The 66,689-nt window shown below is 50.1% G+C and overlaps 6 protein-coding genes, 2 long non-coding RNA genes and 2 other non-coding genes across 18 annotated transcripts in view; 5 read left to right on the forward strand and 5 right to left on the reverse strand.

Moving 5' to 3' along the window:
• Positions 1 to 9,769: 9,769 nt before the first annotated feature.
• On the reverse strand, positions 9,770 to 37,072 carry LOC129528013 (uncharacterized). 3 transcript variants are annotated; one of them, XR_008673143.2, is made up of 5 exons: positions 36,615 to 37,072; positions 27,279 to 27,415; positions 20,622 to 21,848; positions 19,677 to 19,791; positions 9,770 to 10,275 (listed from the first exon to the last, which is right to left on the reverse strand). It is a non-coding gene; the product is annotated as an uncharacterized lncRNA (long non-coding RNA). The 3 variants fall into 3 exon arrangements; XR_010131697.1 differs by having other exon boundaries at positions 20,622 to 27,415; XR_010131698.1 differs by lacking the exon at positions 9,770 to 10,275 and adding an exon at positions 18,888 to 19,495 and having other exon boundaries at positions 19,677 to 27,415.
• Positions 20,885 to 35,458, forward strand: ALOX12 (arachidonate 12-lipoxygenase, 12S type). The gene is made up of 14 exons (XM_004058441.5): positions 20,885 to 21,019; positions 21,593 to 21,794; positions 23,278 to 23,359; positions 23,478 to 23,600; positions 23,716 to 23,819; positions 24,069 to 24,229; positions 25,099 to 25,242; positions 26,397 to 26,606; positions 30,010 to 30,096; positions 30,596 to 30,765; positions 31,215 to 31,336; positions 34,461 to 34,561; positions 34,670 to 34,840; positions 34,958 to 35,458. The coding sequence occupies exons 1-14, from the start codon at positions 20,885 to 20,887 to the stop codon at positions 35,135 to 35,137; spliced, it is 1,992 nt and encodes a 663-aa protein (XP_004058489.3). The 3' UTR covers positions 35,138 to 35,458.
• On the forward strand, positions 36,200 to 39,242 carry RNASEK (ribonuclease K). Of its 2 annotated transcripts, none has more exons than XM_019013426.3 (3): positions 36,200 to 37,469; positions 38,374 to 38,450; positions 38,856 to 39,242. In XM_019013426.3, the coding sequence occupies exons 1-3, from the start codon at positions 37,275 to 37,277 to the stop codon at positions 38,995 to 38,997; spliced, it is 414 nt and encodes a 137-aa protein (XP_018868971.1). In that variant the 5' UTR covers positions 36,200 to 37,274; the 3' UTR covers positions 38,998 to 39,242. The 2 variants fall into 2 exon arrangements, with proteins under 2 accessions (XP_018868971.1, XP_055223297.1); XM_055367322.2 differs by having other exon boundaries at positions 36,200 to 37,465.
• Positions 39,243 to 39,330: 88 nt separating this feature from the next.
• Positions 39,331 to 42,240, forward strand: BACC1 (BPTF associated chromatin complex component 1). Of its 5 annotated transcripts, none has more exons than XM_019013423.4 (6): positions 39,331 to 39,590; positions 39,774 to 39,868; positions 40,492 to 40,593; positions 41,213 to 41,403; positions 41,628 to 41,732; positions 41,979 to 42,240. In XM_019013423.4, the coding sequence occupies exons 1-6, from the start codon at positions 39,570 to 39,572 to the stop codon at positions 41,981 to 41,983; spliced, it is 519 nt and encodes a 172-aa protein (XP_018868968.2). In that variant the 5' UTR covers positions 39,331 to 39,569; the 3' UTR covers positions 41,984 to 42,240. The 5 variants fall into 5 exon arrangements, with proteins under 5 accessions (XP_018868968.2, XP_018868967.2, XP_018868969.2 ...); XM_019013422.4 differs by having other exon boundaries at positions 39,341 to 39,590; positions 41,975 to 42,240; XM_019013424.4 differs by lacking the exon at positions 40,492 to 40,593 and having other exon boundaries at positions 39,357 to 39,590; positions 41,975 to 42,240.
• LOC109023889 (uncharacterized) lies at positions 40,536 to 41,979 on the reverse strand. Its single transcript, XR_002003367.4, has 2 exons — positions 41,787 to 41,979; positions 40,536 to 40,732 (listed from the first exon to the last, which is right to left on the reverse strand). It is a non-coding gene; the product is annotated as an uncharacterized lncRNA (long non-coding RNA).
• Positions 42,241 to 42,328: 88 nt separating the features above from the next.
• Positions 42,329 to 42,415, reverse strand: MIR195 (microRNA mir-195). The gene has a single exon (NR_106221.1). It is a non-coding gene; the product is annotated as a microRNA mir-195 (primary transcript).
• Positions 42,416 to 42,623: 208 nt separating this feature from the next.
• Positions 42,624 to 42,732, reverse strand: MIR497 (microRNA mir-497). The gene has a single exon (NR_106356.1). It is a non-coding gene; the product is annotated as a microRNA mir-497 (primary transcript).
• A 4,193-nt stretch (positions 42,733 to 46,925) lies between these two features.
• BCL6B (BCL6B transcription repressor) lies at positions 46,926 to 55,014 on the forward strand. The gene is made up of 9 exons (XM_004058438.5): positions 46,926 to 47,809; positions 48,370 to 48,560; positions 48,793 to 49,014; positions 49,111 to 49,473; positions 49,786 to 49,910; positions 51,160 to 51,324; positions 51,408 to 51,538; positions 51,653 to 51,790; positions 52,206 to 55,014. Exons 2-9 carry the CDS (start codon positions 48,382 to 48,384, stop codon positions 52,320 to 52,322), a joined length of 1,440 nt encoding a protein of 479 aa, XP_004058486.4. The 5' UTR covers positions 46,926 to 47,809; positions 48,370 to 48,381; the 3' UTR covers positions 52,323 to 55,014.
• Positions 55,015 to 60,603: 5,589 nt separating this feature from the next.
• Positions 60,604 to 65,718, forward strand: SLC16A13 (solute carrier family 16 member 13). The gene is made up of 4 exons (XM_004058442.5): positions 60,604 to 61,291; positions 61,437 to 61,580; positions 63,187 to 63,924; positions 64,794 to 65,718. The coding sequence occupies exons 1-4, from the start codon at positions 61,093 to 61,095 to the stop codon at positions 64,991 to 64,993; spliced, it is 1,281 nt and encodes a 426-aa protein (XP_004058490.1). The 5' UTR covers positions 60,604 to 61,092; the 3' UTR covers positions 64,994 to 65,718.
• Positions 65,719 to 66,640: 922 nt separating this feature from the next.
• Positions 66,641 to 66,689, reverse strand: part of SLC16A11 (solute carrier family 16 member 11) — a 2,479-nt gene continuing 2,430 nt past the window's right edge. For both annotated transcript variants that reach the window (XM_031003407.3, XM_004058443.4), the window contains one exon: positions 66,641 to 66,689. This exon is cut by the window's right edge and continues 246 nt beyond it. The gene's annotated coding sequence lies outside the window, so the exon portion shown is untranslated.

Here is a 66,689-nt window from a genome sequence, read left to right on the forward strand (position 1 = left end):
ACATGATTGGAAGCTTCCTGAGGCCCTCACCGAAAGCAGAAGCTGGCACTATGCTTCTTACACAGCCTGCAGAACTGTGAGCCAAATAAACCTCTTTTGTTTATAAATTACCCAGCCTCAGGTATTCCCTAATAGCAACACAAAGCAGACTAATGCTAACACAACTGTCTTCTATCCCTCCTAAGATTAATAGGCAGGAACTAACATAATAATAATAAAATAATAATAATAATAAATTCTCCAGAAAAAAAGGGGATGACTACTTCCAACTACATGAAAAATTTTAAAAGAAATATTAAATACTGAGTCAACATGAAACTATAAGGCCATCACTAGGCAGTCTTCTCATACTCAAATGCATTGACCTTTATCCTGGCTGACTCACCCATACAAATATGAAAAAAAAACCTAGGAGATGCCAACTTCCCACCCCTGAGAGTTGAAGGTCCCAGCAATTTCGAGAAAATATCCCCACAAAAAGGACCCAGTGGCTGGGCACAGTGGCTCACGCCCGTAATCCCAGCACTTTGGGAGGCCGAGGTGGGTGGATCACCGGAGGTCGGGAGTTCAAACCAGACTGACCAACATGGAGAAACCCCATCTCTACTAAAAATACAAAAAAAAAAAAAATTAGCCCCGCATGGTGGTGCATGCCTGTAATCCCAGCTACTCGGGAGGCTGAGGCAGGAGAATCACTTGAACCTGGGAGGTGGAAGTTGCAGTGAGCTGAGATGCCACCATTGCACTCTAGCCTGGGCAACAAGAGCATAACTCTGTCTCAAAAAAAAAAAAAAAAAAAAAAAAAGGACCCAGGTATGAGGATAGCAAGAAATTCACTCCACATGCAAACTCACTTGCACAAATCCTGGACTGCCAGGAAGAACGCCACTCACAGGCTGGTACATTGTTTGAAGTCACTAGTTTTTTAGCCCCAGTCTACAGTTGCCCAGGTGCTCCAGCCTAGAGACCGTACCTCTGCTTCACCTCTGGCCTTACTCAGGACTGTTTTGTCTACATGTAACAGAAAGTGAATTCAAAGTGGCTTTTAAAAATAGGCATTTTTAGGCTGGCGCAGTGGCTTACACCTGTAATCCCAGCTGTCCGGGAGGCCAAGGTGGGTGGATCACCTGAGGTCAGGTGTTTGAGACCAACCTGGCCAACATGGCGAAACCCTGTCTTTACTAAAAATACAAAATTAGCCGGGCAGGGTAGCACATGCCTATAATCCCAGCTACTCAGGAGGCTGAGGCAGGGGAATCACCTGAACCAGGGAGGTGGAGGTTGCAGTGAGCCAAGGTTGCACCAATAACTCCAGCCTGGGCAACAAGAGTGAAACTCCATCTCAAAAAAATAAAAAATACCAAAATAAAATAAAATAGGCATTCTTGTCTCACCTAAGTTGGAGGGAAACAGAAAAAAAAACAATAAAAATAAAAGGAATTTATTGGTTCCTATAACATAAAAGGTCAGGGTTAGTCTGACCTCAGGCATGGCTGCATCAGGGGGTTCAAAGAATATCATCATGACGAAGGCTCACTCTCTTGCTCCCTCTCTGTGACCTTGATTTGCTTTCCTGTCTGTTGGCTTTATTCTCTGACAGGCTTTCTCCAAGAGGGTCACTGGAGTCAACAGGCCTGTAGTCTACCAGCTTGGCAGCCACCATGGAAACACAAAGATTTCATTCTATTTCCATCAAAGCCCCAGAAAAAGCCTCGTTAGCTGTGATTAGCCCATCTTGGACCATATGTCCGTCTTTGAACCAATCACTGTCCAAGAAGATGTGATACTCTCATTGACCAGTGTTCAATGGGGACCTACTCTCCTAGCAGTAGACCAGCAGAAAAATAGTAGGACACCCTGAGATTCACCGGAAATATCGTATGTGAGTAAAAGCAACAACAGCCAAAGAGAACAGGAATCTCTGGCTGACTGAGCAGGTTTTCAGGCTTTGTTCTTCCAAAGATAATAAGAAGTGCTAACCCATAAAACTTAACAAGCCTCTCTAAGGAGTCCGGAGTTGTTATGAATTATTATATGTAAAAAGCACTTAGAAAAATGTCTGGCCCAAAGTAAGTACTGTAGAGCTGTTAGCGAACATCATGGAAGAAGGATCCTGGAGAATGGAAAAGAACATATTCTAGTAGTCAGGGTGGAGGCACAGAATTGTTTAAATATTAAAAGGAGTGTAACCTAATTTTGTAACAAACTGGTGAAGCAGGATATATGAGTTAAACTACTTTTTGCTTCTTTGATTCATAATTTGAGAATGACAAAACTGTTTTAAAATATATCTTTTCCATCACCAACGCAAGGGGATTTGATGTAAAATAAAATATCTGGCCAGGTGCGGTGGCTCATGCCTGTAATCCCAGCACTTTGGGAGGCTGAGGCGGAAGGATCCCTTGAGTCCAGGAGTTGGAGACCAGCCTGGGTAACATAGGTTGACCCCATCTCTACAAAAATAAGAATATTAGCTGAGCGTGGTGATGCCTGCCTATGGTTTCAGCTACTTGGGAGGCTAAGCCAGGAAGATCACTTGAGGCCAGGAGATTGAGGCTGCAGTGAGCTATGATCACATCACCACACTCCAGCCTAGGTGACAGAGTGAGACCCTGTCTCAAAAAAAAAAAAAGGAGAAGAAGAACAAAATATCCAATACTGGTTATAAGATGATGAACTAATAAATACTGCAGTCTACCCTTCTACACCAAATTCTAACCACACAAACAACAGAAGCATATTATTAATAAATTAATAATTATGCTCAAAAACCAGAAATGCTTGCTGGACTGGGGAGAGAGAACATGCTGAAAGACAGAAATCATACTGAGGTAGGAGGCAGGTGGGACTCGTCTCCAGACCAGATTGAAACTGACTGAAGGCCGGGTACGGTGGCTCACGCCTGTAATCCCAGCACTTTGGGAGGCCGAGGTGGGCAGATCACCTGAGGTCAGGAGTTCGAGACCAGCCTGGCCAATATGGTGAAACCCTGTGTCTACTAAAAATACAAAAATGAGACAGGCGTGGTGGTTCATGCCTGTAATCCGAGCTACTCAGGAGGCTGAGGGAGGAGAATCGCTTGAATCCAAGAGGCGGAGGTTGCAGTGGGCCAAGACCGCACCACTACACTCCAGTCGGAGCGACGGAGAGAGTCCATCTCAAAAAAAAAAAAAAAGACAAAACAAAACTGACCGAAACCAGTAGAGGGGCTGAAAGAACCTCTCATTGCCCATCACCATAAGACACTCCTATCAGCACCATGACAATGTACCATTGCCACAGCAACACCCAGAAGTTACTGCCCATTTCCTAGCTATTCCTGAATAACGTGCCCCTTTAATTAGCATGTCACTAAAAGTGGGCATAAATATGGCTGCACACCACCCTGCACTGTCCTCTCGGACTGTCTCCAGTGTAGCCCTGCTCCCCGGGAGCGGTCACAGAGCTGTGACACAGCCGCCTCCTCAGTAAAGTTGCTTTCTTCCAGCACTGGCTTGCTCTTGAATTCTTTCCCGAGCAAAGCCAAGATCCTGCCCTTCATCAATACTAGGTTAGATGGAAAGGGGAACTGTAGCCTACAGTACCTGCAGGAATACATAGAAGACTTCTCCCTCAGGAGGAAGCAAGAGCATGCCCTGAGGCGTGGTAACCACAGGAAGCACTCCACAGGGAGTATGGAGCCGTCACACCCAGCACACAGGCCTCCCATACACCTCATGAGCAGCCCAACCCACCCACTCCCAACTTTCAGTGAAAACAAATACCTATCGGCCGGGCGCGGTGGCTCACGCCTGTAATCCCAGCACTTTGGGGGGCCAAGGAGGGCAGATCACGAGGTCAGGAGATCGAGACCATCCCGGCTAACATGGTGAAACCTCGTCTCTACTAAAAAATACAAAAAATTAGACAGGCGTGGTGGCAGGCACCTGTAGTCCCAGCTACTCAGGAGGCTGAGGCAGGAGAATGTCGTGAACCTAGGAGGCGGAGCTTGCAGTGAGCTGAGATGGCGTCACTGCACTCCATCATGGGCGACAGAGCGAGACTCCATCTCAAAAAAAAAAAAAAAAGAAAATAAATACCTATCAACCCATCGCCTAGGTATTATGCCCAGCAATGCATTTGCTCTTTTTCCTAATGCTCTCCCCGCAACCTCCACCCTCTCCTGACAGGCCCCAATGTGTGTTGTTCCCGTCCCTGTGTCCACATGTTCTCACTATTGAGCTTCCACTTACAAGTGACAACATGCGATGTTTGGTTTTCTCTTCCTGAGTTAGTTTGCTGAGGATAATGGTTTCCAGCTTCATCTGTGTCCCTGCAAAGGACATGATCTTGTTCCTTTTTATGGCTGCATAGTATTCCGTGGTGTATATACCACAGTTTCTTTATCCAGTCTACCATTGATGGGCATTTGGGTTGACTCCATGTCTTTGCTATTGTGAACAGTGCTGCAATGAACATATGTGTGTATGTATCTTTACAGCAGAATGATTTATATTCCTTTGGGAATATACTCAGTAATGGGATTGGTGGGTCAAATGGTATTTCTGGTTCTAAACCTTTGAGGAATCACCACACTGTCTTCCACAATAGTTTAACTAATTTACATTCCCACCAACAGTGTAAAAGCATTCCTATTTCTCCGCAACCTCACCAGCATTTGTTCTTAACTTTTAAATAATCACCATTATGACATGGCACACATTTGCCCATGTAACAAACCTGCACATCCTGCACATGTACCCCAGAAACTCAAATAACTTAATTTAATTTTTTTTAAAAAGAAAATAAATACAAGGTGTAACCCTGACAGCAGTGGCAGCACCCTCTCCCCAACTGAGCTGTGAAAGCCAAGACAGCAGACAGTCTAGTAAATAACATCAACTGTAAACAGCTGTGCCCCAAAAAAATACTCACCAAACAGTTGAGAAGTTCCTAACACCATAAGAGAGAAACAAAGTCAAAAAATTGGAGGAACTTACACCCAATAAATTAATAAGGTATCAGGATATGACTTTAAAAATAAGTATAATGAATATCTTCCAAGAGGTAAGTGTGGGTAGTATAATCATGAAACAAGAACTGGAAGTTACTAAATGAAGCAATTAGTGATCTTCAAAGTAAAAAATGATAACTGTTGAAATTTGGCCAGGCACGGTGGCTCACGCCTGTAATCCCAGCACTTTGGGAAGCCGAGGCGGGCGGATCACGAGGTCAGGAGATCGCGACCATCCGGTTAACACGGTGAAACCCTGTCTCTGCTAAAAATACAAAAAATTAGCCAGACGTGGTGGCGGGCGCCTGTAGTCCCAGCTACTCGTGAGGCTGAGGCAGGAGAATGGCGTGAACCGGGAGGCAGAGCTTGCAGTGAGCCGAGATCACACCACTGCACTCCAGCCTGGGCAACAGAACAAGACTCCGTCTCAAAAAAAAAAAAAAAAAAAAAAAAAAAGATAACTGTTGAAATTAAAACTCAATGGCAGGACGGACAGAGCTGAAGAGCCAACTTGTGAATTGGAGGACTCAGCTAAGGAGTTCTCCGAAAGTGCACCACATAGAAATAAGGCTTTGTAATGTGAGGAAGAAACATTGAAAAACATGGAGAACAGGTCCAGAAGTTCTAATCAGCTTCCAACAGTTCAAAAAGGAGGGACTAGAAAAATGGAGGGAAGGCACTATTTAAAGAAATAATGTTTTGCAGTTAATCATGAAGGAATGAACAAATGCTCCCTTCTTCACTCTCCTCCCTCCCCACTAAAATGCCAGTTGATGGGTTAAAAAGGAAGACATAAGCCCACCAATACAAAGAGAGTTGCAAAGATACACAAGTATATGAGAAATGGCATCTGGCTGGGCGCGGTGGCTCATGCCTGTAATCCCAGCACTTTGAGAGGCCGAGGCGGGTGGATCACCTGAGTTCAGGAGTTCGAGACCAGCCTGGCCAACAATGGAGAAACCGTGTCTCTACTGAAAATACAAAATTAGCCAGGCGTGGTGGCACATGCCTGTAATCCCACCTACTTGGGAGGCTGAGGCAGGAGAATGGCTTGAACCCAGGAGGCGGAGGTTACAATGAGCCGAGATCACACCACTGCATCCCAGCCTGGGCAACAAGAGCGAAACTCCGTCTCAAGAAAAAAAAAAAAAGAAAGAAAGAAAGAAATGGCATCTATATTTTGGAAGCTGAAAGCAGATAAACAAGGGGTAATCAATTCAGCAGACCAGGGAAAGTTGAAAGTCAAATGCTTGCAGTATGTAGGAAAAGCAATAAGCACAAACCCTTAGAAAGACTCAGGAAGGGGAGTACAGTCGTTTCCCCTCATCTGTGGTTTTGCTTTCCCTGGTTTCTGTTTCCTGCGGTCAGCCACAGCCCAAAAATAGGTGAGCACAGCACAATCAGATATTTTGAGAAAGGCCACATTCACCCAACTTTTATTATAGTTAGATTGTTACAATTGTTCTATTTTATTCTATTTTATATTAGTTATTGTTGCTCCCCTCTTTTTTCACAGTTTTCTTTTTTGTTTCTTTTTTTTTTTTTTTTTTGAGATGGAGTCTCGCTCTGTCACCCAGGCTGGAGTGCAATGGCATGATCTCGCTCACTGCAACCTCCACCTCCAGGGTTCAAGCGATTCTCCAGCCTCAGCCTCCCAGGTAGCTGGGACTACAGGTGCCTGCCACCATGCCCAGCTAATTATTTTTATAGTTTTTTCTTTATTTTTAATTTGCATTTATATTTGTTTATTCCTAATGTTCTTAATCTCTTACTAGGCCTAATTGATATATTAAACCTTGTCATAGAGATGTATGTACGATATAGGAAAAAACCTAGTACTGTATCCCTCAGTATCCAGGCGGAGACTGTTTCAGGACCTCCCAGAGTCTAAGACAAGTCCCCCCTCTCTTGTACCAAAATCCTCAGATGCTGAATCCTCAAATGCTGTATAAAATGGTGCAGTATTTGCATTTAACTTATACACATCATCCCATACACTTTAAACCATCTCTAGATTACTTATAATACTGAATATGATGTAAATGCTATATGGAAAGTTGTAATACTATATTATTTGGGAAATAATGACAGGAAAAATTCAAAAATTTTGAATTCTGGTCAGTGCAGATGCAAATTTTTTCTAATATTTTCGATACACGGTGGGTTGGGATCTATGGGTTCTGCCCCCATGGATAAGGAGGGCTGACTGTATCTATAGATTTGGTATGTCTATGGCTTCAGGCATCCACTGGGGATCTTGGAAGTTAGAAGGTCTCCCCACTAGATAAGGGGGACTACTGTACCAATAACTACTGAAGGTAGGGGTACACATGAGGCTGAACACAGTAGAATTGATTGAAAGTCTATATAAAGGCCAGGCGCGGTGGCTCACGCCTGTAATCCCAGCACTTTGGGAGGCCAAGGCGGGTGGATTGCCTGAGGTCAGGAGTTTGAGACCAGCCTGGCCAACATGGTGAAACCCTGTCTGTACTTAAAATACAAAAAATTAGCTGGGCGTGGTGGTGAGCACCTGTAATCCCGGCTACTCGGGAGGCTGCGGAAGGAGAATTGCTTGAACCCAGGCGGCAGAGGTTGCAGTTAGCAGAGATCGCACCACTGCACTACAGCCTGGGGGACAAGAGCAAGACTTCGTCTCAAAAAAACAAACAAAAGAAAGTCCATATAAAAAGCAAATGACCCCCATATTCCTTTATCATCCACTAAGTCAGGCAATTCTCCCTCCTCTCCAGCAGAAGACTAGAAGTTTATCATCTGATAGAGCAGAGGGGGACGCTGGACTTCGGACATCAGGTAAATGTGCCCTGTGGAACAAAAGAAAATGTAACAAAAGCAACACACTGAATGGTGACTCCCCCAGTCCTCTTCAAATACTGCCAATAATGCTGATGGTTGGGCATCTACACCCCAAAAGGGAAATTAGAAGGTTGGTCTCCGAAGAAACCAAGCATCCCAATAGAAAAGACCTACAAATACTGACTGTGGGAGGAACCGTGTCAATTATCAATTGACCAGATCTCTGCTCATTACATTGGAAAACCCCACCAACGGTCCTGATTATCTTTTTTAGTGCCTCACTCCTAAATAAAGTCAAGGATCAGGGGCCGGGAGCGGTGGCTCACGCTGGTAATCCCAGCACTTTGGGAGGCTGAGGCGGGTGGATCATTTGAGGTCAGGAGTTTGAGACCAGCCTGGCCAACATGGTGAAACCCCATCTCTACTAAAAATACAAAATTAGCTGGGCGTGGTGGCACATGCCTGTAATCCCAGCTGAGGCAGGAGAACTGCTTGAACTCAGGAGGTGGAGGTTGCAGTGAGCCGAGATCGCGCCCCTGCACTCTAGCCTGGCAACAGAGCCAGTCTCAAAAAAAAAAAAAAAAAAAAAATCAAGGATCAACAGATATTTAAAAAGAGGGACTCAGAGAAAATAGGAATAATGAAGAAACAGATTTTTTAAACTATATTTACTATGTTCAGAAATACTAGAGAAGATTAGCATCTTTGAAACAAAAGCAGGATGTTTTCTGAAAGCAACTATCACAGAACAAGATAGAAAATGTTCAATAGCAAAAAAAAGTTTTAATTCAATAGAAGAGGTGGAAATTTCCAAGAAAGTGGTAAAAAAAAAAGTTTTAATTCAATAGAAGAGGTGGAAATTTCCAAGAAAGTAGTAAAAAAAAAAAGAGAGAGAGAGGTGGAGATTATTAGAGACAATGACAATATAGGAAGTCTTTTTTTTTTTAATGGAGTCTCTTTCTGCAGCCCAGGCAGGAGTGCAGTGGCACCATCTCAGCTCACTGCAACCTCCGCCTCCCGGGTTCAAGCGATTCTCCTGCCTCAGCCTCCCAAGTAGCTGGGATTACGGGGGCCCACCACCGCGCCTGGTTAATTTTTGTAGTTTTTAGTAGAGACGGGGTTTCACCATCTTGGCCAGGCTGATCTTGAACTCCTGACCTCGTGATCCACCCGCCTTGGCCTCCCAAAGTGCTGGGATTACAGGTGTGAGCCACCAGGCCCGGCCAGTATAGAAACTATTAATCAGATGTTTAAGTCACTGTATTTGGGGGAGGTTTGTTACAGAGCTTAGCCTATACCTTTACTAACAAACATACCTTCAAAACTTTGAGAGAAGTTTATTTCCCATCCAGGATTCTAGTCTTAGGCAAATTACCAGTCAAGTTTAAGTTGAACAGAGACAGTTTCAAATATGCAAGATGTCAAAAAATGTACCTCTTAAACACTCCTTCTCAGAAAATGACTGGAACAAAGACTAATGCCACGTGCATGTGTATGTACGCTAGGTGCACAATAAACATATATGCCCAGGCACATCGGCTCACACCTATAATCCCAACACTGTGGGAGGCCAAGATAGGGGGATCACTTGAGGCCAGGAGTTCAAGACCAGCCTGAGCAACATAGGGTGACTTTGTCTCTACAAAAAGTAAAAATAAAAAAATAATTAGCCTGGCATGGTGGTGAGGGCCTGTAGTGCCAGCAACTCGTGAGGCTCAGGTGGGAGGATCAGGTGAGCCTAGGATTTCAAGGCTATTAATGAAGAAACTAAAGAAGGAATAAATGAAGTGTATCCCTTCATTTGTTAAAGAGATAAATAATATCTACTACTTAGGGTTTTGTGGTATTAAATTGAACACATTACTTTTCTTGCTTCCATCAAAATCATACACACACCCACACACACACACACACACACACAGCCCTGACTGTAGCCAATTGTTCTTGAGGGTAGGAAGGCAATGTATGAATCTTAAGAGAGTCAATCTGCATTTTTCAGTTTACAGACACTGGTGGAGAAGACAGTGAAACCAGAGAACTTGACCTTGGAAAATCATTCATTTATGTTAAGAAGTAGATGGCCCATTATTTACAACATACCTTGAAGAGCCATTTTGGTTTTGGAAAGAGAGCTGGCAGAGCAGAGCTCAGAAGGGAGATGAAACAATGAGAGATAAGTTGTTTTACATAATGAAAGAATACAGACTTTCCCCGATTATACCAAACAGAACCAAGATAAAGTAAGATTTTCCACAACAAGGCACTCAGGGATGGCGATGGAGGCGCTGTGGATCAAGTCAGCCAGAGAGAAATTTCTGGGGGTTGGAACGATTACAAAATAACGTTAAGAATATAGCCAGGTGTGATGCCACAACCCTGTGATCCCAGCTACTTGGGAGGCTGAGGCAGGAAGATGGCTTGAGGCCAGGATTTCAAGGCCAGCCTGGGCAACATACGAGATGCTGTCTCTGAAAAAAGAAAGAAAGAAAGAAAAGTATGTTAGGAAGATGATAGATGGCTAATATCAAGCTTTACAGTTGATCCTGTCCTTATATAAAATTCTAATAGTTTGTTTATTATGGATTTCTTCCATTCATTTTGGTGTTTTAAATATTGCATTAAATTGTTATTTATTTTGAGCACTGAGTTTTTGGTGCCCCCTTAAATGTGGCACTCAAGGAAAGTGCCTCGCTGGTTTCACCCTGGTCCCTGCCCTTCTAAACCTTCAGGAAAAGTCTGTGACATGGACCAGCTCTGTGTTAATGATAGCTGCCAAATAGGGATCAGCTTAGGGTGGAACAAAGACACCATCAGCAGCAGGCAAGACATGAAAATTCTCTATCAATCAGTGACAGCGATTTGAACAATGGAGGATTACAAGGTAAACCTTAGAGCAAAGAGAAAAATGACTAGAGCCAGCTCCAGAATAAGTGAATGGAAGACGTTCAGAGATGCCATTCAGTGCGCAGTGTGTGTAGGAGGGCTGTTTTGACATCTTGTTTGCTTAAAATACAAATTGATAACAAATAAGAATGGTGCTTGTGTTCATACCTGCTCCACCACTGATGTCTAGGGAGATAAGAACAAGGAAGGGGCTCCTGTCAGCCTCTGCCAGGCAAAGCCTCGGGGTACCTGTTCCACCACTTGATGTTCTGATGAGTCCAGTGTTTTATTTTTCCAGTGTCAGCAATCGAGCAGTGAGTACTACTAGAGAAATCACACCCTTGACCGGGCACAGTGGCTCATGCCTGTAATCCCAGTACTTTGGGAGGCTGAGGTGGGCAGATCACCTGAGGTCAGGAGTTTGAGACCAGCCTGACCAACATGGGGAAAACCCCATCTCTACTAAAAATACAAAATTAGCCGGGCATGGTGGCACATGCCTATAACCCCAGCTACTCGGGAGGCTGAGGCAGAAGAATCGCTTGAACCCAGGAGGTGGAGGTTGCAGTGAGCTGAGATCGCACCACTACACTCCAGCCTGGGCTCGAAACTCTGTCTCAAAAAAGAAAAAAGAAAGAAAGAAATCACACCCTTGAACAAACAGGTAAATTCATGATCACCAGTTTTCACCTAGTGTCTCAGCCATGGCAAGCATTCCTATCCCAGCCCCTCATTCAGCTCTCTCTCTCATGCCCTCAGAGTCTATTCAAACTTTCTCCACTCTCCTTCTATCTCTGAAATGCCCCTACAACTTCCTTGACCCTCAGAAGCCAGATCCTTGCCAAGCACTTCACAGAGAAAATGCAATTCATCAAATGGGATATTTCCCCACACGTCATTTTCAAGTTGATTTGCTGCCAATTCCATTTGTTTTGCTTTGTTTCCTATTACGAAGGAAGAATTGTCTCTCTTACTTCAGGCCATGTTCCTCTACTTTTTTCCATCATTGCCCCCTTATGGAGCCTTTATGACTTTTTTTTTTTTTTTTTTTTTTTTTTGAGACAGAGTTTCGCTCTTGTTACTTGGGCTGGAGTGCAATGGCACAATCTCAGCTCACTGCAACCTCCGCCTCCCGGGTTCAAGTGATTCTCCTGCCTCAGCCTCCCGAGTAGCTGGGATTACAAGCATGCATCACCACGCCCGACTAATTTTGTATTTTTAGTAGAGACGGGGGTTTCTCCATGTTGGCCAGGCTGGTCTCAAACACCCAACCTCAGGTGATCCGCCCGCCTCAGCCTCCCAAAGTGCTGAGAATTACAGGTGTGAGCCACCACGCCTGGCCCTAAAGCATTTTTTCCTAATTGCTCCCCGCTCCTGCTACTTTGTGAAATTTTAACCCCTTAATATATGTTTGTGTACTCTGACCCTTTCGAGGGCCACGAATCATTGCAACATCTAAGATGTGGTTGCCCACTCTGAGAATGCACGATCTGTCTATGGCTATAGCACCCTGAACACATCCAATCTCATCGGATCTCAGAAGCTAAGCAGGGCCAGGCCTGGTTAGTACTTGGATGGGAAAATGCAGATGTAAGGCCAGTTCCTCCATGCATTCTCCAGATTTTATCTCCTCCCTCGGGATCTTCCCCTCATCACTTACACCCAAGGCCTCCAGCATCTTAACCTGTCCCTCTCACTAGCTCTACTGACTACCCATCTCCAGCTCTGGCCTTCTGTTTGTTACCTTCACAGCCCTATTTCTCAAAAGGCATGCTACACTCCAAAATGCACTCTGCCTCCATCTCTCCACTGAATCTATTCTCTGTAATATCACAAACACACTCTGTGTGCCCACACACACATACTCTTTCACCCAGCATTCCCTCATAAGAGCACATTAGCAGCCCTTGCCTAGGACATAGCAATACTGAATGATGTGTTTCACCAGAACTGTTTGTAATCAGCCAAAGCCTTTTTCCCAACTTTACTGAGGTATGACTGACAAATAAAAGTTGGCTATTTTAGGGTGTATGACGTGACGTTTACTATACGTCTACATTTTGAAATGATTGCCACAATCAAGCTAATTCATATATTTATCACCTCACATAGTTACCTTTTTTCCATTGTGCTGAGAATACTTAGCACATTTCCAGTATGCCATTTGGATATGGTTTTTTTTTGTTTGTCCCCATCAAATGTCATGTTGAAATTTAATCCCCAACTGGTAGCGGTGGCTCATGCCTGTAATCCCAGTACTTTGGGAGGCCAAGGTGGGCAGGTTGCTTGAGTCAAGGCATTAGAGACCAGCCTCGGCAACATGGTGAGACCCTGTCTCTACAAAAAAAAAAAAATTAGCCAGGCACGGTGGCACACACCTGTAGTCCCAGCTACTAGAGAGGCTGAGGTGGGAGGATCGCTTGAGCCCAGGGAAGTCTAGGCTGCAGCGACCTGAGACTGCACCACTGCACTCCAGCCTGGGCAACAGAGTGAGACCCTATCTCAAAAAAAAAAAAAAAAAAAAGAGGAAATGTAATCCCCAGTGTAGCAGTATTGGGAGGTGGGGCCTAGTGAGAGGTGTTTGGGTCATGGGGCTGGACCCATCATGAGTGGCTTGGTGTGCTTCTCACAGTAGTGAGTTCTCACTCTCATGAGCCTGGATTGATTCTCGGGGAAATGAATTCATTCCCATGAGCATGCGTTGTTATAAAGCCAGGGTGCCCCTCGGGTTTGATTCCTCTTCGCAGGTGCTCATTTCCCCTTTGACCTTTTCCACCATGTTTTAACTCATCACAAAAGCCTTCACCGGCCAGGCGCAGTGGCTCATGCCTGTAATCCCAGCACTTTGGGAGGCCGAGGTGGGCGGATCACGAGGTGAAGAGATCGAGACCACCCTGGCCAATATGGTGAAACATGGTATCTACTAAAAATACAAAAATTAGCTGGGCGTAGTGGCACTCGCCTGTAGTCCACCTACTTGGGAGGCTGAGGCAGGAGAATCGCTTGAACCCAGGAGGTGAAGGTTGCAGAGAGCCAAGATGGCACCACTGCACTCCAGCCTGGCGACAGAGCAAGACTCCATCTCAAAAAAAAAAAAAGACAGAAAGTGAGACAGCCTTATTACTGATAGGGAGAAAGTTTTAGTGGTCCGGATAGAAGATTAAACCATCCACAACATTCCCTTAAACCAAGCCTAATCCAGAACAAGGCTCGAACTTTCTTCAAATCTGTTAAGGGTGAGAGAGATAAGGAAGCTGCAGGAAGCTAGCAGAGTTGGCTCATGAGGTTTAAGGAAAGTCGCCATCTCCATAACATAAAAGTGCAAGGTGAAGCAGCAAGTGCTGATGGAGAAGCTGCAGCAAGTTATCCAGAAGATCCAGCTAAGATCACTGAAGAAGGTGGCAACACTAAACAACGGATTTTCATTGCAGTTTAAAGTCTTATACTGGAGGAAGATACCATCTAGGACTTTCATAGCTGGAGAGGAGAAGTCAATACCTGCCTTCAAAACTTCAAAGGAAGGCTGGACGCAGTGGCTCACACCTGTAATCCCAGCACTTTGGGAGGCTGAGGCAGGTGGATCACAAGGTCAAGAGTTCGAGACCAGCCTGGCCAACATGGTGAAACCCCATCTCTACTAAAAATACAAAAATTAGTTAGGCATGGTGGCACATGCCTGTAGTCCCAGCTGCTCGGGGGGCTGAGGCAGGAGAATCACTTGAACCTGGGAGGCGGAGGTTGCAGTCAGCCAAAATCGTGCCACTGCACTCCAGCCTGGGTGACAAAGCGAGACTCTGTCTCAAAAACAACACAAAAAAAACTTCAAAGGGCAAGCTGACTCTCATGAGAAGCTAATGCAGCTGGTGACTTTAAGCTGAAGCCAGTGCCCATTTATCATTCTGAAAAGCCTAGGGCCCTTGAGAATTTGGCTAAATCTACTCTGCCGGTGTCTTTACATGGAACAACAAAGCCTGGATGACACATCTGCTTACATCATGATTTACTAAATATTTTAAACCCACTGTTCATACCTACTGCTCACAAAAACATTCCTTTCAAAAATGACTGTTCATGGAGAATGCACCTGGTCACCCAAGAGCTCTGATGGAGATGTACAGGGAGATTAATGCTGTTTTCGTGACTGCTAACACATCATTCACTCTGCAGCCCAAGGATCAGGAGTAATTTTGACCTTTCACTGTAATTATTTTAAAAAACAGGGCCAAGGCAGGTGTATCACCTGAGGTCAGGAGTTAGAAACCAGCCTGGCCATCATGGTGAAACCCCGTCTCTACTAAAAATACAAAAATTAGCTGGGCGTGATGGCAGGCGCCTGTAATCCCAGCTACTGGGGAGGCTGAGGCAGGAGAATCACTTGACCCCAGGAGGAGGAGGTTGCAGTGAGCCGAGATCACACCATTGCACTCCAGCCTGAGCAACAGAGCAAGACTCTGTCTAAATAAATAAATAAATAAATAAAAATAAACAGGGGCCCAGACATGGTGGCTCATTCCTGTAATCCCAGTGCTTTAGGAGGTCAAGGCAGGAGGATCACTTGAGCCCAGGTATTCAAAACAAGCTGAATAACATAATAACATAGTGCAACCTCATCTCTCTACAAAAAATTTAAAAATTAGCCAATGCAGTGGTGTGCACCTGCAGTCCTAGCTACTCACAAGGCTGAGCCAGGAGGCCCACTCGAACCAAGGAGCTCAGGGTTGCAGTGAGCTATGATCACACCACTGTACTCTAGCCTGGGCAACAGAGACTCTGGCTCTAAAATTTAAAATAATAATAATAATAAAGTAACAAAGAAACAAATACATTTCATAAGGCTATATAGCTGCCATAGATAGATCTGGGCAAAATGAACTGAAAACCTTCTAGAAAGGAGTCACCATTTAGATGCCATTAAGAAAATTCATGATTGAGGCCAGGCACTGTGGCTCATGCCTGTAATCCTAGCACTTTGGGAGGCTGAGGCAGGCGGATCACCTGAGGTCAAGAGTTCAAGACCAGCTTGGCCAACATGGTGAAACCCTGTCTTTTTTTTTCCTGAGACAGAGTCTCACTGAGTGGCCCAGTCTGGAGTGTAGTGGCATGATCTCGGCTCACTGCAACTTCCACTCCCAGGTTAAAGCAATTCTCCTGCCTCAGCCTCCCAAGTAGCTGGGATTACAGGCACCCACCACCACACCCAGCTAATTTTTGTATTTTTTAGTAGAGACAGGGTTTCACCACGTTGGCTTGGCTGGTCTTGAACTCCTGATCTCACATGATCCGCCTGCGTCAGCCTCCCAAAGTGCTGGGATTACAGGTGTGAGCCACCGCACCTGGCCTGAAACCCATCTCTACTAAAAATACAAAAATTAGCCAGGCGTGGTGGTGGGCACCTGTAATTCCAACTATTCGGGAGGCTGAGGCAGGAGAATTGCTTGAACCCGGGAGGTGGAGGTTGCGGTGAGCAGAGATTGTGCCACTGTACTCCAGCCTGGGCAACAAGAGTGAGACTCAGTCTCAGAAAAAAGAAAAAGAAAAAAGAAAATTCATGATTCAATGGAGGAAGCCAAAATATCAACATAACAGGAGTTTGGAAGAAGTTGATTCCAACCCTTATGGATGACTATGAGGGGTTCAAGACTTCTTGGAGGAACTAACTGCAGATGTGGTAGAAATTGAAAGAGAACTAGAATTAGAAGTGGAGCCTGGGACGGGCACGGTGGCTCACGCCTGTAATCCCAGTACTTTGGGAGGCCGAGGAGGGCGGATTACCTGAGGTCAGGAGTTCGAGACCAGCCTGGCCAACAAGACGAAACCCCATCTCTACTAAAAGTATAAAAATTAGCCAGGCATGGTGGCGGGTGCCTGTAATCCCAGCTACTCAGGAGGCTGAGGCAGGAGAATCACTTGAACCTGGGAGGTAGAGATTGCAGTGAGCCAAGATCATGATTCTGTCTCAAAAAAAAAAAAAAAACAACACACACAGAAGGTAAATTGTTCTGCAAAGAGAGGTAATGGGAATGTGGGAGTTGGCTTGGCTACTGGCACAGACAGCAGGGAATCGGGAGTTTGAAAGAAGATTTACATTTGGCATACACGTGTGCCCACGTGGCCTTTCCTACTGCAAAGGGTGCTGACAAAATCAAGCCCCTGATCCTTCCTGTGGCATACATAAGAACAAAATGGTAGTTGTTAGGGACAAATCAAAATTTAAAAATAAAATGGCCAGGTGCGGTGGCTCACCCCTGTAATCCCAGCACTTTGGGAAGGAGGCCAAGGCCAGCGGATCACTTGAGCCCAAGAGTTTGAGACCAGCTTGGGCAACATATCAAAACCCCATCTCTACAAAAAATACAAAAATTAGTCGGGCATGTTGGCACGGGCCTGTAGTCCCAGCTACTGGGGAGGCTGAGGCAGTATAATCAATCACCTGAACCTGGGAGATCAAGGCTGCAGTGAGCCGTGATGGCGCCTTTGCACTCCAGTCTGGGTGACAGAGTGAGATCCTGTCTCAAAACAAAACAAAAAAAAGGCTACTAGTCAGTTTGGGCTACTATAACAAAACACTGGCCAGGCGTGGTGGCTCACGCCTGTAATCTCAGAACTTTGGGAGGCCAAGGGGGGTGGGAATCTCCTGAGGTCAGGAGTTCGAGACCAGCCTGGCCAACATGGTAAAACCCCATCTCTACCAAAAATACAAAAATTAGCCAGGCATGGTGGTGCGTGCCTGTAATCCCAGCCACTCAGGAGACTGAGACAGGAGAATCGCTTGAACCTAGGATGTGGAGATTGCAGTGAGCCAAGGTAGTGCCATTGCACTCCCGTCTAGGCAACAGAGCAAGACTCTATCTCAAAAAAAAAAAAAAATTAAAGGCTTAGTTCTCCATGTTGAAAGTAAGGGAAGAGACTTCTCCACCCTCTCTTTTCTTAGAAAATTTGCTTTAGAAAACTTGTAAAAAAAATTTTTTTTTTTGAGACAAAGTCTCACTCTTGTTGCCCAGGCTGGAGTACAGTGGCACAATCTCGGCTCACCACAACCTCCGCCTCCCGGGTTCAAGCAATTCTCCTGCCTCAGCCTCCCGAGTAGGTGGGATTACAGGCATCCTCTACCATGCCTGGCCAATTTTTTGTATTTTTAGTAGAGATGGGGTTTCTCCATGTTGGCCAGACTGGTCTCAAACTCCTGACCTCAGGTGATCCACCCACCTCGGCCTCCCAAAGTGCTGGGATTACAGGCGTGAGCCACCGCACCCAGCCAGAAAACTTGTAAGTTATTTTCTGTGTCTTCAAAACGTGTATAAATATTTTTAGAAGCCACACAGCCTCTTGCCAGCTTTACTACCCAGGGATGTCTTTCACAAAGACCCAGGAGCCATCTCCTTGAAATGTAAACACCAAGAAAGATGGAGCCTTCATTTCCCAGTTTCTGTGGGAGGGTAGGACTAACTCAGATGGACACTTTGCTTGAGCTGCAAAACTATCTGCTGTCATAAAAATCTGAAAAGCTGGCTGGGCACGGTGGCTCACGCCTGTAATCCCAGCACTTTGGGAAGCCGAGGTGGGTGGATCATCTGAGGTCAGGAGTTTAAGACCAGCCTGGCCAACATGGCAAAACCTCATCTCTACTAAAAATACAAAAACTAGCCAGGCTTGGTGGTGCACACCTGTAATCCTAGCTACTCAGGAAGCTGAGGCAAGAGAATCGCTTGAACCTGGGAGGTGGAGTTTGCAGTGAGCCAAGATCACGCCACTGCACTCCAGCCTGGGCAACAGAGCAAGACTCTACCTCAAAAAAAAAAAAAACAGAAGTTTTTCTTCTGATTAAGCCAATTAGCTAACATAGATGGTCATCACAATTGCCAGGTGTCTCTAGACTGCGCTATATGTGACAAATGGTGCTATCGAGTCCTCCTAAGGATTATTTATAGTTTATCTTGAGAACACATAAGGCCAGGCGCAGTGGCTCACGCCTATAATCCCAGCACTTTGGGAGGCCGAGGTGGGCAGATCACTTGAGGTCAGGAGTTCGAGAACACATATGTAATGGGCTGTATCTGCTTGGCTAGATAAAAGTGAGACTTCCTTCTGTCTTTGCAGTCTCTTAGCAAACTGCCTGTGATGTGCATCACATTCTGGTTTAATGCTTATTCAATAATAAAACTGTTTTCTTTCTTCACTACTTTCATGGAGAGGTTTTTTCTGGGTTGGGAGAAAATTTTGCTTCTAATTATATTCTCCCAACATAGCGCATGTGCTTAAAAGGGAAACAAAAGCAGGAGGGGGAAGGGTCTAGAGTGATAAGAGCTCTAGTGAGAGGCTAGGCCTAGAGAGGGACATGGAGAAATAGCATGTGGAGAGGAACGGTAGAGGAGCAACGCTAACATTCAGTTGTAAATAATACAATCATAGCAGCTAATACATAGAGGGACTACACGCCAAGCACTGTTCTCACTGTTTAGCCATATTCACTCATTTAGCATGCGCAGTAGCTTGAATCTGTTTTTTCAATTATTCATTCCCTCTCTCTGCACGTGGCCGTAGAGTACACTAGAGTGGGCAGAAAATGAGTCACAAAACAGCAGAGAAACAGTGCTTTTGGAAGTAGGTATGAGACAAACTCTTTTCTAGGCAAAAGTAACCCACGAAAATGTGTGTGGAAAGGCCAGATCCTATTAGGCAGGATGGGAATTTGAGCCATTTTATTTGGATATTACAGAATAGGGTGACCCCAGAAAACTGGAAGAACTGGGGACCAGCAAATGGCCGACCTGCAGTCCTAAGCAGAGGATGTAGGCCAGAGTGGACCTAGAAGATAAGAAAGGGAATTGAATCCAGTAAGGGACAGACACTTTTTTTTTTTTTTTTTTTTGAGATAGAGTCTGATCTGGAGGCTGGAAGGCGGGGCTAAAACTCCCACTCACTTACCTCTACCAACAACTAGGCCACCAAGTCATTTCTGAGGACTAGCTCAAGAAAGCAAATTTACCTTACACTGGCCGAGCCCAGGCCACCAGATGCATCCACGGAGAGCCAAATGCATATAATCACTTGGATCAAGATCTAGACAGGGACGCGTGCAGCAGGCTTCATCTGACTGATTCCTGCACGGGAGAGAAAGCCTAAGCTCCGAATCATCCTTCAATGTTTACAAAGGCCCTAAATAGCAGTGGGCTAATTGCTGTTCCTGGATTTCCAGGAGACCTGAGACCCATGAAGGAGCAGGAAAGAGCTTGGGGATAAAAAATTAATCTGGAACCTACTGGAGCGGAAGGGGCTGCACTCACCTGGAAAAGACAAAGTTCTTGGGAACTGGCCACGTAGGCCAGGTCCCTAAGCAATTCCATCCCGCACCCTAACACCCCGACTGGTGTTCCTGGGTCCCTAACATTGTCTGTACCCGCTTCGGAGGTTGGACAAAATGAGTTTTTCACTGCCCTGCCTCAGGCCTCTCTCAAAGGTCTGGCCCATGATATTTGGTGTACATTGGGACCCCAGCGCCCAGATATTTGAAACGGGGTGGGGAGCGGGTGTTGAGGTGCTACATTTCCAGGTTCTAGGTACCCTGGGGAACCCCTGGTCGTTGACGGAAGTACAGCGTTCAAGGGCGGTAGAGCTCAGGTACTGGAGGACACACGGGCCGCGCCGGGTCTAGCCGCGGGACATCCCCAGACCCCAGCACGGCCTCCCAGGCCGACCTTCCAGAAGCCGGCCCACCGCCTTCCCCGGGTCCCAGCCCAGAAAAGCGGAGACCTTCCCCTCCGTTTGGAAGATGGACTCATCCCCTACTTCCTCCTGGCTCCCCAGAAGACCTGGAGACCTCGGGAAGTGTTCTCATCCATGTTCGCTCCAACCCGGGGGCTCAGGCCCACCTCGGTCCCGCCTTCCCGGGAGGTCCAGGAAGGTCCCGCCGCACCCACCCCGTTGGCCTCACCCTGGCTCGGGCCCCTTTATCATCCTGCAGCTACGCTCCGACCAGGAGGCACAGCCAGTCCCCGCAGCCGGCTCTACCGCTCTGCTCGCAGGTTTGGGCTAGTCTGGGGCGGGGACTTGGGAGCGCCTAAAACTTGCGAGGAGGGCGGGGCCGCAGACCGGTCCTTTAAAGGTTGGAAGTGGCCCCGAGGCGCCGGCAGCCCTGGGCGGTCCCGGGAATCGCACAGGACCCGGCTCCCCTCGCCTAAGCTGCTGGGGGGCGCCATGGGCCGCTACCGCATCCGCGTGGCCACCGGGGCTTGGCTCTTCTCCGGGTCGTACAACCGCGTGCAGCTTTGGCTGGTCGGGGCGCGCGGGGAGGCGGAGCTGGAGCTGCAGCTGCGGCCGGCGCGGGGCGAGGTCAGCGCGGGGAGGGAGGGGAGCTGGGGCAGCGGGGACCCCGGGCCCAGGCCCGGGCCGAGCTGGGCTCGCGGCGGGAGGGCGGGAGGCTGGGGGCGAGGTGACAGCGCGACCTCGCGGACTGGGACTTCCACGAAGTTGGGACGAGGTGGGCAAGATCAGGGACAGGGTCCGCAGCTGGGATCCCGGGCTGGGCTCAACCCCATCTCCCTTTCCCGCCCCTGGTCCCGGCAGCCCCCAGCTCCTTCTCCCAGTGACCCAGAGCCAATGTAAGTATGAGGCCAGAGATCAGACGTGAAGCTCCTCCAAGCACCGGCGCGGGGAGAGCTCAGTTAATGGGACCCACGTGGGCGATGCTGCTCCAGCATCAGCTCCAGGCGCTGCGGGCCCTCGTCCTCCACCCGACTCCGGGCGTCTGAGACCCAAAGAGCAGGTTGTGCGGGGGCGGGAACGAGGCGATGCTGTCTTTGGAGGCCATGAGAAACTGAGGTTGCACAGGAGCGCGGCTCTGTCCTCGAAACGGCCTCAGTCGGGCCCCTCCTACTAAGTCTGGCCTGGGTCCGGCCTGCACAGGAGGAGGAGTTTGATCATGACGTTGCAGAGGACTTGGGGCTCCTGCAGTTCGTGAGGCTGCGCAAGCACCACTGGCTGGTGGACGACGCGTGGTTCTGCGACCGCATCACGGTGCAGGGCCCTGGAGCCTGCGCGGAGGTGGCCTTCCCGTGCTACCGCTGGGTGCAGGGCGAGGACATCCTGAGCCTGCCCGAGGGCACCGGTGAGCAGGCGGCGTCGGGGAAGGAGGCACAAGGTCCCGGGAACTGCTGCGGGGCTAGGAGGACAGAGTTAAGGACGGTCGGAGCAGACTTAGAGGATGTATGGGCCCAGGGCAGGTGAAACGTAGGGATCCCAGGGTGCTGGACAGAAAACGGGAAGGAGTTATGAATTCCCAAAGTTTTACACAGGCTAAGAGAGGCTGCGTGTGAGGCTGGAGGCAGGGAGTAAGTGATCTGGAGATCCCATCTTCCAAGAAGGCAAAGACAGAAAGTGGGAGTTGCAGCGATCCAGGAAAACAGAGAAGCAAAGTGAAAATAGGAAGGAGATGTAAAGGTGACTCAGAAGTCAGGTGAGGGGACCACATGGAACAGGAGGGGGTGGGTGACCCGTGAGAGCAGACAGCTAAGGGAAGCAAACATAGGATGCTGGAGAGCTGGTTTGGTTGGAATAACACGGAAGACACCCGTGAAAGACAAGAAGCACACTGGCCCACAGGAGACGAGGAGGAATGAGGATGGCAAATAGTGAATTTTTTTTTTTTTTTTTTTTTTTTTGAGATGGAGTCTTGCTCTGTTGCTCAGGCTGGAGTGCAGTGGCGCGATCTTAGCTCACTGCAACCTCCACCTCCTGGGTTCACGCCATTCTCCTGCCTCAGCCTCCTGAGTAGCTGGGACTACAGGCACCCCCCACCACGCCCGGCTAATTTTTTATATTTTTTTTAGTAGAGATGGAGTTTCACCGTATTAGCCAGGATGGTCTCGATCTCCTGACCTCGTGATCTGCCCTCCTTGGCCTCTCAAAGTGCTGGGATTACAGGCTTGAGCCACCACGCCCGGCCCAAATAGTGAATTTTTAACCATGGGTAACGAGTAAAAGAGAGATGAATCCAGAGATGAGTGAGGGCAGTAGGGATGGAACATCAAATCTATGACTTTGAGACAGGTGAGTGTAAATGCAGAAAAGACCCACAATAAGTCCATAGATACAGATTATGATAGTAAATCCAGAAAGATGAGGTTTAAAAAAAAAGCAAACGTAGAATCTTTTGAGGACAGGTGAAGGTGTGGCAGGTGAGGTTTAAGATGTGAAATTAATCAAAGCAATCTGTAGTAGACAGTAGGTGTAGGTGTATAGGTGACTAAGATTTCATCACCTTAATTAAGGTGATTTTTTTCTAACCATAGATATTGATGAAGTAAGGCCAGGTAGGGGAAGATGAGTGAAGGAGCAAGAAATGGTGGCAAACAGGAGGTTTTTATCTACAGGCAAAGGATGAGGGCTGAAATAAGAGAAAGCAGGAGTGCAAAGTTGGCAAAGACGGGATAAACGTGTCTGGTGGATAATCAAATGAGGCAAAGCCAGAGATAAAAGCAACAGTGCATGGCTGAAAACATGGAATACGGCTAACCACAGGGAGATGAGGACAACAGGCGGGCATAGGACCAGACAGAGCCGTGAGGCCAATTGTCCTGATGTCTCCCCAGCCCGCCTGCCAGGAGACAATGCTTTGGACGTGTTCCAGAAGCATCGAGAGAAGGAACTGAAAGACAGACAGCAGATCTACTGGTGACCACCCGCCCCTTAAACTAACCCCGCCACCACTGTCCCACCCCTTCCCTGCCCCTGCCCCTGCCCCCATCACTGACCATGATATCCTTCCTGAAGCTTTGTCCCCAACTCCTAGCTGGGCCACCTGGAAGGAAGGGTTACCCCTGACCATCGCTGCAGACCGTAAGGATGATCTACCTCCAAATATGAGATTCCATGAGGAGAAGAGGCTGGACTTTGAATCGACACTGAAGGCAGGGTGAGAAAAAGGCTAGACCTCGGAGTGAAATAAGGGCTGGGAGGGCCAAGAATGATGGTAGATGGTGAGGGACTGAGGGATCAGCTGATGAGTTAAGCCTCAATACCTGTCCTAGGGCTCTGGAGATGGCCCTCAAACGTGTTTACACCCTCCTGAGCTCCTGGAACTGCCTAGAAGACTTTGATCAGATCTTCTGGGGCCAGAAGAGTGCCCTGGCTGGTCAGTGGTTCCCCCAGGTCTCCATAATCCCTTAATGGCCCCTCTGGATGACTCATCACACTAGACAGTCCCCCGTAACTCTTTGCAAGAAGAGACCTTATCATATCTGGTCAACTCAGAGAGGCCTTGAGAATGAAAACGCAGAAGCTGGGTTCAGGGTGGGTTATATACCTGAACCCCTGGGGTAGATTTTGGAGAAGGGATATGCAGGCTGTGGTACATATATCCTCCTTTCACCGCCCACCAAAGAGAAGGTTCGCCAGTGCTGGCAGGATGATGAGTTGTTCGGCTACCAGTTCCTCAATGGTGCCAACCCCATGCTGTTGAGACGCTCGACCTCTCTGCCCTCCAGGCTAGTGCTGCCCTCGGGGATGGAAGAGCTTCGTGCTCAACTGGAGAAAGAACTTCAGGTACCTCTCCTTCCCCTGCCTGGCACTGTTCTCTCCTTAGTAGTGTGGTGAGAAAGGACAGAGAGAATCCAAACTGAGTCAGAGGAAGGCTGCAGTATTGCGTTGCCCCTTGGTGCAGTCCTGTGCTGGAAAAATACAGAAATAAAATATGTAGGGGAAGAAACTATGAGGAGCTCCCAGCAGGAAGGGGAAAATAGAATGGATCCCCAGCACACAGAGAGGGGCTAGAGATGTTAGCAGGAACAGTGACACTGCCTGGCCACAGTGTTCTGGACTCCAGTGTTCACGGGCAGGGAGAAAAGTGAGGAAGTGCCATCAGGTGGGGAGAATCGGGGAGGCTTTCTAGAAAAAGAGAGCGGGGTTTGGAAGCAATGGACTGTACTGAGGACAAGCCTAGGCAAAATGTGTGCGTATGCATGTGTGTGCTGTATCGGTGGCAGGGGTAGCTAGGGGAAGCTCTCTGGAATACTTGGCAGAGGACGTGAGATTTGAATAGGGAATGAAAGAGCATTTGCTGAGCTGATAGGAGCCAAAACCAGAGCGCAGACCATTCGGGAATGATCAGAAAGGGGCCTGGCCATTTGACAGGTGGTCAGTTTACAATGCCTGTGATGCCAACTGGATTGAGCAGGCCTGGTTCCAAACCCAGATCTGCCACCACATCCACGCACAAGACATCTACCCTCACCAGACTGTTTCTTCACTTTAAGATGAGAGGAACTGGACCAGGGGCTCTAGTTCTCCCAACAGGACTCCGGTACTGACGCAGGAGAATGGCAAGAAGCTAGACTAAATCTCTTGCCCTTTGCCCTGGCCCCCTGGGGGTAGACTTTGAACTCTAAAAACGGATACATCCCTCCTGTCCCCAGAATGGTTCCCTGTTTGAAGCTGACTTCATCCTTCTGGATGGAATTCCAGCCAACGTGATCCGAGGAGAGAAGCAATACCTGGCTGCCCCCCTCGTTATGCTGAAGATGGAGCCCAATGGGAAGCTGCAGCCCATGGTCATCCAGGTAAGGGCCCCAGACCTCTCCCACAATGTTGCACTCTGTTCACCTCAACCTCTGCTCCCAGGGACCCAGCCCCCAGCTCTTGGCTCCCAAACCCCATCCTCACTCAGTGAGACTTGTCTTCATGTCACTATTTGCCTGTACCCTCGTCTCCCCTGCCTTATCCAACTAGAATTACTTTTTCAAGAGTCAAAATGGCCTCTTGGAGTTCTCATCCTGTATCCAATGGTCCTCACACTTCAGTGTGCATCAGAATCACCTGAAGTGCCTGTTGAAATGCAGATTTCTGGATCCCATGACCAGACTTTCTGATTCAGTATGTCTGGGGTGGGAACTAAGAGTTTGCGTTTTTATAAGTTCCAAAGTGATGCTGACACTACCAGTTCAGGACTACACTTTCAGAATCACTATCTCATCTCTCAGTGGCCTCTGGCTCTGAACCCTCACCATCTCTTGAATATCTTTTCTCGCAATTTCTTTTTTTTTTTGAGACAGAATCTCACTCTGTCACTCAGGCTGGAATACAGTTGTGCGATCTTGGCTCACTGCAACCTGCGCCTCCTGGGTTCAAGCAATTCTCCCACCTCAGTCCCTCCAGTAGCTGGGACCACAGGCATGTGCCACCATGTGGGCCTGGCTAATTTTTGTATTTTTTGTAGAGATGGGGTTTCGCCATATTGCCCAGGCTGGTCTTGAACTTCTGGGCTCAAGTAATCTGCCTGCCTCGGCCTCCCAAAGTGCTGGCATTACAGGTGTGAGCCACCGCACCTGGCCTTCTCTCACTATTCTTAACTTGTCACTTGTCACTTGTCACTTGTCTCTCAGTTCAGGTGACAAGAACTGTCAATAATCTTACACCTCCTACTTCTCCTTCACATTCCACCACCATCTGAGCGCCGACCCCAAAGCAGCAGGTTTCTCCCACACCACTATTAGGGCCTCCTTCTGGACCCCCTTCTTCCAGTCCCTCCTGCCTTCCACCTGACATCAGGGCACTCCAGCTAGCGAGCGGCAGGCTGGGAGGGTTCACAGTCCTCCTGCTAGACTATAACCTCCTAGAAGGCAATAATCTTACTTAGTCATCTCTGTTTCCCGCAAGAATGCTGACTATAATGTCATATACGGAATGGGAGTTCAATAATTTCTCTTTCTCCCAGATTCAGCCTCCCAACCCCAGCTCTCCAACCCCAACACTGTTCCTGCCCTCAGACCCCCCACTTGCCTGGCTCCTGGCAAAGTCCTGGGTCCGAAATTCAGATTTCCAACTGCACGAGATCCAGTATCACTTGCTGAACACCCATCTGGTGGCTGAGGTCATCGCTGTCGCCACCATGCGGTGCCTCCCAGGACTGCACCCCATCTTCAAGGTACTTATTAATCTATTAAATCACATATCCCTCAGACCCCAGAGAGAGGAACAGCCCCATATCAAAAGATATTGCAGCAGCAAAAACTCTTTGTAGCAATTTGTGAGTGAAGAGGAGACTGTCTCATTATCTTGAGATGTTGATTTTAATTAAGTTTATTAAGTTTAGTCACTTAACATTATATAGGAATCCTCTGAAATTCTCAGAGATCTGACAGTCTAGCAGTGCGCTCACAGTAGGGCTTGAACACTGCTAGTAAAACAAAAGCCATATTCCTACCTTAGATCTAGTATTTAGCCAGAAAAACAAGTGATGCCCATAAGAACCAACCAGAGAACAGTATCTGGTACTAGAGTTTGAAATCACAAGGGACAGCCTATAACAGTCTAGTATTGATGAAGAATGTTTCTCCCCAATTGAGGAGTCAGCTAAGTAGAAACAGACCAAAAGGCAAGGAAGAACAGCCAGCAAGCCGCTCATACCTGCCCAACAGTAAGGTGGATAGAGATGTACGTTAGCATGGTAATGACAGGAATGAAAAGGAAAGAATCTAAAACGTAGTGAAGGGAGGAAATGGTAGCTGCAGCGTGCCTGGGTGCAAGAGAGAGAAAAGCCAGAAGTCCAAGCTTCTGCCACACCTGTAAGTCCCTGGGGCAGGTGTGTTATACTGACCTAGAAATACTGTGGTTTTAAGAGCTGGGTGTGGTGGTTCACGCCTGTAATCCCAGTGCTTTGGGTGGCCAAAGCAGTATGATTGCTTAAGACCAGGAGTTCAAGACCAGCCTGGGCAACACAGCAAGTCCCGGTCTCTAAATAAAAAGAAAGAAAGAAAGAAATACTGTAATTTTACAAAACAGTGAGTTCCATATATATTGCTGGGAGAAGGCAAAATAAGACCTGTGCTTGCTTAAGAAAATGTTCTTAAAATCTTGATGATACTTTATATACAGGGAACTTGGCAGAGGGAGCACAAAAACGATACAAGCTTACAAACCAGAGTAATTGTCAGAAACAGTAAAGTTAGAAGAAACCAGAGTCGGCAAAAATGAGGTGTTTGGTTTTAGGTACATGGAGTTTGATGTATTGGCAAGATATGCAAGTAAGTCCTGGGTAAAAACAACCAAATTGTGTTTCAGCTGGGGGCCTCCACCAAGACCCCCCAAGCCTGGCCAGTTTAGCTGTGCCGCCTCTGGAATTTTCCCCTTCGGTAACATAGACAAGATGGAGACCAGTCTGATGAATGGAATCTTGGATTTCATTCATCTCATGCTGTCTCCTGCTTCCCCATCCTCTGCTCCACACGAACAAGTGAAGCCTCTATTCACACTTACAATTCCTTTTCCTAGTTCAGTCCTCTCCGTGTCTCCACTCACCACAGTAATGCCATGCCCCAGCGGACAGCCGACTTGCTGGCAGATGCACACAAGGGTCAAGCCTGCAGATGTCTTAACAGTGGCCTATGCAGGCTCTGACTTTGGATTGCTGGGGTCTTAGTCCTGAACCCCGGCCTCAATAATTTCCAGATGTCCTCACATGTTCCATCGTGAGGTTATTAAAAGGTTAAAATGACTTAATGGTGTGACACAAGCTAAATGCTACAAAAAACATTAGTTCTTGCAAATTTTTTTTTTCAGAGACAAGTTCTCACTCTGTCACCCAGGCTGGAGTCCAGTGGCGTAATCATAACTCACTGCAGCTTCAAACTCCTGGGCTGAAGCGATCCTCTAACCTCAGCCTTCAGAGTAGCTGGGACTACAGGTGTGCACCACCATGCCTGGCTAATTTTTTTTATTTTTTGTAGAGACAGGGTTTCGCTATGTGGCCCAAGCTAGTTTCAAATTCCTGGGCTCAAGCGATCCTCCTGCCTCAGCCTCCCAAGTAACCTGGATTGCAGGCACACGCCGCCACACCCAGCTAGTTCTTGCAATTATTATTATTAGGGACTGTTTATCCTTAGGCATCCTTTCTCCTCATGTGGACTTTGGCCTTCCCGTGACATTCGGCATCTTTCATGAATCTTCTGAAAAGCTTCAGGTTAATGTGAGCTGCTTTGGTATCTTAACACCAAAGGTGTCACTGGGGTCATTGCCAGTGTCCAGCATCAACAATTCAGACAAGCACCAAAACTGCTTGAAACCTGCATATTAACTATGTGGAAAGGAAGACAAACAGTCTAAGAGAAAAAGAAACGCATGTAAGGACCATGCCTTTTTTTAATAGCTAAGGAAAATATTTTAATATTTTTAATTTTAAATTAAAATTTTAATTTAGTATTAAAATTAAAATTTTAATTTTAATTTTAAATAAATATTTAATTAAAATTTAAATAAATTTAAATTTTAAATAATTTTAAATAAATTTAAATTTAAAATTTAAATAAATTTAATTTTAAATATTTAATTAAAATTTTAATTTTAATATTAAATTAATTTAATTTAATATTAATTTAACTTAATTTAATTAATTTAATATTAAATTAAATTTTAATATTTTTAATTTTAATATTAATTTAATTTAATTTTAATTAATTTAATTTAATTTTAATTTTAATTGCTTTAATATTAAATTAAATTTTAATATTTTTATTTTAATATTAAATTAAATTTTAATTTAATATTAATTATTTAATATTAAATTAATTTAAATTAATATTAAATTTTAATAGCTAAGGAAAATATTTTAATATTTTTAATTTTAATATTAAAAAAAGACCATGGCCTTTTTTCAATAGCTAAGGAAAAGCAGGAGAAGAGGGGCCCAACAGTGCTTAAGTAGGGGTGGAGAAAGATTTGCTTAAACAGGTAGCTGAATACAGCTCTTCTAGTTCTGACAGAAAGTATTCTCCCCATCCATCCCCTAAAGAAACCCCCAACTGTGAAACAACTAAAAGATGGAGATGCAGCTTTGATCATAAGCAGAGAGGCTAGTTTAAGAGGATGTGAATGACAGAGGAGGTAGCAAAGAAAATCAGAAGGGGCTGATTCATAAGGCACCTATACTCAAGGTGGAAACAATGAAGCAGACAGCTACTATTCCAGGACTCTTGTGTGTAATAGACACTCTGCAACATCACTTAGGTGAGCATCACCACAGCCCCTGAGATAAGAGAGTCTATTGCTGCCCCCTGTTGACAAATGAAGAGATTGCAGATTAAAAGGTTATTAACTTGGCCAAGTCTCAAAATGAGGAGTAAAGTGTAGGTTAAAATCCTGGTCAGTCTGGCTCCAGGGCCCAACTCACAGGGAAGTTGGAGAGCACAAGAGTGAGTGATCAGAGCAGCAGGAGATCAGCCTGTCAAGGAAAGCATCAAGAGGAGAAGGCGCCATGCTGGGTGCCAGGCCCCACCAGGAAGGACCCAAGCATGGCCTCCACCAGTCACGCCCTCCAATCTCCTCCTCTCCAGTTCCTGATCCCCCATATCCGCTACACCATGGAAATCAACACCCGGGCCCGGACCCAACTCATCTCAGATGGAGGAATTTTTGATAAGGTGAGGAGGGTACAGGGCATGGGACTGCCTCATCCATCTCTCCATGAGCTGCCACTTTCAGGATCCAAGATCAACTATGTGTGAATGTCCTCACTCTTAACCTATGAACCTGTCCCTTTTATACCCATGTCTTTTTTTTTTAGACAGAGTCTAGCTCTGTCGCCCAGGTTGGAGTGCAGTGGCGCCATCTCGGCTCACTGCCATCTCCGCCTCCTGGGTTCAAGCGATTCTCCTGCCTCAGCCTCCCGAGTAGCTGGGATTACAGGCGCCTGCCACCATGCCCAGCTAATTTTTATATTTTTAGTAGAGATGGGGTTTCACTGTGTTGGCCAGATTGGTCTCGAACTCCTGACCTCATGATCCACCCACCTCAGCCTCCCAAAGTGCTGTATATCCATGTCTTAATATCTGAAAATCCCACATTTGCCCCAGTTTATGGAAGATGTGTTGGTTCTCCAGCCCTGTTTCCCCCTCTAAGACCTGTGATCTCCTGTCCCAGGCAGTGAGCACAGGTGGAGGGGGCCATGTACAGTTGCTCCGTCGGGCGGCAGCTCAGCTGACCTACTGCTCCCTCTGTCCTCCTGACGACCTGGCTGACCGGGGCCTGCTGGGACTCCCAGGTGCTCTCTATGCCCGTGATGCTTTGCGGCTCTGGGAGATCATTGCCAGGTGAGTAAGGAGGAGCTGAGAAATGAGGGGGGTGGGGGCTCTGGCCTGAGGCCAGCATGGGGCAAAAGCAAGAAGGTCCAGAAAGGAGAAGCAGAGAACTCAATCCTGGGGAGAGATGAGGAAAAGTGAGGACACAGTGGGTGGCTCTGAAAATGAGGAGACTGGGATGAGGCAGAGAGAGGAGGTGAGGGGAGCTGTGGGGGGAGACTGGGGGAGGTGTCTGGAAAAATCAGGATTTTCTGAGGATGTATGACCGCAACCGTGCGAATTCCTAGAACTAAGGACCCACATCTTCCATGAGATGCTGGTGTGTTTAGAGGGCTGAGGATGTCCCAAAGGCGAGGTGTCTTCCCAGATACTGTGGAAGCATTGGGCAGATGCCACAGAAAGAGGAATAGAGGTCAGAGGCGGGGGCCTTCTGCCCTCAAGTGCCTTTTCCCCCTGGGCAGGTATGTGGAGGGGATCGTCCACCTCTTCTACCAAAGGGATGACGTAGTGAAGGGGGACCCTGAGCTGCAGGCCTGGTGTCAGGAGATCACAGAGGTGGGGCTGTGCCAGGCCCAGGACCGAGGTAAGATCCATTCTAGAGACAGAAGAAGCTCCTGGGAGACTCTGCCAGGGCGCCTTCCCAGCCCTGCCCTTCTGGGGACAGGACCCCAGCCTCTCATCACACCTCCCTTCCTCCCTCCACACGGGAAAGCATGTGTATCCCATTCCCACCTCCTCAGACTCAGGACAATTCTAGAGACCCAAGGACTATCCTCCTCAGAGACCCTGGCCATCAACCCCTAGTCCCACTACACCCCAGTCACAGATGCCCCTGAACTGCCATATCCTGGGGCCCCCCAGGCCATAGCCACAGCTGGGAGGGGTCTGCACAGTCCCTGCTGGGCTCATATTCTCTCCTGATGGTTCCGTTTTCCTAACTGAGGATGTAAATGGGAAGATTTTCCCTCCAAAGCCCATAAGGACCCACCCTGGCTTTCCCTCCCTCTCTTCCTGCCTGCCACTGTGCAGCACGCCCAGAGGGTCCAGGAATACTGCACGCTTGCTACAGTGCAAGGTCAGCTCTTGATGCAAGCTCAATCCTATACATGCTTTGCCTCAAACCCAAACTCAGCACCCTGATCCTTGGGGCTCAGGTTTCTTTGGCTAATCCAACTCTTCCACCCTAACCACCCCTTGGCCAAAATCTAGCCACTACCTTCAGTCAACTCTCACTCCCCACATTTGAACCTCTGAGGAAGAAAAAGCCTTTGCTAATCACACAGGCACCAGCCTGGACTGCTGTCACTCATCCTTCGGCCCCTCCCCCTCACACTTCAGATCTAGGCCGTGAATACCATCCTCTGCCTCTGTGAGACAACTACAGACATTTACTGGGGAGCCCTTATGGCGAATCCTGGGAATGTGGCAAACCTCCTTACCCTGGAGGGAGCCTCTCCCTGGGGAATCTGCACCACCCTACCCTTCCAGGACCAAACTCTCTCTAGTTCTTCTCAGTACAGTCCCTTAGGCTCCTAGCAGTTTGGGCTACTACAACAAAACACTAGCTGGGCACAGTGGCTCACGCCTGTAATCCCAGCACTTTGGGAGGCTGAGGTGGGTGGATCACGAGGTCAGGAGTTCGAGACCAGCCTGGCCAACATAGTGAAACCCCTGTCTCTACTAGAAATACAAAAATTAGCCAGGCATAGTGGCACGCACCTGTAATCCCAGCTACTCGGGAGGCTGAGGCAGGAGAATCACTTGAACTTGGGAGGCGGAGGTTGCAGTGAGCTGAGATCACGCCATTGCACTCTAGCCTGGGCAACAGAGCGAAACTCCGTCTCAAAAAAAAAAAAAAAAAAACCACACACCATAGACTGGGTGGCTTATAAACAACAGAAATGTATTCCTCACAGTTCTGGAGGCTGGAAGTTCAAGATCAGGTTCTGGTGAGACCCCTCTTCCAGGCTGCCCACAGCCGATTTCTCCCTGTATCCTCACACAGCAGAAAGATAGCAAGCTAGCACTCTGTCCTCTGCTCATAAAGGTACCAAACCCATTCAGGAGGGCTGCACCCTCACACCCTGATTATCGTGTGGGGCTCCACCTCCAAATACCATCACAACAGGATTAGATTTCAATATAAAAATTTTTCGGAGCCAAAGACATTCAGTTCATGACACATGTTAACTTTAACCTCCACTAACCGCCCTCCCCCTTGTTCTCTTTCAGTTCTCATAGCTCACTTTTGTCTAGTTTTCCCAACAGACATTTTAGAGGCTAAAATTAAAAATGCCATGGGATTAGCAGTCAGGAACCTGAGTTCAAGGTCAGCCTCTGCCTTTTCCCAACTATGCAGTCCTGACAGTTTATTCTCTATGGGCTTTGATTTTCTTACCTATAAAATGAGAGTAATTACATTTATTCCACTTAACTGATAAGATCGGGTCTCCCAGCACTTTAGGAGGCCAAGGTGGGCAGATCACCTGAGGCCAGGAGTTCCAGACCAGCCTAGCCAACACGGTGAAACTCCATCTCTACTAAAAATACAAAAATTAGCTGGGCATGGTGGTGGGAGCCTGTAATCCCAGCTACTTGGGAGGCTGAGGCAGGAGAATCACTTGAACCTGAGAGGCGGAGGTTACAATGAGCCGAGATTGTGCCACTGCACTCCAGCCTGGGCAACAGAGCAAGACTCCGTCTCAAAAAAAAAAAAAAAGATTATCGGGTCTCTGAGCCCCCATATCCACTGTAAAATGAGTGGACTGAGATAACCTTTGTGGGAGCCCCTCTCAGCTGTGACACTGGAAATCCATGACTTATTCCCCACGTTATAACGCAGACACTTGTAATTCTGTCTGGGAATAGGATTACGCATTCCTAAATTATTTATTTATTTTTTAATTTTTAAATAGAGACAGGCTCTTGCTCTGTCACCTGACTACCAGCAATCCTCCTGCCTTGGCCTCCCAAAGTGCTGGGATTACAGGCATGAGTCACCAACCACGAATCCCTCAATTGTTTTTTTTTTTTTTTTTGAGACAGAGTCTCATTGTGTTGCCCAGTCTGGAGTGCAGTGGCGGGATCTCAGCTCGCTGCAAGCTCCGCCTCCCGGGTTCACGCCATTCTCCTGCCTCAGCCTCCCGAGTACCTGGGACTACAGGTGCCCGCCATCACACTTGGCTAACTTTTCGTATTTTTAGTAGAGACGGGGTTTCACCGTGTTAGCCAGGATGGTCTCGATCTCCTGACCTCGTGATCTGCCCATCTTGGCCGCCCCAAGTGCTGGGATTACAGGCGTGAGCCACCGCACCTGGCCGCATCCCTCAATTCTTAACCACTTTTTGAGGCAAGGGATATTTGGTCACTCAGAACTTTTCAGCCCCCAATCCTTCCATAACAATAATTATTACTTACTTATTGAGCATTTATTACAGACCAGGTGATTTTGATACATCATCTCATTTATAATGTAGGTATCGTCCATGTTTTACAGGTGAAAAAAACTGAGGTTCAAATAGGTTAAGCTGGCCTATAGTAACTAAGCGTAAGTGACTGAGCCAGGACTTAAACGCATGTCTGATGCAAATACGTCTAAATAAAATAAACAAATTCATCAATTCTAAAATATGGGCATCCCAAAACAACAGCCTTTGTTCCTCTCCTCTTATGCTGTAGCTTCTAACTGCTATTCCTTTCCTGCCCAGGTTTCCCTGTCTCCTTTCAGTCCCAGAGTCAACTCTGCCATTTCCTCACCATGTGCATCTTCACGTGCACTGCCCAGCATGCCGCCATCAACCAGGGCCAGGTATGGACAGCTGAAAGCCCAGGTCCCTGAAGGCAAGGTGACCTGAGGGAGAGATGGGAGTTCAAACCCTAAGTACCGGGGTTCTAGGGTTACAGTTTCTTCCTCCAGCTGGACTGGTATGCCTGGGTCCCTAATGCTCCATGCACAATGCGGATGCCCCCACCCACCACCAAGGAAGATGTGACCATGGCCACAGTGATGGGGTCACTACCTGATGTCCGGCAGGCCTGTCTTCAAATGGCCATCTCATGGCATCTGAGTCGCCGCCAGCCAGACATGGTGAGAGGGGACTCTCGGGAGAGGGAAATGACAGTTGGAAAGGAAACATCAGAGTGAGGGGCTGGGCTCTAGATGCGTTTGTCTTTAGAAACTGACTAATCCTTTGTTCTGTCTCAGGTGCCTCTGGGGCATCACAAAGAAAAATATTTCTCAGGCCCCAAGCCCAAAGCTGTGCTAAACCAATTCCGAACAGATTTGGAAAAGCTGGAAAAGGAGATTACAGCCCGGAATGAGCAACTTGACTGGCCCTATGAATATCTGAAGCCCAGCTGCATAGAGAACAGTGTCACCATCTGAGCCCTAGAGTGACTCTACCTGCAAGATTCCACATCAGCTTTAGGACTGACATTTCTATCTTGAATTTCATGCTTTCCTAAAGTCTCTGCTGCTAAGGCTGTATTTCCTCCCCCAGTTAAACCCCCTACATTAGTATCCCACTAGCCCAGGGGAGCAGTAAACTTTCTCTGCAAAGACTAGATCCTTTTTTACGCTTTGCAGACCGCATAGTCACTGTCTCAACTACTCAGCTCTCCTGCTGCAGCATGAAGGCAGCCACAGACAACATGGAAATGAGTGTGACTATGTTCCAATAAAACTTTATGGACACTGAGATATGAATGTTACCTCACAAAGTAGTCTTCTTTTGGTTTATTCAACCATTTAAAATGCAAAAAAAAATCCACAAACAAATGTGCTTTGTTTGAGACATGCACAGCCAAGCTACAGACTGGATTTGGCCCTTGAACCCTGCACTAGCCTGAGGCCCTGACCCTACTTCCAAAACATCCAAGATCATGGAGCAGGGGGATTTCTTAGAAAAATCAGCTTACCTCAGCTAACTCTCCATTCCCAGGAACTAACCTTCATGCCTGGTGGCCAATGTACAAATTCCTGACTCAGTTCTTTGGCAATTTCCTTCCACCCATATTTCTCCTATTCACCCATGTACCCCAAAAGTCCCTGAATAAGAATGATGTTTTTGGGGCAGAATACAAACCACTGCCCCAAAATGGCTTCTTTCTCCAAACAGTCCCAGATGACAGGCACATAATTCATGTCTCAAGGCTACTTTTCCAGCCCCTTTAATACTCTGGGATCTATGTGTTTCCCACATTCCAAGTCATCTTTCACAAGCCTTTTAAGAACAACATGCACAAAATAAATGGACAAGAACTACAAAGTTATTCTAGCCAATGATAGTGTTTATTTGTTAGGTCCTGGGGTCTCAAGGTCAAATGATCCCTCTCAATTATTCTGAGGTCACTGTCCTCACTAGAGTGGGTACAACTTGCTCAGTGCAAAATTGTGTTCTTCAAACATCCCTATTTCTTTTCTTTCTTTTTTTTTTTTTTTAGAAGTAGTCTCTATCGCCCAGGCTGGAATGCAGTGGCGCCATCTCAGCTCACTGCAACCTTCGCCTCCCGGGTTCAAGCGATTATCCCGCCTCACCATCCCGAGTGGCTGGGATCACAAGCTCATGCCACCACATCCAGCTAATTTTTGTAATTTTTAGTAGAGACAGGGTTTCGCCATGTTGACCTGGCTGGTCTCGAACTCCCGACCTCAGGTGATCCGCCCGCCTCGACATTCCTATTTCTAAATAATTATTACAGATCTGTCACTCACCAGTTAAACATACAAACGGCTTTTTTGGAGGGGATGACCTATTTATATTTTTAAATCTTATATCCTACCTTATTCAAACGTCCTATCAGTTTTCCTAGTTTAGAGAAGCAACGTGACATTTTCGTGTACATTTAACAGGACTGCTTACCTTCACAACCTGCTCAGTCGGCTTTCCCTGGACTTCTCCTAACCGCCCATTTTTCCTGGATTTGGCATCGAGAGTTACAGTATTTCACGTGTGATGATAAAATGTTACTTAGGAGAAACAGTTCCAATACCAAGAAACTTCAGCAATTTTAAAGCATTTTAAAGCCACAAAACCATGCCTGATCCCCAAAAGGGGGTCCTAACTCATTTACACTGTCAGAATCTCAATTTTAAAAGGGAGGAGTAGAGAAGAGATAGAAACGCTCTCTGTTGGTGAAAATCTGTCTTACCATTTCCCCAACACAGGAGAGACTAAGGAATTTCAGGTAAAAATCAGATGGTTCCAATCCTCCGATACTAAGAGCCCATCGCCCCAGTTCCCAGGAGTTCCGCCAATTAGACTTTTTCCCCCATGGCCTCGCTAAGGCTAGTTCCTCGTCACGTGACGTGACAGACTTGGTCACGTGACATGCCAGCTCCTTCCATTCCCGTGTGCGGGGGGAGGGGGACCAACAAACCGGAGGCCCTCGCTCTTCCAATACTCACGCCCTAGCTACAGAGGTCAAGGAAGGTTTCCCCAGGAGCAGTTTTGGTTTCAGACAGCGCCGTCTCCCGCGAAAGTCCTGAGAGGAGCCCAGCCTTTTCCGCCTGCCGTCCCCGGATGGGATGGTTGAGGCCGGGGCCACGCCCCCTCTGCCCGCCTGCGAGGGCATCCTGGGCTTTCTCCCACCGCTTTCCGAGCCCGCTTGCACCTCGGCGATCCCCGACTCCCTTCTTTATGGCGTCGCTCCTGTGCTGTGGGCCGAAGCTGGCCGCCTGCGGCATCGTCCTCAGCGCCTGGGGAGTGATCATGTTGGTGAGGGGACTCCCCGGCAAGGATCGGAGAGGGCCTGAGGGGCTCCGGGCTGGGAGGGCTGGGAGGCGAGGAAACTCTGGGCCGCAGGCAGGCCGGAGGGGCCGGGGATCTACAGGCCCCGGAGAAGGAGACAGACTGAAATTGAAAAATGGGAACTGTTCGAGACCAGCCTGACCAACATGGTGAAACCCCGTCTCTAATAAAAATACAAAAATTAGCCGGGCGTGGTGGCGCCCGCATGTAATCCCAGCTACTCAGGAGGCTGAGGCAGGAGAATCGCTTGAACCCGGGAGGCGGAGGGTGCAGTGAGCCGAGATCGCGCCACTGCACTCCAGCCTGGGTGACAGAGCGAGACTCCGTCCCCAAAGAAAAAGAAAAAAGGGAACTGGAGCGGAGGGCCCTGGAGTGGGAGGAGCCAGGGCTGGTAAAGGTGGAGACCCCTCAAGGTAGGAGAAACAAGAGCGGGGTTCCTGAGAGATGCTTGAGTTGAATGGAGGACGTGGGAGGAAAAGAGAGTGCTTGTTCCAGAAATGTGTAGCTGGGCCTTGTTTTCCCAGTAATCCACCCACCGCCACTTCAAGAAGAAATGATATGAAGAAGTGCCGGTTCTCCCTCCCCTCTTCCGCACTGTCCCGTGATGATGACGCCTCCAGAGAGGACGATAATCTGGGTTCCTGGGAGAGATGGCTTGGTCACTATTCCCACCCTTGCCTCGGCCACTTGTCTCAATGTCACCACCTCACGCCCTGTTCCAGGTGGCTGAGTCCGAATCCAGTAACCACCACCTCGTTTTGGTTAATCTCAGGCTCGGGTGTTGTAGCAACATTGGAAATGGGAGGGGTTTACGAAGTGAACATGAGGTCAGGTGCCTGAATTCAACAGTCTACCCATTCCCCTTTTCCAGATAATGCTCGGAATATTTTTCAATGTCCATTCCGCTGTGTTGATTGAGGACGTTCCCTTCACGGAGAAAGATTTTGAGTAAGTATTCGGGTGGGGGAGGTGGGCTGGGAGCAGGTGGGAGGTGGCGAGGCCTAGGGTCAGAATTACGTCTGGGAGGCCCGGTGCTTAGGGCCCCTAGGTTAGAGGACTTGGAGAGGAGAGCGGCTTTCTTGAGAATGTGGTTAGGAGCCAGGGAGTCAGACCTCAGCGGCCATCCCAAACCCACCACCTTAGGTGTGGCCTCTTTAGGTATTTTACTTTTCTGTGCTTCTCAGTCCACCTCTGCAAAATGGCTGCTATGACAGATCTCACCCCATAGGATGGTCAAGAAGACTGAATAAAGTAATACACGTAACAGCGCCTAAACAGGTGTCGGGCACATAGTGCTCAGAAAATGTTGGCTCCTATTAATGTTTGACCCCTTTGCTTCATTCCCACCCCCAGGAATGGCCCCCAGAACATATACAACCTTTACGAGCAAGTCAGCTACAACTGTTTCATCGCTGCAGGCCTTTACCTCCTCCTCGGAGGCTTCTCTTTCTGCCAAGTTCGGCTCAATAAGCGCAAGGAATACATGGTGCGCTAGGGTCCCGGCGCGTTTCCCCGCTCCAGCCCCTCCTCTATTTAAAGACTCCCTGCACCGTGTCACCCAGGTCGCCTCCCATCCTTGCCGGCGCCCTCTGCGGGACTGGGTTTCCCGGGCGAGAGAGTGAATCCCTTCTCCCATCTCTGGCATCCGGCCCCCGTGGAGAGGGCTGAGGCTGGGGGGCTGTTCCGTCTCTCCACCCTTCGCTGTGTCCGGTATCTCAATAAAGAGAATCTGCTCTCTTACGCCCTGTGTCTGTGCTTGAGTGGGGGCGAGCACGGGGCTGAGACTAGAGGTCGGCCTCTGCCTGGAAAAGTCCCGATCCCTGAGCGGAAGTGGAGTGAAGTGTGGCGCGGAAGTGAGGCGAAGGCTTTCCCCATCGCCTGGGCGCGCCGAGCGGTCTAAGCGACTGCGTCTGGTGGGGCGGGGAGCCGCCGAGTTGAGCCTATCCGCTGCGAGGAGGGCGGGACTTCCTGCGCGGGGGCCCGAGCCGCTCCGTCTCCCTGCTCTCCGTGGTCCCGGCTCGCGTGTAGCGGCGGCGGCGGCGTCTCCGTGAGGAGGCGCGCGGGGCCATGACGTCAGCGTCCACAAAGGTTCGACCTCCCTCGCGGACAGCGCTCCCTGGCGGCCACGGGAGGGCGGGCCCCCCACTTGGCTCGCGGCTCTTCCGCCCCGGGCGGGGGGCGGGCGGGAGCCGAGCCTGGGGTGGGGCTAGGGGCTCCGGGCGGGACGGGGAGGGCGGGCGCCGGCCCCCCGTGACGCTGCCCCGCCCCCAGGTCGGAGAGATCTTCTCGGCGGCCGGCGCCGCCTTCACGAAGCTCGGGGAGCTGACGATGCAGCTGCATCCCGTGGCCGACTCTTCTCCTGCGGGGTACGTGAGCCCGGACTGGGACGTGGACGCTGAGAGCGGGCGCTTGGACTCGGTCACAGACACGGACCCTCTCTACTCTCTAGCACAGGGACAGACATTAGTTTCCCTTTGTGCCTGGCACAGTACAGAGTCGGTGTTAATAAATGATCGTTGGGTGAGGGAATGAATGACAGATAAAAATACAGACAGACCCATAGCCCAGACTCCTATTTCACAGTTCTCCCTGCTGCGAACGGGCCGACCACAAACCACCGCCACTCCCAACCACCCCAGTTCATGGAATTCCCCCAGACGGCTGCAGGCTGTGTTGGTGGGTCTGTTTGAAAAGCCCTTCTTGGCGAGTTGGTTTCAGTGTGCTGTGTACAGCAGCCGTTTAACGTTGATGGTGGAAAGGGGTGTCTAAGGTGGAGGTGGTTGTGATTTCTTGTGATTGGGGTCCTCCCGGTTCCCGCAGGGCCTCAAGAGCTTTCCCCCTCCCCTTACGGAGGACCTCTTTATGCATCCGTGGAAGGGGTCCCAGAAATCGGAAGGAGGCGGCTGGTTGGCTGTGGGATGCATAGCCTGTGGGCTAGCTCCACGCCCCCCCTCCCATTTTTGCTATCCCCCCTCTCCCCTTCTGACAGTGCGAAGTGGACGGAGACGGAAATAGAGATGCTGAGGGCTGCTGTGAAGCGATTTGGGGACGATCTTAATCACATCAGCTGTGTCATCAAGGAACGGACAGTGTGAGGGAGGGTGGCTGCCAGAAAAGGGCGGGTGGGCAGCCTTCTTCCTCGTTACCCAAGGTTCCATCGTCCTCAGAACTCCTTTCCAGCTCAGCTGCTTCCCTACTTTGTCACTAGTTTTTTAGAATCCCCTTGAGGACTGAAAGAATAGAATTGTCACAGTTGGTCAGAAGTTCCTAAAATGCTGTGGTAATCCTTCCAAGAATGTGAATTTAGGTTGCCTGAGATGCTGTTATTGTATTTGATGATGGAAGTCCCCTGGTTATTTATATAAATGTTTGAGGACCCCACTGCAGTGTTTCCAGGGATATGGTGATCCTGAACTAGTTGATCAGTAAATCTCAATCCACCTGTAAATCACCAGGCTTTACCTGATGTCTCTCCCAGAAGAGAATTAGGAGATGGGCCTTTCCCACTACTCAGTTCAGGGACTCCACTCTCCACACTCCATCCATCCTGAGTGAGTGTAAAACTTCGGGAAAGTGAGAACCCTACCAATGGGTTGGGGCCCCGACCTGGATTCTTATGAAGGGACTCCCAGAACCCCTTCCCCTCCCATCCCCTCTTCTGTTAGTCTCTCTGATGACTCCTTTCCTAACCTCTTCTCTCTTTTCTTCAGGGCCCAGATAAAGGCCACTGTGAAACGCAAGGTATATGAAGATTCTGGCATCCCCCTTCCAGCTGAGTCACCCAAGAAAGGGCCCAAGAAGGTGGCATCTGGTGTCTTGTCACCTCCTCCAGCTGCCCCTCCTCCCAGCAGCTCCAGTGTCCCTGAGGCCGGGGGTCCCCCCATAAAGAAACAGAAGGCTGGTGAGGGCTGTGGAGTTGCTGCCTAGGGGTTAAAGGTCCCATCTGAGGTTTAGTGAGAGAATTGGGCCTGGGTCAAAGAAGGGTCAGTCTCTCTTCCTGTCCCTGTGGAGGTTCCCAGAGAGGGGCAGAGGGGAGGGGAGAGGAGGCACGAAGCTTTGGGAAGCTTGGGGCTGGGGGAGAGGCTGTCAGGGGAACCTAGAACCTAGCTTATGCCCCCTTCCCAGATGTGACACTCAGTACTCTGAACGACTCCGATGCCAACAGTGACGTGGTGGATATTGAAGGGCTAGGAGAAACTCCTCCAGCTAAGAAACTCAACTTCGACCAGGGTAGGAGTCCTCCTCCTCCCACACAGCTGATGGGGTTGGGGAGAAAGGGCTCACCTGGATGGCAGGGCACGGTCTCCGCAGGGGCCCCTCCCTTGTATAGGGGTTTCAGAAGAGAAGGTGCTCTCATACACAGCGCAGGGCATTGGATCAGTACGTAGCAGGGTGTTTCAGGGAGATGGGAGTGGCCTTGGAAGCACACTGGGGGCTCGCTCCATCTCGGCCCATTTTACTTCCTGTTCCAGACAGCCTGACCCTGGATTCTGGCCTTCTCATGACCTCTGCTGATCCTCCTCTCCTCTCCTGCTGAGCCTTCCACCTCTGACCTCTCACTGTTCATGCCGGACCTGTGGATCTCCTGGGACTCCGAGCAAGGCCTGCACGAGAGAGGGCTGAAAGGCTGCTGGGGCTGCCACCTCACTATTCCCGCATAAGCATCTGCCCCCAACCCCTTTGACCTTCATCTGATGGACATTTTTATACAGAAAACAATAAAGATTTCCCTCTCAGCTTCGTGCTGTCTGCTTAACATTATTAGCAGGAGAGGCCTGTTCCCTCTTCTCTCCTCGGCCCATGGGGGCTACCTTCTCGGTAGTTTTCACCACCCTGCCTGGAGCAGCACAGCCAATATTGGCAGACTCGCTTCCCTGTGCCAATATTTCTGTGCTGCTAGAGCCAGGGAAGCTGGGTGTGGGCAACAAAGACTCCACTTTGTTCTCTTGAGGCAGAACTTACTCCCAGGGTCTCTGGCCGTCAGTATTCTTGAAACTGCCCTGGAGATTTTAGAGGGGTGCTTACATACCCCACCCTCTCCTTGCCCACCTGGCAAGAAGTTTGTCACAAGGCCCCAGATGTTTTTTGTGTCACTTCTCCAGGATGGCCTCCCAGGGCCAAGCCTCGGCGGTGCCTCCCCCACCCTCGCTCTAACACCACAGTGTGGTTTGGACGTGGCCACAGTGCCGTACAAACCACAGTGTGCTGCTGGGGCGGGAGCAGGACCGGGGTGGGTTGAAAGGAAGAGAGCACATAGCAGTGCTGGGAAGACCCCAGCACCACCTCCAGGAGCGGGGGGATAGAGAAGCCTTAAAAGGCAAACATGGCCCCCAAAAACGTTTGGGAGGAACCAGGGACGGGCTGAGCAGGCAACTGGAAGGCGACGGACCATGGGGATGAGCTCACAGTGTAGTAAGATTGGACCATCTTCCCTCTGTAGGAACTCAGCTCAGGGGATCCCTAGGGTGGGGTCAGAGGCAGAAGAAATAGGGAATGACTGGAGGGGCCAACACACTGCCTCCTGTCTCAGTAAGGGCAGGGACCCAAGGCTTCCTGTGTCTGTCCTTCCTCTCCCTGGGTCAGAACCCAAGAGAAAAGCAAGGAGAGACAGAGGGCCAAGGCCAGCAGGGTTGGGAGTTGGCAGTCCAGAGGTGGTGGGGCCGGAACATGGTTGGGAGAGGGGGGCCGGAAGTCGCCCTGGGCCCTGGGCCTGCCACAAGATGGAGGCCAAAGGCAGGAAATGGAGACCAGGGGGAAGGGGAGCAGCAGAGCCCAGGAAGAGGGCCATCTGGACCTGGGGGGCCAGGTATTCAACCCCCAGTGCTGTTCCCACTCCCCAGGGCCCCTGAGGACCAGAGCCGGCCCCCACAGCAACCTCCATCAGCCCATCCACCAGGCCAGGGCAGGCGGGCCCACCCCAGAGAGCCACGTTTAAGCTGAGACAAACATGCCTCTCCCCACCCCCAACTCCAGGCCTTCCCTCAGCCCTTTTCTCCTGTCCAGGACTTGATTTTTTAAAAACACCCCTCAGAAAGCAAAATCCAAGGGCCAAAACTCCTTTTGCAAATCAAAATATGACCCCCTAAAATCCAGAAGTTATCTTCCTATATCCCATCGCATCTTTTACCACCCCCTCTTCCGACACACCCCCCAAAACTCTTAGCAATCTGAAAGATCTAAGGTGGTGTATGTAAGCAGTCTTTTTAGGCCCCCAAAGATGCCAGACCCCTCCCGGACACCCCTATCTGTCCTCCATCAAATCTTGCCAAGGCCTCCTGCTCCTCCACCACCCTCCATAGCCCCCAAACTAACAGTTGCCCCCAGCTCCCACCTCGGCAGAGCCTTTGTGGGGGGTGAAAGAGAAATTAAACACTATCCTAACGGCTGGGGATGTTGGGGGGCTCTCCGGTCTCAGCCTTTGGTTTCCGTCTGGGGGGCTGCAGTTTAGGGGTATAAGAGAAAGCCTCTCCAATCATCCCCCCAATTCCAAGACTGACAAAGGCAACCCCACCCCAGCACGCACCTCCAAACCTCCCCCCCAACCGCCACGTCTCTCCTGAAAACAGAGGACACTTCCCTCCCCACTTACCTCAGCTACTCTCCCCTGAGATCCTGGTCCCCTATTTTGAAAAGAGCAAAATTTAGGGTGCATCCCTCACATTTGGGGTGCAGGAGAAAGGAGCCGCCCCAGTCGCATCGCTGGCCTCCTTCCTCTCGGCTGGCTCAGGGACTGGGGAGTGCCCTGGGGAGGGGGCACCCCCACAAGAGATCTCAGGAGGGGTTCCTCCACTCCCAGTCAGAATTGGGGACACCCCCCCAAAACCCGTCCCAGCCCATCCGTCTCCAACTCGGCGGGAGAGGCAGCTGCAATGCCCCAGTCAGATTCACCCAACACTACATTCCTCACCCCATCTAGAGGGGTCCCGGGGTCCCCAAAAAATCCCAAAAAAATCTAGGATGTTGGGAGGACGGTCCTGGACTAGCTCCCCAAATTTGGGGTCCTCAGATACCCCCGTTTTTTCAGGAAAATTCCGTCTTTTGCCTGCCTCCCGCCAGCCCTGCTCTGTCCCGATGCCAATTTTGGAAGTCACTCCCTCCTTCCTCCTCCCCGTCTCTCCAGGCCCCCCCCACCGCTCGGGGGCTAGGGTCCAGGACACCTGGCTTCCAGACCGGGGGGAAGCACTCCTCAAAGGGCTAGGGGCCAGGAGGTCAAGCTCATTGCCCCTGTCTTAAGGAAGCAGGAAAGCCCGTTCCTCCCTTCCCCTCCCCCCTGGCTGGTCTCCGTGGTGGTTTAGGAAAGCCTGGAGGATTGGAATCTGCCATTGCTGTTGCACAGGCAGTTTTTTTTCTTGGGTTGGGGGGGTGGGCGGTGGGAGGGAGAGAGGGGAGGAGGGCCGAAGAGAGAAGGGACCCAGGCGCGAAGAGCTGGCCTGGCTTACCCTGTAGCCCCGCTGCCGTGGGGAACCCCTCCCCCCCATCTCACCCACACTCCCAGTCCTCTGTCTGCTTTCTGTTTGGGGCTCATCCTAGAAAATCAGGGTGCAAGAATCACCTCCTTGTACCCCACCAGCACCCCTCCTTGCCACAGTTCCAACAGCACTGCCCTGGTCAGGGGTGCCCACTTGGCCAAGGGACACCCCATTTTTCTCCAACTTCCCCCAAACTAAGGGGTGCTCCCTTAAGAAATTGGGATTCAGAGTCTGAAACCGCCTTTTCTCCCTCTTCTCCCTCAAGCCGCATAATAATAAAAGGAGATACCACACCCTTTCCAAGTTTCTCCCTTCAAATCCTGGGCTTATTTGGGGGTTCACTAAAGAAACTTCTAGAATCTGGGGTGAGAGGGCACTATAAGCAAAAGACATCCCAAACCAGGGTCCAAATTAAGTGAACTCCCAAATCAGTCTCACCTTATGATTATCCCTTAGCTTCACCAAAAGCAGCCAGAGTGACAAAACACCCCCAAAATAAGAACACCCCAGAACTTTAGTCTCCTGTCCTCGCGGCCCTCACCTTGTTTCTCCCCTGGGGAAAAAGCTTCTTGGGTATCCATGGATACACAGGAATACCCCACGTCTTTCCACTTTGTGGAACGTGAGTGTCCACAAGACTCAAATATAAAAGTTTGCTCCCCCCTCCCAGGACCCCCAATCACAGAAAGCTTCGAACTTGCTCCCAGCTTCTTATAATGTTCCACCTCAAACTAATTTTTAAAACTCCAAATTGAACTTATTCCCCAAATCTAATCTGAGCCTTGAAACTTAGATGGCACCCCAAAATAGACTGCACCCCCAAATCAGCATGAGTACTTTGGTTCTGCTGATAGTCCAAGATGACACAGGTGAGCACAATCTCCAAATTGTGGGTGTCAGAACCCCCAGAACTAATGTAGCTTCAAAGTCAGCCCCATACCTGAAACTTACCATATAGGCCTCAAAGGCTGAATGCAGCCACCGGTGCTCACAATCAAATCAACACCCCATAATAAACAGACACCCCACAACTGATCAAATAATACTCCATCCTGATGCCAAAGGGAGCCCCTAGTCTAATTCTCATCTCCAAGCTGGGCAGAGACCTAAATAACCCTCACATGTCAAAGCCACCTCATCGTCCTGAATTTCCCAGTTCCCGGTTTCTCAGCTGTTCTTTCATGCATTCAAATAAAGACACACTCCGGTCTGAAGGGGAGGGCCCCGGGCCTGATATCCAGCCCCGTGGACCATGGTCGGCCATTCCTGGCCAACTGTACACTCTCCCCAGCCCAAATCCGGGGAGCTTCTGCCTTGCAGCTGGATTCAGCTCTAGCACCCCTTCTCCAAATGAGCTTTGCCTTGCCTGCCCGCAATGTCTCCCGAAACAAAATATGAGGGTGTGATCCATGCCCATCTCTCAGATCAGGGACTTCAAATTAGGGTGGTTAAGCCCCCTCGTGCCCTCTCTCCCTCCTCTTTGTTTTCCCTTCTCGTTTACCCCACCCAATTTTAATGTTCAATTAAAAGTCACCTCCAAAGACATCTGGGTAGCAGTGTCTAGCTTAATTCGAAAAGAAAACCCGGAGTTCCCAGGCTCAGGTCCCGCTTCTTGTCCCACCCATTCCCCTGGCTCCTAAAGCCCGCGATTTCTCACCTCGGGTAGGAACCCCCAGCCTGAGGGGAAAGTCCCCTCGGTCTCCTAACTCTAGCTCCCTCCGCCCAGCCCTAGTCCCCTCCTAGGAGACAGAGGTGCAAAATAAACCCCCGCAAAGGGGAGGAGGCTAAAGGTTTCAGCCGCCCAGACCAAATGGATCCTGCGCCCGGGTCTCAGCGCACCCCCGGCCGGGTGGAGACGAGGGGCGAGGCGAGGCCAGTGCTCGGCCGCCCCCTCGTGGAAGGAGCCGCACATTGCCGAGCCTTGCCTACTTGCCGCGCTGGACCCCGGCGTCCCGCCAGCCTCCAAGCGTAGCCGACGGGCGGGTGCCCGAGGCCCTCGTGAGCTGGGATTGGGGGAAAGCGAGCGGGCTTTGGGCGGGAGTCCATCTCTCTGGATCCCTACAAGGACTCAGAAGAGAGTCGGGAGCAAGAGAGGCCGGACGCCTAGGTCTCCCGAGCGTCTCTCGCCCCTCCACCCCCACCTCGGGGCTTTCCCCACCTCCTCGAGGGGAAGCAGCTGGCGGAGCCGTCCGGTCGCAGGACAATGGAAGGAAACCAACTAGAAATCATATCCGCCCTCTCCGTACCCCGCCCGGCCAGAGCCCCCCTTTTTGTAGGCCCGGGTAGAGTAGCCTGTCATTCACACCACACCCTCCCCGTCTGAGACCCTACGGGAGCCCACTGTCGTCTGCCCAAACCTGCTGTCTCGTTGGGCTCCCCCTTTTCTCCCTTAACACAGTACAAGAGTGGGAGAGGGGGTTGCCGTATGCACTTTGTCCTGCAGCAAAGGTTGGCTCCTGGCAAACCCTCCCAAAAGCCAACACACCAATTTTCACTGGCCCAGGCCTTCCGACGACTCAGACTCCCGTATTTCCAACCTCGATATCCCTAACCTCCTCCCCAATTCCAATATCCCCGTCCTCGTGTCCACTTGCAGTGACCCAAGACCCCCTACGTTACGACCACCCCTTGTTTCTGAGGTCCCGCCCTCGAGACGGAGACCCCGCCCTGGGCTCGCCATCTGGAGAGCGAGGGAGGAAGGAAGGATACAGACCCAGGCGTTCACCCCACCTCCACCCCCGCCCCCGACATCCCGGCCAGATAAAGGAGCCGAGGCCAAGAGGGGAGAGAGACCCCGCCCCCCTTAAGAAGAGAAGCCGCGGCCCCTGCAGGACGGGGGTAAGAACAAGAGACTGAGGGAGCCAGACTCCTGGGTCCCCCAAGAGGGTTGGAGCTTGTGTGGAGCTTGCCATCAGCAAGCCTGAGTCCCAGAAATTGGGCTAAACTAGGGATTGGGGACTAAATAGGAGTCGCAGAATTCTGTAGTTCGGGGAAGGGAGCCTCGGCTGGGATTTGGAGGTGTGTGGACGGCAGGCCGTGAGATCTCTAGGCAGGGTTGGACACCTGAGACACAGGCGCGCAGAGGGGAGTGGCGGTGCTGGAGGGGCACTGGGGGTCGAACCCAGGGCGATGGGCGCGGGATTCCCCACGCTCGCCAACGACGCCGCGGTGTGGAACCTTCAACTGGCTCCAACCGCTGTGGGATCTGGAAGAGGCAAGGGAGCGAGGGTGTCGTAGAGGGCAGAATGAACAAGAAGAATCAGGAGGGAGGCTGCGTGTGCCGGGGCTAGGGGCTGGAGGTCCTGGCTCTAGTTGCACCTCGGAAGGAAAAGGCAAACAGAGGAGGGAAGGCGTCTTAGGACTGCCTGGATCCAGAGCACTTTCCACGGCCTCTACAGGCCTGTGTCGCTATGGGTTCCCCCGCCGCCCCGGAGGGAGCGCTGGGCTACGTCCGCGAGTTCACTCGCCACTCCTCCGACGTGCTGGGCAACCTCAACGAGCTGCGCCTGCGCGGGATCCTCACTGACGTCACGCTGCTGGTTGGCGGGCAACCCCTCAGAGCACACAAGGCAGTTCTCATCGCCTGCAGGTTCGAGGGGTGGGGCCTGGGGCGGGGCCAAATGGGAAAGGGGTGGGACCACAGGGCCGTTGAGAGGGAATCCGAAGCCAAGTCTTTCAGAAGCAGGAGGCGGAGCGTCCCAGAATTGGGGGCGGGGTGATAGTGAGGAGGCGGGACTTTTTCAGGGGGCGGGGCTTCCTGAAGCTGCGCGTATCTCCCTTGGTTCCCCAGCCCCCAAAGGACTTATCTGCTCTCTCTCTAGTGGCTTCTTCTATTCAATTTTCCGGGGCCGTGCGGGAATCGGGGTGGACGTGCTCTCTCTGCCCGGGGGTCCCGAAGCGAGAGGCTTCGCCCCTCTATTGGACTTCATGTACACTTCGCGCCTGCGCCTCTCTCCAGCCACTGCACCAGCAGTCCTAGCGGCCGCCACCTATTTGCAGATGGAGCACGTGGTCCAGGCATGCCACCGCTTCATCCAGGCCAGGTGAGGGACCCTGGCTCGGCGTTCTCTGTGGGTGAGGTGTTAAGGGCAAAGGCAGAGTTTAGGAAATGGCACTAACGTTCATCACACTTTCCCCAGCTATGAACCTCTGGGCATCTCCCTGCGCCCCCTGGAAGCAGAACCCCCAACACCCCCAACGGCCCCTCCACCAGGTAGTCCCAGGCGCTCCGAAGGACACCCAGACCCACCTACTGAATCTCGAAGCTGCAGTCAAGGCCCCCCCAGTCCAGCCAGCCCTGACCCCAAGGCCTGCAACTGGAAAAAGTACAAGTACATCGTGCTAAACTCTCAGGCCTCCCAAGCAGGGAGCCTGGTGGGGGAGAGAAGTTCTGGTCAACCTTGCCCCCAAGCCAGGCTCCCCAGTGGAGATGAAGCCTCCAGCAGCAGCAGCAGCAGCAGCAGCAGCAGCGAAGAAGGACCCATTCCTGGTCCCCAGAGCAGGTACAGAGTCTAGAACCTCAAGAATTTGTCAGAGCTGGCCTCAGCTAGAAGACAGAGTCATTGGGCCTTGATGGTCAGGAGGAAGGCAGATAGGTGGTGGGTTTCAGAGACACTAGCTCACCTTAAGGAGCTGGCCAGAGACCAGGTTTATTCAGCAGGGTGGCACTTGGGCAGTACAATGGATGTGGGTCATTGGTCAACAATATTGGCTCACCCTGAGAGGGCAGGCCTTTGGCTCCAAATTTCCCAGGAGAGAACCCCCACCCCCCAACCGTACAATCTCTTTTAACCCTTTCCTTGCCATCTGCCTAGGCTCTCTCCAACTGCTGCCACTGTGCAGTTCAAATGTGGGGCTCCAGCCAGTACCCCCTACCTCCTCACATCCCAGGCTCAAGACACCTCTGGATCACCCTCTGAACGGGCCCGTCCACTACCGGGTAAGAGCCCCTCTTTCTTGGCTTTTCTCCTGTGACTGCTCCAGGCAAGTTTGTGCCAAAAACTCTCCCAGAAAGTCCTATTCCAATGGTTCCTAAACTTTATTACAAATTAGAATCACCTAGGAAGCTTTTAAACTCCCACTGCCCAGGTCACACTCCATAGATTAAAATATCTGGACATGGGACGAGTCATCAGTATCTTTCTAAAGCTCTCCCAGTGCTTCCAATGAGCAGCAAAGTTTGAGGATTTCTGGCCTATCCCCTTTCAGAGCTGAATGGTCAGCCCAAAGCTTGTCAGGGCCTCTCTGGCAGGCTGTCATTCAGAGTGGTGCAAGTGAGGAGGAGATTTTAGCCAGGCATGGTGGCTCATGCCTGTAATGCCAGCACTTTGGGAGGCCAGTGCAGGAGGATCACTTGAATCCAGGCGGTCAAGGCCAGCCTGGGCAACATAGTCAGATGTGGTCTCTACAAAAAATAAAAATAAAAATTAGCCGGGCACGGTGGTGCGCACCTGTAGTCCCAGCTACTCAGGAGGCTAAAGTGGAAGGATCGTCTGAACCCGGGAGGTGGAGATTGCAGTGAGCCGAGATCACACCACTGCACTCCAGCATAGGCAACACAGCAAGACTCTGTCTCAAAAAAAAAACAAAAACAGGAGGAGAAACAAAACTCCTCCCACTAGCAGGGGTCTCCACCTACCACCACTGCTTTTATTTTATTTATTTATTTTTTTGAGACGGAGTCTCACTCTGTGGCCAGGCTGAAGTGCAGTGCCGCAATCTCGGTTCACTACAACCTCCACATCCCAGGTTCAAGCGATTCTCCTGCCTCAGCTTCCCGAGTAGCTGGGACTGCAGGCACGTGCCACCACACCCAGCTAATTTTTGTATTTTTAGTAGAGACGAGGTTTCACCATGTTGGCCAGGATGGTCTCCATCTCTTGACCTTGTGATCCGACCGCCTCGGCCTCCCAAAGTGCTGGGATTACAGTCGTGAGCCACCGTACCTGGCCCCCACCACTGCTATTGAAGAGGAGATTAGCTGAGTACTCGAGTCAGACAGATGTGCAGTCAGATCTGGCTCATCTTACTATCTTCTTACTTGGCCTTGAGCAAGTCAAACCAGCCCCAGAAGTCTTAACAATAAACTGGGAAAAAGAAAGCCTGCTACTGTGTGGTTTGAGGATTCAGTAGTACCTAGACAGCCCTCATTAATAACTATGGTTGCCGTCACCCATTCCCCTTCCCAGGAAGTGAATTTTTCAGCTGCCAGAACTGTGAGGCTGTGGCAGGGTGCTCATCAGGGCTGGACTCCTTGGTTCCTGGGGATGAAGACAAACCCTATAAGTGTCAGCTGTGCCGGTCTTCGTTCCGCTACAAGGGCAACCTTGCCAGTCACCGTACAGTGCACACAGGTAGGGGAAGAGAGGGCCCTGGCCTTCAAGCCCACAGCTGTCCTAGGGCAAAGTCCCTGATTTCCCATGTTCCCTGCCTCCAGGGGAAAAGCCTTACCACTGCTCAATCTGCGGAGCCCGTTTTAACCGGCCAGCAAACCTGAAAACGCACAGCCGCATCCATTCGGGAGAGAAGCCGTATAAGTGTGAGACGTGCGGCTCGCGCTTTGTACAGGTACGGAGACAGCCTCCAAGTGGCTTCCAAGGCAAACCTGCAAGAGGTGGGGTGGGCCAATAGGGAGGGTTCTGTTCCTCTCAGAGGCAGGACTTGAAGTCTTCTCCCTCCCAGGTGGCACATCTGCGGGCGCACGTGCTGATCCACACCGGGGAGAAGCCCTACCCTTGCCCTACCTGCGGAACCCGCTTCCGCCACCTGCAGACCCTCAAGAGCCACGTTCGCATCCACACCGGAGAGAAGCCTTACCACGTGGGTACCCAACCTGGCCTGCCCACTGCCTTAGAATTACCTCTCCTTTGCCTAGGGGTGGGCTCTAAGAGGTGCGGGCCTGGCTGTCCCTAGATCTCTTAGAAATGAGCGGTGGCCGGAAGAGTCCAAGCAAATAAGGGGTGGAGGCTGGGAGTCAGGATGGGCAGGTATAGAAGTGATGCTCCTGGGCTGAGCACTGTTTTCTCAGAGAGGAGCTAACAAGTGGGAAAACCTTTGCTAAATAAGGCGGGGACTATCCCCTCAGCCACCCCTGAGGATTTGGGAGGATGTGAGAGTCAAAGAGCTGATCTTCCGCTGGATAGTTCCCTCCTGGGAGAGCTGGACGGCCGCCCGGCTCAACACCTAAAAGGTGATTGTGGATGGGGCAGGGCCTGACTTGGCTGTCCTCCCACAGTGCGACCCCTGTGGCCTGCATTTCCGGCACAAGAGTCAACTGCGGCTGCATCTGCGCCAGAAACACGGAGCGGCTACCAACACCAAAGTGCACTACCACATTCTCGGGGGGCCCTAGCTGAGCGCAGGCCCAGACCCCACTTGCTTCCTGCGGGTGGGAAAGCTGCAGGCCCAGGCCTTGCTTCCCTATCAGGCTTGGGCATAGGGGTGTGCTAGGCCACTTTGGTATCAGAAATTGCCACCATCTTAATTTCTCACTGGGGAGAGCAGGGGTGGCAGATCCTGGCTAGATCTGCCTCTGTTTTGCTGGTCAAAACCTCTTCCCCACAAGCCAGATTGTTTCTGAGGAGAGAGCTAGCTAGGGGCTGGGAAAGGGGAGAGATTGGAGTCCTGGTCTCCCTAAGGGAATAGCCCTCCACCTGTGGCCCCCATTGCATTCAGTTTATCTGTAAATATAATTTATTGAGGCCTTTGGGTGGCACCGGGGCCTTCATTCGATTGCATTTCCCACTCCCCTCTTCCACAAGTGTGATTAAAAGTGACCAGAAACACAGAAGGTGAGATCACAGCTCTGCTGGCAGAGATTACTAGCCCTTGGCTCTCTCGTTTGGCTTGGGTATTTTATATTATTTCTGTCATAACTTTTATCTTTAGAATTGTTCTTTCTCCTGTTTGTTTGCTTGTTAGTTTGTTTAAAATGGAAAAAGGGGTTCTCTGTGTTCTGCCCCTGTAATTCTAGGTCTGGAACCTTTATTTGTTCTAGGGCAGCTCTGGGAACATGCGGGATTGTGGAATTGGGTCAGGAACCCTCTCTGGTATTCTGGATGTTGTAGGTTCTCTAGCAGTCTAGAAATGGATACAGACATTTCTCTGTTCTTCAAGGGTGATAGGAACCATTATGTTGAGCCCAAAATGGAAGTAATAATAAATGCCTCCTGGAGGCTGTGGGTGTGGGGGTTCTGTATCTGGATTCCGTATCACTCCAAGTGGAGGCTGGCAGGTTTTTCTGCAAGATGGTCCAGAATCTAAAATGTCCCATTAATCTGGTCACTTGGGTTTGGCTCTGCTGTATCCATCTATAGTAGTAGAGACCCACCAGGGCTCAAGTGGAGTCCATCATCCTCCCACGGGGACCTGTTCTTAGCACTGAGTTGATCGCTCCATGGGGGAGAGATCAGACATTCCTTATCAGAGATTATGTGACCTTTTCTGACTCTGCCCAGTCTCTATGAATGTTATGGCCTAGGGAAGAATCATGAAACTCTTTAGCTTGATTAGATGGTAAACAGTGTTAACCCATCCTTTACTACAGAGGCATCTGGGTTTGAATGTTACCTGGGGTTCTCTCTATTGAGTTGAGCCCCTTCTTCCTTTAGTGGGTTTTGGACATCTTCTGGCAAGTGTCCAGATGCCAGAACCTTCTTTTCCTCTAGAAGGGATGGTGCTTGGTAACCTTACCTTTTAAAAGCTGGGTCTGTGACCTGGTCTTCCCATCACTGCATTCCTGTCTGGAACCAGTGAATGCATTAGAACCTTCCATAGGAAAAGAAAAGGGGCTGAGTTCCATTCTGGGTTTGCTGTAGTTTGGTTGGGATTATTGTTGGCATTACAGATGTAAAAGATTGACTAGCCCATAGGCCAAAGGCCTGTTCTAGTTGACCAAGTTTCAAGTAGGATTAAGAGGTTGGTTGAGGGGTGCAGTTTCTGGTGTAGGCCAGGTAGGTAGAAAGTGAGGAACAGGGTTGCCTCTTGGCTGGGTGGAGTCTCTGAAATGTTAGAAGAAGCGCTGAAGCCTTGATTGATAGTTCTGCCCCTTGTTGCCCTGGGGCCTATTTGATTATGGGACAGGGGTAGAAAGTAAGAAGCACTTTTGAATTTGTGGGGTAGAACTTCAACAATAAGTCAGTTCTAGTGGCTGTCGCCTGGGCACTAGTGAGAAAGCTACTCTTCTCCCTCTTCCCTCTTTCTCCCCATGGCCCCACTGCAGACTTAAGGAAGAAGGGAAGGCAGAGGAGTCTATAAGAAGGAATCATGATTTCTATTTAGCAGATTGGATGGGCAGGTGGAGAATGCCTGGGGGTAGAAATGTTAGATCTTGCAACATCAGATCCTTGGAATAAAGAAGCCTCTCTGTGCTGCCTGCTGTGTCCTGGGTTCTTGCCTTGGGGGACTCGGGGAGCGAGGAAGAGAGCTCTTCCTCCTGGATAACATCTTGGATTCTGTACCATTCCACTGTCCCTTCCCACCAGACATTTTAAATGGTCCTCGTTGTCCCCTTCCCTGCCCTTGCCTTCCTGCTCATTGTGTAGGAACCAGTGACTTCATGAAGTTTCTCCGGAGCCACCTGCATCCTGCTGCTCTGAAGTCACTTCCTGCCTGAGGTGTGGAGGCGGCAGGGAGAAACCAGGAAGCCACTAATAATATCAAGAGGCCAGGGCATGCATCTGTGCTGGAGATCTTAATGCTCGGGACATGCCTCCATCACCAAGGAAAATGGATAAGACTTGGGTCCCCTAAAGACCACAGGGGCTGGAGGTGGCACTGAGAAGACTGAGTTAGAACTAACGTGCCAGCCCACCCTCCCCCAGCAAGGGTACCTTGAATCTATCCAGGGTCCAGTGCATGCATCTCTCCTACCCTTTCCCCTGTCCTGTGTGTGTGCTGGGTGCAGAGGTCACTAATTCTGATGTTACCTTCCTCTGGGCCTTAAATTCCTCATCTGTGAAAAAGTCAGTTACCATGATCTCTGCAGCTACCTCCAACATTGAAAGTTTGTAGTTGTCTTAATCCGTTTTCTGTTGCTTATTATAGAATATCTGAATCTGGGCAACTTATAAAGAAAAGGAAATTATTTCTTACAGTTACGCACACTGAAAATTTTGCCCAAGGTCAAGTGGCCACATCTGGTGGTGGTCGTCTGGTTGGTGGGGGCTCTCTGCAGCACAGGAAACATTGCCAGTGTGCAAACATTGCCAGTTCAGGTCTCTCTTCCTCTTCTTATAAAGCCACCAGTTCCCCTCCCATGATAACCCATAATCCATGAATGGCAGAACCCTCAGGATCCAATCCAATCATCTTTTTTTTTTGAGACAGAATCTCACTCTGTCTCCCAGGCTGGAGCGCAGTGGTGCAATCTCAGCTCACTGCAAGCTCCGCCTCCTGGGTTCACACCATTCTCCTGCCTCAGCCTCCCAAGTAGCTGGGACTACAGGCACCCGCCACCACACCTGGCTAATTTTGTATTTTTAGTAGAGACACGGGGTTTCACCGTGTTAGCCAGGATGGTCTCAATCTCTTGACCTCGTGATCCGCCCACCTTGGCCTCCCAAAGTGCTGGGATTACAGGCGTGAGCCGCCGTGCCCAGCCCCCAGTCATCTCTTAAAAGCCCCAGCTCTCAATACCGTCATGTTGAGAACTAAAAGTTTCCATATGAATTTTTGGAGGAGACATGCAAACCATAGCATTCTGTCCCTGGGCCCCCAAAACTCATGTGCTTCTCACATACAAATACATTCATTCCACTCCCATAATCCCAAAGTCTTCACTCATTGCAGCATCAAAGTCTCATCTGTGAGCTAGTTATCTACTTCCAAGTTATGGAGCAAGTTATCTACTTCCAAGATATAATGGTAGGAACGAGCATAGTGTACACATTCCCATTCCAAAAGGGAGAAATAGGCAAAAAGAAACGGGTGAAACAGGCCCCAGGAAAGTCTGAAACCCAGTGAAACCCAGCGAAACCCAGCAGGGCCAACATGACACCTTTTTTTTTTTTTTTTTTTTTTTTGAAAGGAATCTAGCTCTGTCACTCAGGCTGGAGTGCAGTGGCGCGATCTCGCTCGCTGCAACCTCCGCCTCCCAGGTTCAAGCAATTCTCCTGCCTCAGCCTCCCAAGCATCTGGGATTACAGGTGCCCACCAACACGCCCAACTAATTTTTGTATTTTTAGTAGAGATGGGGTTTCACTGTGTTGGCCAGGCTCGTCTTGAACTCCTGACCTCGTGATCTGCCCGCCTCGGCCTCCCAAAGTGCTGGGATTACAAGCGTAAGCCACCGCACCCGGCCAACATTGCGACTTAAAGGTAGAGAATAATCTTTTTCGACTACATGTGGCACCTCCTGGACACAGGGTGGGAGTTGGATCCCCAAGGCTTCAGGCAACCCAGCCCTGTGGCTTTGGTGGGTGGGCTGGAGTCTGGTGCCTGAAGTTTCCTGGGGGGAGGGGGGCGCTGCCTGCTGCCTGTGATTCCAAAGTTCTGGGGGCCTGGTGGTGGTCCTGCTTCCACGGCTGTACTAGGCATTGCCCTACTGGGGACTGTATGCATTGGCCTTGTTCCTATGGCTCCACCAAGGACTACCCCAGTGGGGGCTCTGCAGTGGCCTTGCTTCCACAATTCCAATAGGCATTGTCCTGGCAGGCACTCTCTGAGGCAACTTCAACATCACATTTCTGCTGGGTATTGCTCTGGTGGGGGCTCTCTGCAGTGGCTCTGCCCCTGTGACAAGTCCCTGCCTGGGCCCCTAGGCTTTCAACAACATCCTTTGAAATCCATGTGGAGACTGCCAAGCCTTCACAGCTCTTACTTTCTGCAAGACTGCAGAATTAGCACCACAAGGATGCAGCAAAGGTCTATGATTTGCACCTTCTGGAGCTTCATTACAAGCAACACACACACACACACACACACACACACACAAGCAACACCTGGGGGCACTTAAGCCACCACCAGGCTGGGGTGGCCACAGAGTGCTACACTGGGGTGTGGGGTGCAGAGTGCTGAGGTTGCCCTGGGCGGTGAGCCCATGGAGAGCACCCAGGGCCTATCCCCTGAAACCCTCTGTCCTCCAAGGCCTCTGGGCCTGTGATGGGAGGGGCAGCCTCAAAGACCTCTGAAATGACTTCAGGGACTTTCTTCCATTTTCTTGAGGAAGAGCACCTGGCTCCTTTTTAGCCATGTTAATCTTTTTAGCAAGAAGTGGCTTGGCCACGCCCTTGGATTCATCTCCTGAAAATGCTCTTTCATTCTCTACCACATGGCCAGGCTGAGAATTTTCCAAATGTTTCCACTCTGTTTCTTTTCTCTGTGAGATCATCTTAAGCAGTTAGAAGCAACCACACAGCAGCCTCAGCATTTTGCTGCTTAGAAATTTCTTCTGCCTGCCAGATACCCTAGTTCATCACTCTCAAGTTCAGCCTTCCACAGAGCCCTTGGGCATGGATACAGTTTAGCCAAGCTCTTTGCCAGTTCGTAACAAGGATGGCCTTTACTCCAGTTTTCAATACCTTGCTCCTCAGTTCCATCTGAAAGCTCATCAGAATGGCTTTTGCTTCCATATTTCTTTTTTTTTTTTTTTTTTTTTTTTTTGAGATGGAGTCTCGCTGTTTTGCCCAGGCTGGAGTGCAGTGGCACGATCTCGGCTCACTGCAACGTCCGACTCCCTGGTTCAAGCGATTCTCCTGCCTCACCCTCCCGAGTAGCTGGGATTACAGGCAAGTGCTACCATGCCCAGCTAATTTTTGTATTTTTAGTAGAGACAGGTTTCACCATGTTGGCCAGGATGGTCTCAATCTCCTGACCTCATGATCCGCCCACCTCAGCTTTCCAAAGTGCTGGGATTACAGGCGTGAGCCACCCCGCCCAGCTGCTTCCATATTTCTATCAACATTCTAGTCATAAACACTTAATCAATCTCTAAAGAATTCCAAACTTTTCATAGTCTTCTTGTCTTCTAAGGCCTCTCCAGAATCTAGGCTTTTTCTAGCCTACTCCTCCAAATGCTTCCAGCCTCTGCCCATCACCCACTTCCAAAGCCACTTCATCATTTTCCGTTATTCATTATCAGCAACACCCCACTTCTTGGTACCAGTTTTCTGTCTCATTCAGTTCATTTTCTGTTGCTTACAACAGATTATCTGAAACTGGGTAATTTATAAAGAAAATGAATTTATTTCTTATAGTATGGAGGCTGAGAAATCCAAGGTCCAGGGGCCTCACCCTCTAGTGAGGGTTTTCTTGCTGATATGGACTCTCTGTGGCACAGGGTGTCACATGGCAAAGGGGGCTAAGCATGCTAATGTTCTAGCTCGGATCTCTCTGAAAAAGCCGACAATTCCCCTCCCATGATAACCCATTAATCTATTAACCTTTTAGTCCTTTATGATGGGGTTAATCTGTTAACCTATTAATCCATTATGGTGGGCTAATTCATGGGGATTAATTAATCCATTAATCCCATCCAATCACCTTTTAAAGTTTCCACCTCTCAGTACCGCCAAGTTGGGGATTAAGTTTCAATATGAGTTTTTGGAGGTAACATTCAAACCATCGCAGTGGTTGTTTCTCAATCTTTTTAAACCCATGACCTGGATTAGATTTTTTTTTTTTAATCAAAAAACAAAAACTAGGCAGGGCATGGTGGCTCACGCCTATAATCCCAGCACTTTGGGAGGCCCAGGCAGGCAGATCACCTGAGGTCAGGAGTTCGAGACCAGCCTGACCAAAATGGTGAAACCCCTGTCTCTACTAAAAATACAAAAAATTTAGCCGGGCATAGTGGCAAACACCTGTAGTCCCACCTATTCGGGAGACTGAGGCAGGAGAATCGCTTGAACCCAGGAGGTGGAGGTTGCAGTGAGCCGAGATCATGCCATTGCACTCCAGCCTAGGAGACAAGAGCAAAACTCCATCTCAAAAAAAAAAAACAAACAAAAAAAAACACTAAACTAAAACCTTCCTTCACTTCCCACTACAGCAGCTTATCCCCTGTTGAAAATAACACCAATAAGACCAGCTAAGCTAATATTACTTGGCTCCTGCTGCATGTCAGCACATAAACTAAGCATTTTTAGTGCATGGATTTTCTAACTGAACCCCTTGGGCAACGCTTAATAGTAGGTACTATTATCCCCAGTTTACAGATGGGGAAACCAACTGAGAGATTCAGCATCTTGATCGAGTTAAGTAATAAAGTCAAGATTGGAACTGTGGGCCAGGCACGGTGGCTCACGCCTGTAATCCCAGCACTTTGGGAGGCCAAGGCTGGTGGATCACTTGAGGTCAGGAGTTCGAGACCAGCGTGGCCAACATGGTGAGACCTCGTCTTTACTAAAAATACAAAAATTAACTGGGCATTGTGGTGGGAGCCTGTAATCCCAGAAACTCAGGAGGCTGAGGCAGGAGAATCACTTGAACCCGGGAGGCGGAGGTTGCAGTGAGCCAAGATCATGCCACTGCACTCCAGCCTGGGCCACAGAGCAAGACTCCGTCTCAAAATAAATAAATAAATAAATAAATAAATAAATAAATAAATAAATAAATAAAAGACTGGAACTGTGATCTGATTCTAAACACCCGAGTTCTTTATCACTATGTAATAGAGCCACAGCAGTTTCTGTATCTTTGGCATATTCCCCACCAGCCGACATTTTGACTCTTAGGAAGTATATATGTGTATTATTGATGATTACTTTTATTTCCCACATATAAAATTATTTAAGGCTCAATATGTCTTTTAAGACTACACACCTCCCTCCTTGCCTCCACTTCTTGTTTGCTGCTTTCCCCAGTAATCTGGGAGTGAACATTGAGTCCACGGTTTCAAGGTCAGGGTCCTGCGAAGTATGGTTTATAATGAAGGAACAGGAAATCCAAGCCATTGGTGTTATGGAGACTGGGAAGGACTGGGGAGTGTTTGCTAGGGGCCTGAGGACTACTTGGGTAAGAGGGGGCTGACTGCTCCAGTGGCCAGGGTCATAGTTTGTCTCTTTAGTCTACCCCACCATCAGATCAAAAAAGGTGGTTAGGAAGTGGTTGTTACTAGAGGGCAGAGGAAAAGGTTCCAGCCCCAGTGAGGAAGAGGTAGGTGGTGTTGGTGGGGCCCTGTGTGAGCTTACAGCCGCCCTTCCTCTCCTCAGTTATTTTTGGTCTCTGTGACCTGTAGGTTTCCTGTTAGTGGGAACAGAAGTGACAGGAACGAGTTCCCACTACAGAAATGAACGCCAGGAGTCCAACTCATTCCCCTTCTCTCTTCCCTTAGCCGTTGAACTTCTCAGGGATCCAGGCTTCTAGGTCTGCGTGCCTAGGGCTACGTGTTAGTGGCTTCAGGCGCTGCGCCAAACACTTCGTTTGAGTCTCATCTCCTAACCCCTCCCCTACCCCCAATAGGGCCTTGCAATTCCTGGACCCCTCATTAAAGCAAGAGAGTCCTCTCCTCTCCAGACCCAGTTTACCCATCACTAACCCTTCCGTGTGGCTCTGGGTGCTGAAATGGGGATGACTTGGCCCGCTAGGTGAAGAGGAGACGGAAGCTTCCTGGCAGTCCCCGCGTCACGTGGGGCCCTACCTAGTCAGCCTCCTAACGCCCCTCCTTACGCATGCGCCCATTCACTGCTGGTCCCCAACAATGCCTAAATCCCGCCCTGCCCTTCTCGTTCCGCCCCTTCCCGGGAGCCCCGCGTCCTCATTGGCGAGCTCCAGGGTGGCCCGGCGCGGACACCCCAGTGATAAAATAGATCATCTACACGGAAACTAGCGCGCTCCAGGGGTGGGGCCCAAACGCAGTTCCACCCTCTGGCTCCCAGCCGAACACCGAACCGGGACCGATCCGGCCCCGGCTTGAACTAGCTCAGCTCCGAGCTCGCGGAACCACGCCCCCGGGAGACTCTGGCCCGGCCAGCGCGGGCCAGGTCTTCAGTCCTATATCGCCCCGCCTTGGGAAAAGGTGCAGGGGCCTCTCGCCGCCTCGTCGGGACCTTCCTCTCTACCTGCCTCTCCAACCCCTCTCGGCCCCGAGCCACCCGGCAGCGGGGGTGGGTGTGCAGAGGTGCGGCGTCCAGAACCCGGCTCCTGCAGAGGCTCTGGGTGGCAGCAGCCCTGTTACGGCTTAGATGGCGCGCAGGACCGAGCCCCCCGACGGGGGCTGGGGATGGGTGGTGGTGCTCTCAGCGTTCTTCCAGTCGGCGCTTGTGTTTGGGGTGCTCCGCTCCTTTGGGGTCTTCTTCGTGGAGTTTGTGGCGGCGTTTGAGGAGCAGGCAGCGCGCGTCTCCTGGATCGCCTCCATAGGAATCGCGGTGCAGCAGTTTGGGAGTGAGTGCGGCGCCTGGATCTGGCGGACTGCGACCCTTGGAAGGGAGAGGGAACGCGGCGACTGGGAAGTGGAAGGGCGAGGGGCGGGAGATGCTGTGGGGGAGACCCCTGAGATCTTCTCGCAGCGCCCCTTCCACTTCCTCAGGCCCGGTAGGCAGTGCCCTGAGCACGAAGTTCGGGCCCAGGCCCGTGGTGATGACTGGAGGCATCTTGGCTGCGCTGGGGATGCTGCTCGCCTCTTTTGCTACTTCCTTGACCCACCTATACCTGAGTATTGGGTTGCTGTCAGGTGAGAGCCTGAACAAGGGCAGGAGAGTCAAATGCTTAGATCGTTGGATGTTCACCTCCTTCCTGCTCCTTCCAAAGGGTTCGGGGAGAAGCTGAGGGAAAGTTTAGCTAGCACCTGTACCCAGAAGGGAATTCTTAATAGGAATGACTAAAGCGACAAACGTGGTGAGGAATTAGGAAATTCAAGGATGATGAAACCTGGCCGGGCGCGGTGGCTCACGCCTGTAATCCCAGCACTTTGGGAAGCCGAGGCGGGTGGATCACGAGGTCAGGAGTTTGAGACCAGCCTGGCCAACATGGTGAAACCCCGTCTCTACAAAAATACAAAAATTAGCCGGGCCTGGTGGCGCTAATCCCAGTTACTCGGGAGGCTGAGGCAGGAGAATCGCTTGAACCCGGGAGGCGGAGGTTGCAGTGAGCCAAGATCGCACCACTGCACTCCAGCCTGGGCGACAGAGCAAGATTCTGTCTCAAAAAAAAAAAAAAAAAAAAAGACACCAAGTATACAAGCCCAGAAGCCCGGGGCTAGTGGGACTGGAGTGTAAAAGGAAGAATTACTATAAAACGGTGCTAGGGGCCAGGCACGGTGGCTCACGCCTGTAATCCCAGCACTTTGGGAGGCCGAGGCGGGCGGATCACGAGGTCAGGAGATCAAGACCATCCTGGCTAACACGGTGAAATCACGTCTCTACTAAAAACACAAAAAATTGGCCGGGCGCGGTGGCTCACGCCTGTAATCCCAGCACTTTGGGAGGCCGAGGCGGGCGGATCACGAGGTCAGGAGATCGAGACCATCCTGGCTAACACGGTGAAACCCCGTCTCTACTAAAAATACAAAAAATTAGCCGGGCGTGGTAGTGGGCGCCTGTAGTCCCAGCTACTCGGGAGGCTGAGGCAGGAGAATGGCGTGAACCCGGGAGGTGGAGCTTGCAGTGAGCCGAAATCGCGCCACTGCACTCCAGCCTGGGCGACAAAGCAAGACTCCGTCTCAAAAAAAAAAAAAAAAAAAAAAAAAAACACACACAAAATTAGCTGGGCGTGGTGGCGGGTGCCTGTAGTCCCAGCTACTCGGGAGGCTGAGGCAGGAGAATGGTGTGAACCCCGGAAGCGGAGCTTGCAGTGAGCCGAGATTGCGCCACTGCACTCCAGCCTGGGCGACAGAGCGAGACTCCGTCTCAAAAAAAAAAAAAAAGAAAAAAAAAAGGTGCTAGGTACTGTGACTGTGAAATCGATATCATTATTGGATTTACAGCTGAGGAAAAGCTTTAAAGCTTATACAACTTGGCAAATGAAGGTCACACAGCTAGAAATGGTAGAGCCCAGGTCTAACTCCAAAGTTCTGTGCTAGTTACCTTACAAACTTTGTCTCTAATCTTCCACAATCCCAAAAAGTGTATTATTACATTTTGCAGTTGAGAAGGTTGAGGCTGGGAGTGTTAAGTAAAACACACAAGGTTACACAGCTATAAAGTATCCAAGCCAAGATTGTATCCCAGGTCTGTGGGACTCCAAAGCAAGTGCTACATTCTGCTGCTGGGCAATGCGGGGATTACTGTGTGCCTTGAGCTCCCTAAGAGTTCTCAACACCACTTCTTCCTTTTTGACAGGCTCTGGCTGGGCTTTGACCTTCGCTCCGACCCTGGCCTGCCTGTCCTGTTATTTCTCTCGCCGACGATCCCTGGCCACCGGGCTGGCACTGACAGGCGTGGGCCTCTCCTCCTTCACATTTGCCCCCTTTTTCCAGTGGCTGCTCAGCCACTACGCCTGGAGGGGGTCCCTGCTGCTGGTGTCTGCCCTCTCCCTCCACCTGGTGGCCTGTGGTGCTCTCCTCCGCCCACCCTCCCTGGCTGAGGACCCTGCTGTAGGTGGTCCCAGGGCCCAACTCACCTCTCTCCTCCATCATGGCCCCTTCCTCCGTTACACTGTTGCCCTCACCCTGATCAACACTGGCTACTTCATTCCCTACCTCCACCTGGTGGCCCATCTCCAGGACCTGGATTGGGACCCACTACCTGCTGCCTTCCTACTCTCAGTTGCTGCTATTTCTGACCTCGTGGGGCGTGTGGTCTCCGGATGGCTGGGAGATGCAGTCCCAGGGCCTGTGACACGACTCCTGATGCTCTGGACCACCTTGACTGGGGTGTCACTAGCCCTGTTCCCTGTAGCTCAGGCTCCCACAGCCCTGGTGGCTCTGGCTGTGGCCTACGGCTTCACATCAGGGGCTCTGGCCCCACTGGCCTTCTCTGTGCTGCCTGAACTAATAGGGACTAGAAGGATTTACTGTGGCCTGGGACTGTTGCAGATGATAGAGAGCATCGGGGGGCTGCTGGGGCCTCCTCTCTCAGGTAAGTGGAATGGGGTTCCCAGGGGGTGAGGGCTGCCATGTTGCACAACTAGGGGAGGGTACTATTCTCATTACAGTGTATGTGAATATTGCCCTCTGGTGTAGTACAGTACACAGCCTGCGTGGCCAACCATAGCATCCCTGAAATGAGTCCATGGGGCAAAGAACTTGGGGCTGGGAAAGTCTGAGTGGAAAGACAAAGAGAAGCTAAGTGGAACCCTTGGCAGGGTGCCTACGGCTTGGGTTTGCAGAGGACCTGGCAGAACCTGGCCAGACACAGACGTAGCATTCCAGTGTGCACCCTTTCCTTTGGCCTACTGGGCCCCAAACCAGGTATCTGAGGCACCTGGTCAAAGTTCTGCTGGCTCAGGGTGCCAGAACTTTCAGACCTTTATCTCCTCTTACCCATTAACTGAAGCTTTAGAAAGGCCACAGTTGGTGGGCGCCTGTAGTCCCAGCTACTCAGGAGGCTGAGGCAGGAGAATGGCATGAACCCGGGAGGCGGAGCTTGCAGTGAGCTGAGATCGCGCCACTGCACTTCAGCCTGGGCGACAGAGCTAGACTCCGTCTCAAAAAAAAAAAAGAAAGGCCACAGTTGCCAGAAAGAAAGGCACAAGTATGCCTGACTCAATCTGGATCTCCAAATCCCTGCAGGCTGGTTTGGAGGTCCTTTCTGAAGGCAGGGAGGTGGTTGAAATTAACTTTTGAGGCCCTTTTGGGAAACCAGAGTTCTTAAGTTTATCCAACTATTCCATGGGAGTTCCAACTCCTCTGAGATGATAAGTCTTCCCTCCACCCAAAAATGTATCTGAGCCCTCAGCCCCAGCAAATAGATCACTCATGTGTATTCTTTTTCTCTCTTGGACCTAGGCTACCTCCGGGATGTGACAGGCAACTACACGGCTTCTTTTGTGGTGGCTGGGGCCTTCCTTCTTTCAGGGAGTGGAATTCTCCTCACCCTGCCCCACTTCTTCTGCTTCTCAACTACTACCTCCGGGCCCCAGGACCTTGTAACAGAAGCACTAGATACTAAAGTTCCCCTACCCAAGGAGGGGCTGGAAGAGGACTGAACTCCACAGAGTCAGGCCCAGAAAGCCAAAGCTTGACAGCTCCAGGTCTTCTCTTGCCACATCTTGGTCTCCACAGAACCACAGTGCCTTAAGATTCTTGATCTGCCTCCCCCTAGAGCAGGCCTGGGGCTCCTGCAATGTGTGTGCCAACCCTTTGTATTTTGTTGAGGACTCTTATTTCTCTGTTACTCTCCTAACCTTTTCTTCTTTTTTCTTTTTCCCGAGACGGAGTCTTGCTCTGTTGCCCAGGCTGGAGTGCAGTGATGTGATCTCGGCTCACTGCAACCTCCGCTTCCCGGGTTCAAGCGATTCTCCTACCTCAGCCTCCCAAGTAGCTGGGATTACAGGCGGGAGCCACCACGCCCGGCTATTTTTTTTTTTTTTTTTTTTTGTATTTTTGGTAGAGACAGGGTTTCACCATGTTGGCCAGGATGGTCTCGAACTCCTGACCTTGTGATCCACCCCCCTCGGCCTTCCAAAGTGCTGGGATTACAGGCGTGAGCCACCACACCCAGCCTCCCCTAACCTTTTCTAAAGGACCCAGGAGTTTTGAAGGATCCGGGAGTTCCTGCTTCACTGAGCTGTGAATCAACTGTGAAAATCAAAGGCCAAGAGACTTATCATGCTTTATATAACATCTCTAGTGTTGCCTCCTGAGTTTCTTCTCTGAAGACACATGTTTGGGAAACAAAACTGTCCCTTTGAGATAAAATCAAATAAGAAAATTGGATAATAATCACAACCTCAAAATGAGCTGGGGCCCATACGCTTGGGTTGGCCGAATGGAGTCATGCCTGGAAGTGGAGGAGAGTGTCCAGGAGCTCTGATGACCCAAGGCATTTTAACCCTGGAATCTGCTCTCCAGGCTACCACCACATACCTCCCTCTTCCCCATTATCCCTGTGGCTTAGAAAAGAAATTGAGGGCTGGGCATGGTGGCTCACGTCTGTAATCCCAACACTTTGGGAGGCCGAGGCGGGTGGATCACGAGGTCGGGAGTTTGAGACCAGCCTGGCCAAGATGGTGAAACCCCGTCTCTCCTAAAAATACAAAAATTAGCCGGGTGTGTTGGCGTGTGCCTGTAGTTGCAGCTACTGGGAAGGCTGAGGCAGGAGAATTGCTTGAACCCAGGAGGCGGAGTTTGCTGTGAGCCAAGATCGCGCCACTGCACTCCAGCCTGGGCAACAGAGCGAGACTCTGTCTCAAAAAAAAAAAAAAAAAAAAAAAAGGAGGAAAGAAAAGAAATTGAGAGAATGCTGAGGACACAGGGTATAGATGTGTGAATAGCTTTGATAGAGCTGAAGTCTGGGCCTAGGATTCTTGTATTTCTCTCAGGCCCATAGAAGGAGATTGAAATGCAGGGAAGAGTTAAGTCTGGGAGGTCTGGGAACTAGGGTAAGGGACATGAAGATGGGGCAGATAGCACCCACTAGCAACCCGCCCCCAACCCCAGCAACACACTGAAACTGGCTGCCAGACAACTTCGCAAAGATTCCCTGTTACGGCCAGGACTTGGGCAAAGAGAAATGGGTTGGCTGGACAGTCACCCTTCTTCATACCCAGGGCCTTCTGGGATCCTGTTCCTTTGAACCAGCCTTTCTGGCTGTCTTAAGTAGAATATTTTCAGGGTCCTAGATTGGTGAACAGTTGGAGGTTTCAGGAAAACCCGATAAAAATTCTTTATTGGGGGAGGGGC

The sequence above is a fragment of the Gorilla gorilla genome, chromosome 19 (genome assembly GCF_029281585.2).
Source record: "Gorilla gorilla gorilla isolate KB3781 chromosome 19, NHGRI_mGorGor1-v2.1_pri, whole genome shotgun sequence".
Lineage (NCBI taxonomy): Eukaryota > Metazoa > Chordata > Mammalia > Primates > Hominidae > Gorilla > Gorilla gorilla.

Excerpts from the sequence above, each read along its gene's own strand:
- ALOX12 (XM_004058441.5), top strand. The coding sequence starts at position 20,885 with ATGGGCCGCTACCGCATCCGCGTGGCCACCGGGGCTTGGCTCTTCTCC. Across the intron at positions 25,243-26,396 it reads TGCAGCCCATGGTCATCCAG|ATTCAGCCTCCCAACCCCAG; the intron begins GTAAGGGCCCCA and ends TCTTTCTCCCAG. Across the intron at positions 34,841-34,957 it reads GTCGCCGCCAGCCAGACATG|GTGCCTCTGGGGCATCACAA; the intron begins GTGAGAGGGGAC and ends GTTCTGTCTCAG.
- RNASEK (XM_019013426.3), top strand. The coding sequence starts at position 37,275 with ATGGGATGGTTGAGGCCGGGGCCACGCCCCCTCTGCCCGCCTGCGAGG. Across the intron at positions 37,470-38,373 it reads CCTGGGGAGTGATCATGTTG|ATAATGCTCGGAATATTTTT; the intron begins GTGAGGGGACTC and ends CCCCTTTTCCAG. Across the intron at positions 38,451-38,855 it reads TTCACGGAGAAAGATTTTGA|GAATGGCCCCCAGAACATAT; the intron begins GTAAGTATTCGG and ends TCCCACCCCCAG.
- BACC1 (XM_019013422.4), top strand. The coding sequence starts at position 39,570 with ATGACGTCAGCGTCCACAAAG. Across the intron at positions 39,869-40,491 it reads GCCGACTCTTCTCCTGCGGG|TGCGAAGTGGACGGAGACGG; the intron begins GTACGTGAGCCC and ends CCCTTCTGACAG. Across the intron at positions 40,594-41,212 it reads GTCATCAAGGAACGGACAGT|GGCCCAGATAAAGGCCACTG; the intron begins GTGAGGGAGGGT and ends TCTTTTCTTCAG.
- BCL6B (XM_004058438.5), top strand. The coding sequence starts at position 48,382 with ATGGGTTCCCCCGCCGCCCCGGAGGGAGCGCTGGGCTACGTCCGCGAG. Across the intron at positions 49,474-49,785 it reads ATTCCTGGTCCCCAGAGCAG|GCTCTCTCCAACTGCTGCCA; the intron begins GTACAGAGTCTA and ends CCATCTGCCTAG. Across the intron at positions 49,911-51,159 it reads ACGGGCCCGTCCACTACCGG|GAAGTGAATTTTTCAGCTGC; the intron begins GTAAGAGCCCCT and ends TCCCCTTCCCAG.
- SLC16A13 (XM_004058442.5), top strand. The coding sequence starts at position 61,093 with ATGGCGCGCAGGACCGAGCCCCCCGACGGGGGCTGGGGATGGGTGGTG. Across the intron at positions 61,581-63,186 it reads GAGTATTGGGTTGCTGTCAG|GCTCTGGCTGGGCTTTGACC; the intron begins GTGAGAGCCTGA and ends CCTTTTTGACAG. Across the intron at positions 63,925-64,793 it reads GCTGGGGCCTCCTCTCTCAG|GCTACCTCCGGGATGTGACA; the intron begins GTAAGTGGAATG and ends TCTTGGACCTAG.